The following is a 72089-nucleotide window of genomic DNA, read 5'->3' as shown; positions in this document are numbered from 1 at the left end:
GTCGGACTAAAAATGACGCGACCTTCGCCAACATGTAAATTGGTATGTATCCACATATTTATTTTCATCAATTTGAATTTTTGCTTCAACACATGTTTGAATTTCAAAATTTGCATTTAGGATTTGAATTTTGAGGAAATTCTTTCAAATGAATTTTTCAGAGCAAACAAAAATAAAATTTTCAATGAAAATTTGCTGTGCCACGGCCACACTGACCGTTGGAGTCCAACGGCCAAAAGTGGGGCCAGTTGGGCCCACCAGGGGATCAGCCGAACCCCTGGTTCGACCGAACCGGCCAGGCAATGGCTACCTGCCATTTTTGGCAGAGCAACGACTAGTGGGTCCCACATGTCAATTATGACCGTTGTGGGTACCCTATATAAGCCAGACGGCCAAGAGTGGGAATTCCACCCCATTTCAACTCATTTTCATTCCCTCTCCAAACTTTGCTCTTAAATTCATCCAAGCTTTGATAGTTTCCCTCAAATTCAAACATATGCTGGCCTCTTGAGCGACGCCGGCCTCGACCTTGTCGATGATTGGGTAAGGCAAGCCTACTACATGCTGAGAGACCGGCAGTATGCTCACACATGAGAATACTCTCCGGAGTTGCTGAAAAAGATAGGTATGGATACTGACTTTCGTGCTATTTGGAAAGTTGTTGGTTGGTAGAGATTTGCTGTGGTAGATGAGCCTGGTTCTCGTTTGCTTACGTTGCAATTTCCATGCACTTCAAAAGAAATAGAAGATGGAATTTCCTTTCGCTTTTTCCGTACTTAGTATACACTTTCATGGAAAGGATTAAGTACACTTCTTGGTTTCACGATTCCTGTAAGATCGATCTTCGGAAAGGATTTCCGAGTTCAAGAAAAAAAGGTTTTGGGAAGATATTTCTGGAGCTCCAATTTGCAAGAAACCTAGGACAAATGATATCCATAATCTACACTTAGGCTTATGCACAAATGGATTGCTATTACTTTGCTTCATAGAGGTGATCTTAGTCCTATTAGAGAGGACGAATTAATTATCATTTTTGCCATGGTTAGAAAAATCAAGGTTGCTCCTGTGAAATGTATGATAATGCAATGGTTAGAAAGTATAAGATTTTCTGCTCCTATTGAGTGCACTTCCTTGATTACTCGAATAGCAAAGGGACTAGAGGTCATTAACATTGATCAAATTGCTTATATCTCAGCCGCTCGTCCCTGTATTGATAAGAATTATCTAGTGCAAGGGCATATTCTTAAACATGGAGTAGATGGATCTTTGATATACTTTTTCCTCTGTTGTACAAATGAGATCACGTTGCCTAATGCGGGATATCATTTGTACAACTGTCATGAACTAACCATTCCCCTGCAGACCATAGAAAACATATAGGGAGACACGCAACATGGCAAGTAATGAACAAGAAGGTTCATCATCCTCAATTCCCGTGCAGATGTATGAGGCAGGTTGGGAGCCAACAAGGGATGCAATCAGTCCCCTAAATCAAGTGGTATGCCTCCATCTCCCGGTGAATGGTGCTCGAGTTCCTCTTGTTGGGACTTGGGTGAAATCACTAGGAGAATGGATACCCTTGATTTGCAGACGGGAGAGATCCAACACAACCTTGAGGAACACATAGCACAGACGCAAGAATGGCAGCAGACTGCTGATGCTCATTTCACCAACATCAACAACCTGATGCAGCAACTGCACGATGACCTTCAAGCGTACGTCTTCTTCCAGGGATTCAATCCTTACCAAGGACCCTGAGCGAAAGCCAAGCTTGGGGGGAGACATCTCTCTCCCCGCCGAGGTAACTTGTATCACATTGAATATTTCCCTTTCCAATTGCATGTTTGCTTTCCAATTGCATTATATAAACCAGAAAACAACATAAAAATTTGCAAAATAGAAATACCAAAAAGATAGGTAAGACAATCTAGTTCTCATTGTTGAAATGAATAGTTGCTTTGTTTTATATCTCCCATATATGGGTTCATAAGTAAGTGATCTCTCAAAAAATAGATATGAGTAGCCAACAATTATCTGGGAAACTGAGGTAAATGAGTTGCATTTGCTAATATGAGTCTAAGTTGTTACAAGATATGAGATAGTAAATAAGAGTTGCTACGACCCTATTCTAAGTATGACTTGAATTCCAGAAGTTTTATTTTTCAAAATGATAAATTTGAAAGTTCCTCATTTGATATAAATTTCTACTAGAGCCAAAAATATTCCATCATGATTAAACCATATACATTTTAGTTACTCGTCATTCCATTAAACTTTGTCAAATTCTTGTGACTTGTGTAGATACTTCTCATGCTCTATGATCAAGATCATACACACTCATTTATGCACATGCTAAACTCCTACACTGGGAGCTAGCAATTATCCATTCCATTTCCTCATTACAACCAAAATAAATTCTCCATGCTTTTATGTGCTTTCTTCTCCTAAAAAGAAAATCCTTTCTGAAAAAAGAGAAGGGAGGGAAAGGCATGGTTATGAAAATAAAAGTTATGCTCTCTCAAGCATGAGCACAATATTAAAAAAAAGGAAGAGAAAATAATGTAGCCATGCCCTCTCCTTTTTAATAAAACAAGGATTTTTGGGAGAAGGAAGTAAGTACAAAGGAGAAGCATTTTTTTTATTTTTCTTCACATTTCATTTCCCTATATCACACAGGCACTTTGCATGATCTTGATCTTGAGTATGTTTAGTCATCTATTTTAGTCTGAGTTTTTGACTTAGTAATAAATGTGAACGCAAGTATGCCATGTTTGATCCCTACCGAGCTCCACATATCAAACCTTAGAGTAGGAATCAAAAATGCAAAAGAGGTGAGGAATTCTTATTGATACACTTGGAGAGACTTAGTGAATCATTTGAGGAACTTGGTTTTCTTTTGCAAAATCATTTGAAAACTTCCAGAATAAAAGATGAATAAAGATTAGGTGATTACTGCTCTAATTGTTGTTCTGTCTTTCAACCGCTCAAGACAAGGAGAAGCAGTGTCTTGTGGGAATTAGGGGTAAGGGTAAGCCACCGTACCAAAGATTATTTAATTTGAATGAGAGTACATATACCTTGCACCTGTACATTTAAGATATACAGCATAGTAGCAACTCCTGATTAACAACCAAGTCTTTGTTTCCTTTCGTCCTTTACTCGGGATGAGCAAAGGTTCAAGCTTGGGGGGTTTTGTTGACGGTCGTTAGCGATCAGTTTCGACCATCAATACTACCAAAATAGAGGAGAACTAGTTATGCTTGCAATGCATATTTATGTTAGAACAATAATATACCACTAGTATTAGGAGTACTAACCTTTCATAGAGAATAACTATAAAGTAGAGGAGAATCGACATCAAATCAGACGATCAATCAATTGGACGATGCCGAGAATCAGACTTATCAATGAATTGGCCAAGAATGCAAAAATGACACGATCAATTGGACCAAAATTCACAAGTCTGCGTATGGGAGCAATAGATGAGGTCACCTGCCGAAATTGGGCCAGGCCAGCCCAGCCCATGATTCGGCCGAACCATTGGGTTTGGCCGAACCCACCGCAGCTCCGTTCGATGCAGGGTACTGATGGATGGCTGGGATTGATCCCCAATGACAGTTGGAGGGTATTACCGACCTTTCCAACCGTCATAACCGTCATACTCAAGCTATAAAAGGCTCTCACTCCCTCCATTTCTTCACACACTTCAAGCAAGAGCTCTCTCATATTCTCTCAAGTTTAGTTTAGTATTCTTAAGCTAGTGGAGTAGGAATAGAATAGAAATCAGAGTCAGGAAGCCTTCGGAAGAGTTTAGGTATGGCTCCAGTAGCTGTCCTCTTCTCTTTTGTAAGCTTTGTACTTTATTTAGAATACTCTTCTTTACACATTTCTGGTATTCAAATACTTTCCGTGTATATGAATTGGTATGGGTATAATGTTTACTATTGCATTTACTCTATGTCATGACGATGATATTAGTGTTTTATCTGGTAGTTTTGGCGTGGTGTCTAGATTATTGGTTATCATTATTTGGGGCTTTATGCTACGGATAAGAGGTGGGCCGCTGATGGTAACAGCTTAGTACTGTATTCCTCCGCGCGTGTATATAGTCCTAAGTTAATTTCTCGGGAAGGGTACTCCTCCGTATTTAGCCCCGGTTGTATGGTCATGACGGGCTGTCGTAAGGAACTCGGTAGTCAGGGGTGGATTCTCGAAATACGAGGAGGGCATCGGATAGAGGGTATTAGCTAGTTAATCATATAACTAGAATGTATGTATACTATGCATAATAGAAGTATAGGAATTGATTCTTTCTATTTTCTTTCCACTTAGGTTAGATAATTTAGTATGAGAATGAGGAGTTCTATGCTTGTTTTTCACTCTACCCTTTGAATTATATTAACCCCTGCTTAGACTGTGGTTATTACAAGTAACATAAAACTCTTAGTACGATTCTCTCTGCTATGATCTTCCCACGGGATTAAATAAATACGATACCCTTCGAATACTCTCATGTGAAATGTTGTAATAGTATATCCGTGCGCTTGCGTTGAACTCTGTAACCATAATATACCAGGAGTATTTCTATGCCATTGCTAAGAATTATATTTCTAGTAATGTCTTTAAGAAATACCAACAGCTAGCGCCCTCCCCTCGACCAGATCCCGCCTCCACGAGCAACGGCGACAACGGTTCAAATGGTAGCTAACATGTACCCCTCCTCCCCTTCCCCATATGCAACAAAAAAAAAAATTCCCCTCTTGGATCTCTCCTACCACCCTAGATCTGACTATGGTCTTCTGGATGTGAGCAATGGTGGTGAGTATCAATGGCGTCCTAGGCTTCCAGTGAGCTGCGGCGGCAGTGGTCTCGGCCTCCGATGGGCGGCGGTGGCCTTGATCAATGATGGGATGAGGTGATGGAGCCATGTATAGATGTGTGATTTGGTTTTGTGATGAATGCTATATGTGTAATTTTCTCAATTGATCTGATTCATTGTCATTAGATTGGTGATGATTTTGTGATTTAGGTTCTGTATGTCATTCTTGGCTTGAAGCATTGGCTCAATTCAAGTGGATGCTTTGAGCTGTTTCTTTATTCTCGTAACCAAATTGTTACTTTTGTTTCTCCTCATTGGTACCACCAATGGGTGCCGGTTGATAATCCAGTATATATATAGGCCACCCATTTAATTAATCTTGTGTTTGCTCGGAATCCCTCCTTTTAACAAGCTTGTTTCCATTTTATACATAACACCAAAAAATTACAGATTTGCTAGAAAACTTTCGCAGGTTTTCTATCCCTAAAACTTTCATATTTGTGACCATCGGATCGTCTCAAGATTTGTGCATAAATAGAAAAAAATTGCTAGAAAGAAATTTTCACATGTGTCATGTGTAAGATCCTAGTGTTATCTAACCAAAGCATTATTGAATGCAAGTTTTAGTAAGTTGTAGTTACAGTGCAGTTACAATGTAATTACACTTTAATTATACTATAGTCACATCTAAAAGTTGTTGACTTGTTGATAAAAAATATTAAGGGAGATCAAACCTGCAGGTATATTTCAAAGACCAACAGCTCGGCTTAACGTAAGTACTAACCAATGAAAGTTAACGGGACGACGCGCCGAAATAGTTCACCGCACTAGAACAGATACCCTCATCTCAATCGGGCGGTAAGCCCCATCTCAATCGGGCATGGCGTCCGTCACAGGCTAGAAGTCACTGATGTGAAGAGCTATCTCAATCGGGCAAATGGCCGTCACGGATGATTCTATATCAATCGGGCCCTAAGTAAAGCCCGTCACCGATAGCTTTGACCCAGACGACCAGTCAAACTATAGCCCGTCACAGATGACCTATCTCAATCGGGCCACAACTAGCGCCCGTCACAGATCACCCTTATCTGTGACGGGCATTAACTATAGCCCGTCACAGATGAGTATAATCGAAAAATAAATAAATTTTATTTTTTGGCAAGCCCTCCCACACGGGAAGTTCAAACTTCCCGATCAGTCACCCATCCCGAAATTACTCCAGACCAAGCACACTTAATGTCAAAGTTCTTTGGAGATTGGCTTCCGGAAAAGTAGTTGTAACAGGTTGGTATGAGTATTCTATTAATCCTATTATGCCCTAGGCCAGGATATCAAATTGGGGTTATTAAATGATTTCAAATGGAAAAGTGACCAAAATCAAAGTTGTAGAACTCATCGAGGTGCAAAATTTTTATTTTGGTCATTTCTCCATATGACTCTATTTAAACAATTTGAAATTTGAAATTCAAAGTTTGAAAAGTTCAAATAGAATTTTAGATCAGTGAACGACTTCAACTGAAAAAGTCATCAACAACAAAGTTGTATAACTCATCAAAATCTATAACTTTTATTTTGGTCATTTTTCTATATAATATTTTTTGAACCGTTTGAATTTGAATTTGAAAATATGATAACTTCAAACAATATTTTCAAATAGTAAATGATATCAACTGAAAAAGTCATCAACAACAAAGTTGAATAACTCATCAAGATCTAAAACTTTTATTTTGGTCATTTCTTCATACGACAAAGTGATAGTAACAATGTTCACAAAATTGACATATCTCTTATCTGGTTTTATAAACTATAACACATATATGTAATATTTGTGAATAATATTACAAAAATTTCGTCGGATGAAGAAATAATAAAAATAAAAGTTTTAGATCTTGATGAGTTATTCAACTTTGTTATTGATGACTTTTTCAATTAAAATCATTTAGTATTTGAAAATGTTGTTTGAAGTTGTCATATTTTTAAATTCAAATTCAAACTGTTCAAAAATATGTTATATTGAAAAATGACCAAACTAAAAGTTGTAAATATTGATAAGTTATACAACTTTGTTGTTGACATTTTTTCCATTTGAAATCATTTACTACCCGTAAAATTTTTTTGGCTCATAAAATGAATTATTATACTTCACTAAATTATTTTGCTATAGTCAACTTACAAATATAAACATTTTATATGAAAAATAGAAAAATAGTCATCGGTGACGGGCTTTAGTTAATGTCCGATAGAGATTAAGTATATAGCTCGTCACTGATGAGTCATCTATGACGGGCCTAGTTGATATCTCAAACAGGCTTCAAGTTGGTGCACGTCACAGATGATGGTTATTTGTGACGGGCCACAACTTGAAGCCCGCTTGGGATATGGAATGTTATCTCAAACGGGTCTAAAGTTGTGGCCCATCACAGATGACCACGGATCCGTGGTCATCTGTGATGGGCCACAACTTTAGGCCCGTTTGAGATATGAAATGTAATCTCAATCAGGCCTAAAGTTGTGGCCCGTCACTGATAGGTGTCATCCGTGACGGGCTTAAGCTTTATACCCATCTAAAATGTCTGTGCGACCATATCTCAATCGGACACTTTTCGGCCTGATTGAGATGACTTTCTTATGACGGTCCGCTATTTCTAAACATATTAGAACCCATCACAGATAGAAGAATCTGTACTAGTGCCGCTCGACAACATCACATCACATCACGGTCATCATAATGCTTGCTCAGGTTTGACACCCGTACGCCTTCGCGCATCCCCGGCCGCTGTACGACTGCCCACGCCCCGAGCACGGCGTCCGGAGGCACGCCGGCCTGTCGCCATCCAGTACCGAGTCCTGGATGCTGGTGGTCGCCAGCACGCGCCGGTGCACCACCACCGCCTCCGCCGCCGCCGTCGCACCGCCGATGCTGGACGTCGCGTTGTCACCGGCGGCGGCGGCGGCGAGCGCGACCACGGCGAGAAGGGCAGCGTGCACACACCGCCTGTCCATACGCGCTCACGTACTATCTCCGTTTTAGCTCCATTTTTTAATAGATGACGCCGTTGTCTTTTTCTCGCCTGTTTGACCATTCGTCTTATTTAAAAATTTTATGTAAATGTATAAGTATAAATCACATTTAAAGTAGTATGAGTAATAAAACAACTCATAATAAAATAAATTATAATTACGTAAATTTTTTGAATAAGACGAATGATCAAACATGTAAAAAAAATCAACAGCGTCATGTATTAAAAAACTGAGCTAATATATACGTAGTGTTCTCGGTGTGTGGGCGAATCGTGGTAATAACCTGAGCTAACGTACGCCAGCTAATTATATAAACTGTACATGTATTGCTTTTCACTTTCGGGTGCTGAATTATTGCAAAGCAAAACAGTCTCACGGATGCAGTATATGGATATATATCTACTAACTAACTGGCACGGCAAATAATGAAGCGCCGATTTTCGGGCGGTGACAGCTGCTTTTCTGGTTGAAAAAAGAGAGCCTATTTTACTGCCTCAATAGTTGTGTGTGTAAAATAAAAAAATATAGTTTAGAGTCTGGTTCTAGGGAGTAAAGTGGATTTATTTTTCTTTTGGATTAGTTTTCTTCAGCAGTTCGTTTTAGTAAGTTCCAAATATTTCGGCTACTCTACCCAAAAAAAGGCTGTTCGTGCCGGTCAGGTACCCGGTATATATAGGTGCCGGATTTCCCAACCGACCACGAGCGCGGCACTAATATGAAAATAAAATAGGTGCCAGTTTAGAACTGGCACCTATAAGGATGAACGAGAAAAAAACAAATGCCGGCTTGGCTTGAATCAAACCGACCTAACCACATCGAGAACATTTTGAACACAGTGAACTAATCAAGCCGACCCGAGCACATCAAAAATTTCAAGAATACATCAAGAACATCATGAACACATTAACATCAAGATTCAAAAGAAGCCTCGCCCTTCGTGCCACCGGCCATCACCTCGCCTTCCGCACCGGCCTTCTCCACCACCGCCACCGTCGCCGGACCGAGAGAAGGAGGAGTGTATCGCAGCGTTATCCACCACCGCTGCCACCGGAAGCCGCCATCGCCTAAGGACTGTCGCGGAAAGCCACCGATGTCGTGGTCGCCCGATGGAGAGGAGGAGGGGCGAGCCTCCCTTCCCACCCGTTGGGGTGGAAGGGAGGGTGCTGCTGCCGTGCCACTGCCTTCCCTCCCACTGGATTTGCAGGAGGGGAGGTTGCCTCCACCTGGGGCCACTGAGAGAGGGAGAGAGTGATGGGGAGAGAGAGAGAGCACGCGCGCTAAGAGGAGATAAGTCCGAAGGAGAGAAAGGGTGCATGGGTGGTGGCCTTATCTTTTCATGGGTTCATGGGTTGTGGTCTTGTGGGTCCTACCAACTATCACACGATCATTCTCTCACTGGTTCGGCTCGAATTCTAGGTGTCGGTTTTTATATTGTATTATATATGTCTTTTTATACGTATATGTTATACGTGCGTCACCGCCTTCTCCACCACCACCACCGCCGCCACAGGAAGCCGCCATCGCCCGAGGAAAACTGTCAAGAATATCGTTTTTAACCAACAGTGATGGCCGGTTATGTGGTAGAGGATATATATCATGGATCTGATTGTGGTTTTGTGCAATACTCAAGGATACTAATAGTTGAGAACATGTCAAAATAAGCTTTCAAATCCAATTGTGCGGGAAACTGTGTTGTGCAAGATTAAAGTTTGATCAACAAACTAAGACTTTAACTCCCGAAATAAAGAATCTGGACCTATTTCGTCAAAGAGATGTAAAACACCGCTACAAATTAATTAATTTCATTTGCCTCGCCGCACCTAGTTGAAAAGATCACGTCCAACCTACAAAAATAAGGCAAAATTTGCTACAAGACATAAAAAAATGTGTAATTAGCACCGTAAGAACACGTATTTGTTGCAAGGCATTGAAAAAACTGGTAATTAGTTGCCAAACACTCGCACCATTATTTTAATATTTTTGAAAGAATAGGATAGAGAAACAACTGTTAAGGACAAGTTTGCCCTTGGCTCAAATGAATCCAACGTGGGCCCCACATGGAAGCCCCTCTCTCTCTCTTTCTTTCCAGATGGGAGGGCGGAGCAGCGAGCCCAGGCACCTTTGGCCGGTGGGAGGTGGGCGATGGTGGTGGCACAAACATCGGTGGTGAGCGCGACGGAGGGCGTGACCGGGATAGTGTGCTTGGTGACAAGCCGGTATGGCGAGACCAGCTATCGTGGTGGCCTCCGCGCTCCTGCTGGTTCTGCTCCTCATCTTCTCCACTGCATGTCCTCGCCACCGTGTTTGTGCCTCATCGATGCCGAATCAAGCAAGGCAAGGAAGAGGGGATCCTTGAATCCAGCTCCCTACCACCACTTGCCGCCCAAGGAAGTGGATCTAGAGACCAGCAAAATGACTAAGAGACGGCGGAGATGAGGGATCTCAATGGTGTTGGCGATGGTGACTACCGCGTGCTCCTCGATGCAGGCGGGGCCAAGCTGTTCGCAGACGGGCACGCACACTACGTGATCCTCTGTGCTGCCATGGGACTGCTCGGTCGGTTGGGCCATGTGGTCCAACGAATAGTGGTGGAGGTTGGACCGGCGGGGTGAGGGCCGGCGCCACCTTGTCTTCCCACCCGCCACCATGGCCGCCGCGTCGTAGTGCTTGTCGCTGCCCCTCTATGCGACCGCGCGCCGTTGGCCCTCCCTGTTGATGCCCTCCCCCCCACGCCGTACTGGCCTCCCAGAGCACACTAGCCATCCTTTTTGTGGTCAACAGGCAGATGAAGGAAGAAAGAAAGAAGGAAGAGGGGAAAGAAAATAGGGCGCCTAAGGGTAGAACCGTACTTATATAGCTGTTTCTCTGTCCAATTCTTCCGGATATAATAAAATATTCCTGCGAGTGTCCAGCAGCTAATTACCAGTTTTTTGCAATGCCTTACAGCAAATACACGTTCCTATGGTGTCCCGCAGCTAATTACATATTTTTTTTAGATATCCTGTAGCAAATTTTACCTAAAAATAACTACATGTTTGTGGTTGTTGCACTAGGAAACCATAGGACAACTATATACTCCCTCCGGCCTGTCCAAATCGATTTTATTGTATTAGGAAGTGCCCTACCTGTTTAAAATCTTTTATATCTTGGGAGGGAGGGAGTATGTCCTCATCAGCTTCATGTGTCACTACTGCTTTCTGCTTACCAACTATGGGTACTACTTTGTGGTTGTGTAGACTAAACTATGTATTAAGGCAAAGAAAATGCTAGTTTTGTGGCATTGTGATAGGACAAAATGAAAACATGGATTTGCCTAGGACACTACAGTTTCTGGTAGTTTAATTTGTTAAATGACATTCCGACAATTATTAAATTGTTTTAATATATGTATCTTCTTTCATTGGGGAGCTAGATAAAATTTTGTAAAAAATAGCTTTGGCCCTTTTCTGAAACTTAGCCTCGGGCGACCTTGCTGGCAGGAACTGATCTCTTCACTTGAAACTTATTCTCGGGCAACTTCAACGGAAGCCGAACTGATCTCTTCACTAATAAAGAAATGCTCCCTCCATCTCTAATATAAGGATTTTGGTGGGACATTCCACAAAAATCCCTTATATTTAGAGACGAAGGGATTATATTTTTTTAAGTTGATAAAAAAGTTATTTAAATTTAGCCAAACATTTTTCAAATGTCAATTTTTTTTTGAAAATTTCTTTTTTTAAACAAAATTTCCATCGTGTCAGTCCCCAAAAGGTATCAATTTTTGCAATTTAAGATGATAATACATGGTACGAGGAGAAAGGGCTAGGAGAGTTTTTTTTTTATGATTTACTTAAATACGTCTGCATGCCCTTTATATTCTCCGACGCAAAGAGCAGTAATGAATGTCTCTACAATTACAAACACTTGAGAGTAAATTTTGGCCAATTCCTATTTATAGGCCTGTGCATAGATGCCGGAAGGAATTAGACTCCACTTGGCTCAGGGGATATAGCTAAGTTGGTAGAGCTCCGCTCTTGCATTTGGGTCGTTGCGATTACGGGTTGGCTATCTAATTGGTCCAGGTGGTAATGGTAGTATCATGTAGCTGAACCGGTGGCTCACTTTTTCTAAGTAATGGGGAAGAGGACTGAAACATGTAAAGTGAAAAATAACCAAGAATTGACGGAAGTGTTAAAAATGGGAATAGGGTGAACTTTAGGTGCTATTAAAGTGAACCGGTATCTTTAGGTGCTATAAAATAAAAAACATGAACTTTTAATGCTATATAACCAATTTTGCCTAATCTTAAAAGTACAATATTTTTCATATAATTGTGTCGAACAAGACCAAAGAAACCTACCAGATGTAGGCGAATGGTAGGGAAAACCAAAAAACCCAAAATCTTTTGCGGAATAAAAGATTTACCTCGGACGGAGTAGATGACGAAATCCTATCGTCGCGGTCACACTGCCAGCCCGCCCGGTTTCCATCGGTCAGACCGCCGTTATCTGACCGATCAGACCATGCGCACACCTGCGGTTAGACCGCCGCACTGCCACTGGTCAGACCGCCTCCTTGCCTGCGGTTAGACCGTCGGGACCTAGAAAACATCGATAGATGACAAAGTCGAAGATGTAGATTGAATCTCGATTTTATTGCATCAACATAGTGTTCACCAAGTGCACCAATAGTGCTCCTCACCAAAATCTCAAACTAAACTTGAAACCCTAAATTTTTCTCAACTCAAGTCTCTTTAAAACCGATACTGGGAGGCCACACCCTCCCTCTCTCTTTATACATGAAGTAGATAGTGCAAAGCCCACAAATCTAACACAACTGTGGACTCCCAACCACGTGGGAAACCCTCTCTTGCAAGTCGACAACTTATCCCTTTCCTTATCTCTATCAATCTTTCCGAATTCGGACTCCCTTCCAAATTCAACTCCTTTTTCCATACGTACACAATCCCTCTTACATACCTTATGGATTTTTCATCACCACGTGCATTGTTCTCTAGCCTTTTAGTATCATGCATGATCTCATGATCCCTAAACGTCTACTTCTCCCAAGTTGACTCCGATCTATCATCGGCAACACTCTCCCAAGGCCTTAAGCAACACCTGCACATGCAACAACCAAGAAACCATATTCTGAGCACAAGTTCATCCCAACTTGACTCACATTAGTATAACAACAATATCTATATGCATAGAAACCATCTTGAGGTCAAATCACCGAAGGAAACATCTAAAACCGACAAGACAACCCAAAACCGACACGAATAGGATCTGCCAGTTAGACCGTCGGGTTTTGCCAGTCTGACCGCCGCAATACCTGTGGTCTGACCGGCGGCACCATGCCAGTCTGACCGCCCGGGGTCAACAGCAACATCACTTCACAAAATCAACCATGTATTGAACTCCGAAATCTCATCACAAGAAACCAATTTTTCACACATGAAATATCACAAACCACCAATGTTTTCATCACACAAAATCTAAATCAACTCCTTGATTTTACACTAAATGTATTTTATGCATTGCCTGCTTTCGCCTTCTGGTTGTTGGCATACTTCATAGCAGCCGGAATATTGCTGTTCACGAGGTATGAGCTCCAGTTAATGCACCTAGTATCAAAATTAAATATGGATACATCATTTTGGTCCACAGCCATAGCCTTCGACAGCTTCCTCAAGTTGGTGTCATCAAAGCTTCATCCAAATGAATATGCAGAGGAAAAATCAGCATTACTATTTATGTAAACCCAAAGAACAGTTATTTTGAGAAGTTGTAATGAATGAATGTATGTTTATGACTTTTACATGTCATTAATTATTTGTTTTGTCTGTGAAAAAAATCATTGGCACTTCTGGAAAATATATCTACGTACCAGAATGAATGGTAGATTAATGATTTTCTTTCTACTTGCTATATGTTCTTTAGTAAAAAAGCACTCTAGAAAAGTATATGTGTGATTTCTTTTAAGTCTAAAAGGGATATTGTCAAGTATACGAGGATTCTTGACTATGTGTTATTTCCTCCTGTACAATATCAGTGGCAAGGTTGTTCAGATTGTAACGAAAATAAATCTTACCAAATTTTGGCAGGATTCCTTATGTATTTAGCAAAGCTTGGCAAAAAAAAAACTAAATGTATGCATATATCTTTGACAACTTTATAAAAAATTGGTATGGTTTCAAATGACATCAATCTGAACCACCCCTAAAAATGCATAAGAAACCAATACACAGTTTCCATCTTTCAGTCTACTCAAGTGCACATCAGAAAGAAGCTCTCACCATCCTTTGAAGAAGACATATGGGGCGTACACCTTTGCCACAGTCATTAAAATGTTGTAGCCTCGGTTAAGCTTTTTGTAGTTCTTGGAGTATATCCCTCCGAACAGAACATTTGCAGCATGCATCATCTGCTTATTATCACAAGATCAATATCCCAAAGTCAGCAAATCATATAAATTTGTACACAAACGTGGGGAAAAAAATGACACAATTAAGTAGATAGATATAGTGCATATTTGAGGAATCAATCACGAAATGTATTGCTTTTTACCTCCAATGGAACCTTATACCGTAGAGTCATGTATGCTTGGAAATATGCGAATCGCTTGAATATTAAAACTCTTTTATTTTTTATGATCTTCCCATCTTTATTTGTACGTGGATTTGTGTGGAAGTATTTGTATATCGATTCTACAATAAGAGACAATGGCAGGGGATTTTGGTGAGCCGAAGTCACATGGTATATCACTTGAGCTCGTTTGTTCCAGTGACTGTTTATGGCTGCCATCATTGCGTTAATCACCATATCTCCTGGTATCTGGTAAATTTATATTTTCTTCATAAATAGCCATATATGGATTTGCTATATTTTCTGGTTAGGCAATACTCACCAGGTCGAATATAACACGACCATTAAATATAAAACATGGAAGGGTTTGGTTATTGTAGGCAACAAAGATGGCATCAACAGTCCTGCAACAAAAGTTTGTAGCATGCAAATATTCCATTAATTGGACAACTAAAACAACTCACTCCGGTGCACATATTGACACTCATGACAATATATGACTGTTTACCAAAAGACAAATAGTTCAGCAAATAAAATGGTAAGAGTGATTTTACGGTCCCTCGAGAGGTACTATTTATTACTTTAAAAAAGTTACCTCCTACTCCCTTCGTCCAAGAAAAAACAAGCCTATTATGGGATGTGACGCATTCTAATACTACGAATCTAGATAATCTTGTGTCTATGTTAGTTAGCAAAAGTCTGTCTAGATTCATAGTATTAGAATGTGTCGTATCTCGTTTAGGCTTGTTTTTTATGGGATTGAGGGAATAGTACCTAAGGCACCCAAAAAATATTAAATTTTAAAAAAATAAGTATCTCTTCAAGGAACTTAAAATATATCAAATAGTAATTAATAGTATTGCTACTTCGTAAGTGCAAGTGTTGGAGCTAATAAATGATACTCCCTCTTTCTCATAATATAAGGCGCGCTCAAAGTTGGTACGGTCTCCAAAACTAATATTTAACTTATAATTTATCATATAATATAAGGTCAGTAGCAACAAAATTATAGCCATATGAAAGTAAATTTAAATCTCAATCTAATGATATAATTTTTAATAAATAAAATTTATTTCATATTATACTAAGTGTTGGTCAAATGTTTTAAAGGTTGAATCTTAAAATGCGTGCGCGCCTTACATTATGGGGTGGAGGTAGTAATTCTTTAGAATAACTACGCGTAGCTACTAAAAGTGATGTATAATCCACTGAAATATATTAACCTAGTTCCTTCTATCCATCCAGGCATTGGATCCTGAAAAGTGCTTGTTATCATGCTTGGTCGGATGATGACAAACGGAAGGTCTCGTCCCAATTGTTGAAGTAACATCTCTCCCATAGCTTTCGTCAGCACATATGTATTTGGCCAACCAAAGTGTATGGCCCTTCAAATAATTCATCATCAGTAGATCATGTTAATAATGTACATGGCATTATTTCATCAAGGTGTACGTCAAGATATAGAAAAAGATTTTTCTTTTCTTTAAAACCTTTTAAGCCCAAGTTTCCTCAAAGTTGTTTTTTCTAACTTGTTATCACTGGAAGATTTTATGTGGAGTTTTGACTTGATCCTGTCTACTAGTTGCAGCTCAGCTTCAATGTCCATGTGGTAACCTTGTCGTAGTGCCTCACCAATCTGGAATGGCTTCTCAAGTAACAGGTCTGCTTTCTCACCAGCTACATATGCTGTTCATAGAAAATGACAAAACCTCTTTCATCAGAGTCATCAGGTTTATGAAATGATTTAGATATAACATATCATCACTCATGTACAGAAATTTCCATTTTATATTAATTGGCTAGTTGGGTCTGGTAGCAAAATCACTACTGTAGGATTTTTTGTTTGCTTATGATAAACTTTGACATTCCAAAAAGGTTTCAAGAGCCTAAATTAAGAGGTTGTATAAGTGGTGGTGCCACAAGAAGGGCGCATATGGAGATAGAGCTGGGTGATCAAATTTTATAGATCACATGGACGATTCAGGCCCTTGGAAGATTAGTTATGGAGCTAGCTGCGGTTCCACAAGTAGTGATAGTTAATACTCCTATATTCATTGGAGTAAGAGAAGAGCATGTGATGGGGATCAACTGATCATTCTTCACACTTCACAGGGCAAAAAAGTTATAGGCGTGACGGAATTTGGATGAAATAATACCGATTCATTCTTGAGTTTTTGCAGTAATGAAATAAGTAGTAATATTGATAAATTGGGAATTGTCTTCAATGATACGAATGTTTGAGTGAATGAGGTGATAGATGACATAAGATTTCTAGAGCATACTAGATTAACGGAGTTTCATGCTGGTAATAGCAAACGAGGAGATTTACATAACAAAGATATAGAGTTGTTGGGTGAGCAAAACATAGATAATCTCGCGTTAGGAGATTTGTGTAGTGGTATTATGTAAGAGATGATGGATGTGGGTGCTAATCATGATGATGGTATAAATGTCACTGCACAATCTAAAAAATCTCTTGTTAAAAAACCGAAGAAGGGTTCAAAGGGGAGTAAGAAAAATAAGAATAATTTATCATGAAAGGCATATTAGTAATGGATTTTAAGACCCAAAGAAACATAAATATATTGTTGGTTTAACAAAAGAGCAACATTTAGAGTTCATTGCTATTTGGGGGACAGTTAGGAGTGAATTTACAACAATTGTCCTTAAAATTCTTTGTGCTGGTAATTTTTTTTTTTTGGCACTGTAAACCTCCTAAGGGTAGATCTTGGGGTATGCAGTTGGGTGTTGATTTACAGTGTGTTGACATTGGCTTATTGATGAAGGTGATTATTATATTTTTCATTTATGTAATAAAAGTGCTAAGTTTAAATGGGTACTAGTTTTTGTTTATGGTTTTGCATAGAATGAGTTTAAGCAGCAGTTCATTGCTGAGCTAGTCCATATGTGTAGTCATGAGAATTTAGCTAATAGGTGGCGATTTTAATATTTTGAGAAGCTCTAGAGAGAATAATAATTCTAATTTTGATGATAGATGGCCATTCCTTTTTAATGCATTAATTGATGGTCTTAGTTTGAGGGAATTGCACATGGCTCACAGGATTTATACTTGGGCAAACAATCTAGATGTTCCTACTTTTGAGAAGCTAAATAGAATACTGGTCTCTACTAAATGGGAGGAAAAATACCCTCTATCTTTATTAGAGATATTTCTGATCATACTTCTTTCTTATTAAATTCTTCCTCGAATTTCAATCCAAATTTGAAATTTTAGCTTGGTAGCTTATTACGAGAGGGGTTTTTTTACATGATTAAGGAGGTATGGTCAAGTGTTCATGTTGGGAATAGTCCAATGGAGAGGTGGCAAGTGAAATTTCATAGGTTAAGACAACGTTTGAGAGGATGGCCAAAAATATTAGTGGATCTTATAAAAGATAGAAAAAAGAGTTGCTAGATAAGTTTGATATCCTGGACAAAAAGGAAGAGGTAACATTATTGTCACAATAGGAATTAGATATAAATCAGTTTATGAATAATAGATTAGCTATACTTTTAGGAGAGGAGGAGGAGGAATTAGATATAAATCAGTTTATGAATAATAGATTAGCTATACTTTTAGGAGAGGAGGAGGTTAAGTTGTACAACGTGCTAAAGTTAAGGACTTGTTGGAAGGTGTTCCAATACGAAATATTTTCAATTGGTTGCTAACAGTAAGCATACAAAACAAGAATTTACTAGTTGCAGGATGGTGATCATATATTAGCGGTGATGCTAATTTTTTTAAAAAAAGCATATTCCAACTTATTATAATGGTCTTTTCGTGAAGAATCACATATCTCTCTTGATGATAATAGAAGGGAGAATGAGGCTTTAATAACACAATTTTCTAACAAAAAAAGTTAGAGAAGCAATTATCCAAACGTAACACAATAAAGCTTTGGGTCCTCATCAATTTCCAGTTGACTTTTATCTAGTTTTTCTTGGATGCTATAAATCTGCATTTTCTATAATTTTTGACGGAATTTCATTATGGTTCATTGCTTTTGTATTCGCTTAACTTTGGTACAATTATTCTATTGCCTCAGACCGAAGATGCTGTAAAAGTACAATAGTATGAGCCAATATGGTTATTAAATGTTAGTTTTAAGATATTTACTAAGGTGGCTACGAATAGAATTATGGGAGTGGCACAAAAAGTCATAAGTCCAACTCAGACGACTTCCATACCTGGTAGGAATATTATAGAAGGGGTTATTATTTTACATGAGACGATCCATGAGTTGCATAAGAGAAAACAAAGTGGGATTACTTTTAAGATTGATTTTGAGAAAGCATATGATAAAGTTAAGAGTAAATTTCATAAAACTACAGGTATTTTACACAATTTATCACAAAACTACAGATTTAAGAGCTTGTTTCACAAAACTACAGATTTAGTGTTTTTGTTTATCATAAAACTACAAGTACTTTGTACAATCTATCACAAAACTACAGATTTAAGAACTTGTTACACAAAAATATAGATTTAATGTATTCGTTTATCACAGTACTACACATTTAGTGTCTTCATTTATCACAAAACTACAGATTTAGTATCTCCATTCTCACAAAACTACAGGTTTTAGCATTGTTAAAATGTGTAGTTTTGTAAGAATGGAGACACTAAATCTGTAGTTTTGTGATAAATGAAGATATTAAACCTGTAGTTTTGTGAAAAATGAAGATATTAAACCTGTAGTTTTGTAAAACAAGTTCTTAAATCTGTAGTTTTGTGATATAGTGTTCAAAGTACCTGTAGTTTTGTGATAAACGAAGACATTAAATCTGTAGTTTTGTGAAACTAGTTCTAAAATCTGTAGTTTTATGATAGATCATGCAAAGTATCTGTAGTTTTGTGAAATTTACTCTAAAGTTAATTGTTCTTTTGTACAATAAACTCTAAGGATGAAAGTCTTTTCTACTAAATGGTGTCAATAGATTTCTTCTTTCATCTAAGGGGACATGTCGGTATAAAAGTTAATGATTAGATAGATCCAAATTTTAAAACATGGAAGGGTTTAAGGCAAGTGGATCTTCTTCCTCCAATCCTGTTGAATATGGTGATTGATATGTTAGCTATACTTATTAAGAGAGACAAGGAAGATGGCTAGAGAGCTGGTTTAGTTCCTCATCTTGTTGATGAATGTTTATCTATTTTGCAATATGCGGATGTCACATTGATTTTTATGGACCATATCCTAAAGAATGCTAAGGACATGAAGTTACTCCTTTTCGTGCTCGAAAAGCTTTTTGGTATTAAAATAAATTTTCACAAGAGTGAACTATTCTTCTTTGGTGAAGCAAAGGAATGCCAAGAACAATATTCTCAAATGTTTGGATGCCAGATTGGGAAAGTTAAATAATCACAATTGGGAAGTGATTGAGGAGATAATTGAAAAGAAGTTGAGTAGCTGGAAAGGAAAACATATGTCGGTCGGAGGTAGATTGGTTTTAGTTGATTCCATTTTGTTCTTTCAGTGTTTATGATGTGTTTTTTTAGATACCGAAAGGGTTTCTTCGAAAGAAATGATTATTATAGATCACCTTTTTTTTCTAGCAAGGAGATAATCATAAAAAGAAATTCAGACTAGTAAGATGGGATATCATTTGTCAACCGAAAGAAAACGGGACTAGGGTTCATAATATAAAGATTCAAAATCAGTGTTTACTAAGCAAATAGTTGTTTAATATGATTAATGAATAAGGAGTTTGGTAAGAACTGTACGTTGAGGAGATATTTGAAAAATCACTCAATTAGTCAAGTTAGGTCGAGACAAGGAGATTCCCCTTTTTGTCAGGTCTTATGAAAGTTAAAGGCAAATTGTTAAATCTTGGATCATGGGTAGTAAATAGTGGTAAACAAGTAAGAGTTTGGGAGGATAGATGGGTTGGAAATTCTTCTTTACAAGGTAAATTCCATTTGTCTATAATTCTGTTTATAGGAGAAATGTCTTAATTGCAACTGTTCCGCTTAATGTTTATTTTAGAATAGTGTTGGTTGGTCATAACTTAGTTGATTGGCATAATTTAGGTACGTCGATTTTGCATACTAATTTCAATGAAAATAATGATTCTTTTAAATGGAATCTTCATCAGACTGGTCATTTTTTTGTTCAATCAATGTATTTATCTTTAGTTAATAATGGACACATATAGAAACTAAAGATGTTAGTTAAGTTTAAGATTTTTTTACGTGGTTTTTGTTTAAATGAATGATTTTAACCGAGGATAATTTAGCAAAAAGGAGTTGGAATGGAAGTAAAAGATCTTGTTTCCATATGAATAATGAAACTATTCAAAATCGTTTCTTTGATTATCACATTGAAGAATTTCTTTGGAGAATAGTTTATAGTTCTGTTGGACTAATACCTTCTAATAGTATTTCTAATGTGGTTGGGAATTGGCTAGGTCATGTTGATTCAAAAACTAAGAAACTCATTTTTGTAGAAGCTCCTGCTTTGTGTTGTGCTTTATGGTTGAGTAGGAATAATGTAGTTTTCGATAAATCTCCAAATAAATCATATATGCAGGTACTTTTCAAGGTAACATACTAGCTTTGGTTTTGGGCACAACTTCAAAAGTGTGAACAGAACAGGGAGATCATACATTCTACATGCCGAAGCTTAAAAGTTATTGTCATGTAGATTTTCGCTAACTTCGGAGGAAAATTTACAAATAGACTTTAATAATTATTTTCTCGTTATGCGTTGGTTTTTATTATTCAGTTTTTATGATGTTCCCTGAATGTTTGCTCTCTTTAAGAGAATATTGTAATAAGTGGTTGCAGCTTCCCTGAAGCAAATGCCGATATTTGTTCCATTATCTAAAAACATCATTTTGCATTAGGGTTTAAACTGAAATTTAAAGGAGCCACTACCACAGACTGCGAAGCTACCATGTGCCTCTCCACATTACCGGGAGTTTTTTTTAGCACCCGGTAAGATTCGAAGTATACCGTGTGTTTCCAAATAAAACTCGGGAACACCTAAAAAATTACCGTGTTCCAAGCCGATACTCTTGGTAACGCTGGGACCCACGGAGGAAAGGCTTCGTAGGTGACGATTTCCGTTAGCACGAAGGAAAGGCAGCATGATTTCCGTTGGCGCGATGGATAGCGCCGCGCGATTCCGTTGGCGTGGAAGTATTGGCGGGGCGCAATTTCCGTTGATGTGTGAGGAACAGTAAATTCTCGAGAGTAATATGATTATTTGCCTTCGGTAACAACTCAGGCCCACCTGTCGGTCAAAAATTTAGTGGCACAAAAAAAAATCTAACGGGCACTTATCCAAACCACTTGCGCGGCTAGGTCACAAAAAAATCCCCAATCCTCGCGTCCACCAGTCATCCCCATCGACGCGCTTCCCCGGTCCCCTCGCTCCACCGCCGCACACCATCGAGGCCCCCGCCGCCGCATCCAGGCCGAGGCTGCCGCACCACGCCCCCATCCAGGCCGAGGCCGGCGCGGGCGCATCCCCATCGAGGGGCCTCCACCTTCGTCCCCACCTGTGACGGCCACCTCCATCCACACGCGTCACCATCTCTGTCGAGCAATGTCGCCATTCTCGCGCGAGCACCACCGCCTCTCCTCGCCGGAGTTGCAACCGTCGGGAGGAATCTCCTTTCCATCGAGTGTTGCAGTGGCTCGTCGTCCCAAGCTGCTTCTCGATCTTCTCCACCGAGCACCGCCGTCGGAAGCATGTCTTATCCGCCTAGCGTCGCCATCAAGTGCAATCCGTCCTCTCCGCCGAGTGTCCGCCGAAGCACGCCAAGCAGACGCCGACTCCACTCCGCGTCTCTGCCGAGCAGCACGCCATCAGCGAGATCTGCAGCCGCTTCTCCTCGCCAAGCTCAATGCAGCATAGCACAATCGGTGAGCACATAACATTGTAGGTCTGTCCATTTCTGGATGAAATTTGCTTCACTTTTGCTGCATTGATGGTGTTTGTGGTATTGCCTAAGCAAGTCAATAGGGCTATGTGATTGTCTGCTTGATGCTTAGATTTTACAAAGTTAAAATATATGCTACAGAAATCTATGATTGAATATATCACTTCTTAATTGTATAGTTATCGTGTAATCATGAACTTTTGATATTTTCTATAATCTTCATGCTAAAGAGATTGCTTATTTTAAAATAATGACATGCTATTTACTAGTTTCTTCCTTTTATTATTGCCCTCTTTAGTTGCTATTGACTTTGTGCAATGACCTATGAATAGATGTTAATATCTTCACTGGAGTCGTGGAGATATCCTAGTTGATTTTCATTGGATAGTATTTTTGTTAGCATTACGACTTGAGAAATAAATTGCTTATAGCATTTCTGTTGGAATTATGAAAAAACAAGAAATGAAATGATGAGACAGCATCAGTTTGATTTTGTACCATTGTGACTTTGTTCAGTCTGTTTTTGACGAAACATAGTTGCTAACTGCATTATGTTTGATTTAAATTATGCTTGTGGCTAATGTCTTTGAACTTTAGATATATGATGTGCAAAACTGTACGTGTACTGTGGAACTTAGAACCATTAGATACCATCACGAGGGTTGATTTTGTAGGTCTGAAGATTTTTATATCAAGTAAGATACAAGTTGGAATTATAACAGCCTGAATCTGAAATGTAAATATGAAAGGATTATTGATTGTTATTTGTTATTTTGCAGGAGGTTGAATGCATGCCTGGAGAAATTACAACAGCATATGTTGCCATTTCCAGATTTGACCTGTGTCTCTGAAATTAATATATAGGATATGCTAGAGGTAAGGGAGCAGAATGGAGGGTGGAGCAGCTAAATTCTTTCCATCCTGGTTAGAAATACTTTGTATCTTGCATTAAATTATATTCTTCTTGATGAATTGAAATTAAGTTACTTTGTTTCACTGAACATTTATGCAAACATTTATACTTGGTTAATTATCGGTGCTATTTGACTAGGCCGTTGTGATAGAAACCAGTACTTGCTGTGGCTTGAAATCATCTTGTACCGGAGTGGCGCATGCAGATGGTGCAGCATGCAGGATCTTTGGATTTTTATTTTTTTCCCTTCAGTTCTTGTTTTTCTGCTCCTGCTTCTATTTGTACTGTCAAATTGTTTTCTAAAGAATACATTTCAGCACTAAGATTTGCAAGCAGTTGGTTCCAGTATCCTAACACGTCCTATTCTTGTGTATCTGTTTTTGATAACCAATCTTGCCTCTTCTAAACTGTAATGAGGGGTAGACCATAAATTAAAGATCGAGTTAATACTGAAGATTGCTAACACCCTAATCAAAATGGAGATGTTCTGTTAATTGCTGCTTTGCATCTTCTTCTGTCGGTCGTGTTTTGCACAGATTGTGTGAATTTGAAACTCTAATTCAGTTTTGCTAGAGTGAATAAGATTTCAGATTTTCCTTACAGTAGAGAATAAGATTCAGTTTTTTCCCAAAATATATTAATCTCCTAGCAATGCAACACAAAATGACAATCATTTCTTCAAGTGCATAATATTTTGATGTTCTTTTTGCATAACATCATTGTTTTAAACTATTTGTGATATCATGCATGAACTCCAGTAGACGGCCACCTTAATTTTTTCATCCTATGCAATTGTCACCAGCCGCGTATTGAAGAGGCTGCAGAGCATCATGGAAGCAATACATGGAGCTGATTGCACCAAGCACTCCGCCATGGTCAGGATCTAGGTGAGATGTAGGGCTGGCGACAAAGCATGGATGCAAATGATTGCTCTATCCCAACAATTGGTTGGATCTCCCTCTTGATTGAAGGTAATTTTCTGCCATGGCTATTTTTATATCAATGTGTTGTAAGTTTGTTTGGTACAAAAGAAAAACAAAATGATGATTAAGAGATCCATTATAGTGTTGACTTCAATAAGAATCACAAAGTGTTGAACTATGTATAACATACTAGGAGTCTATATTTCTCTATGTTGCTGCCAGACCTTCAGAAGAAGCAGTAGTAGAGATGTTTCCCTTCATTCTTTTATTTGTGCAGTAGTGTACACACACACATGAAGAGATGCTCTCACAAGTTGTTTCATGCTACCTCTTTGTCATATGGAATTTTATACTTGTCTCACATTATTTTCATTGTCTTGTTGCTTCATAATGTGGTACCGGAAACAAAATGTAATATTATTTGGCACTAAGATATTTTTTTAATATAATTTCAGGCATATAATGATCATGGCAAAGGACTAGGATTGATTTGTGTTGTCAATGAACACATTTGGTTAGTCAGCCATGTGTAGCTAGCTAGTTTGTAGATCCATTCATGTTGTGTTCTTGTCTCATGATGTTCTTATGTTCACATGACATTATTCTATGATTCTAATATATTTATGTGATGCTTGCCTATATTCTGCCAGTTATGTTTGCGTAAATCTGCCTGACTATTGCTTGTCTCATATGCGTGCTGTACTATCATGAATATAAGAAATCTGTAAAACCAGATGTATAATGTTGCCCACTGTTCATTTTCGGTATGATACTGTGGACTACACAAACACACGGTAACAATTTCAACATTCCCATGTCTCCGGTACTATAATCCTCTTGGTATACTGTCTCATGTTACCGTGTTTTGTGTATTGCACACGGTAACGTTTGTTTTTTCCACTTTTTGTAACTCTCGGTAAGACTCCATTTCCACTTTTTGTAACTCTCGGTAAGACTCCATTCTGTTACTTCCGTCCCGTCTTGTGCACAGCTTGTGCCGTTAAACAGATTGTTACCAAGTGTCTATGTTCACTCGGTAATTTCCTGCATCATCCCGACTGTACAAGCACTGTCTCACGGGAAGAACCTGATGGTAAAGGTGTGAGGCCACCGAGAGCGCATTCCTGGGAGTCTGCTCTCAGCAACTTGTGTTTTCGAGGTGATGCCGAGTGTTTTTGGCACACGGTAGCTTCGCAGTCTCTAGTAGTGAGCTGATATATATGCATCAGTAAGTGGTGGGCCACTACTAGCTAGGAAGAGCTGAGCTAGCTAATTTGGAATTTGAAAAATAAGGTGAAATGGTTGTATGGTGGTGGGACGAGGGTTTTACATTATGGAAAGTAGAAAAAACTGGGGCAGCCAGTCAAATCGAAATTGATTAAAATTTTAGGCAGAAACAAATTGAATTTGAATAATTTTGCTGAACTAAGAATGATTAGCCAAAAGAGTACCTATGGAGGGAACTGAAGTTTTGAAAATTTTGTGCGTACTATGGGATTTTGGTGTAATGTATGGGCAAACGGGTGGGGAGTGAAGGGTTTATCATGTGGAAAGGGCGGTTTCTAGAACTTTATGCTTATGATATGCTTCACCTGATTCGAAGAATGAACCAAAAAGGTGGAAATTAGCTTACTTTACCGGATTATTTGATGCACTCCCATTTACAAGACTAGGTTTTACATATACTTTTGTAGTACTCAATTTTGTATATGTAGTTTACCAGTGGAAACATGAAGGAGCATCTTGAGGTTATCGCACTGCTTTGCAAACTGACATAAATGGATGACTGCTGCTGTGTTTGTTGCCAAAGCAACGTCATACCTGCACATGTACAGTGACCCAGTGAGAATGACATAGCCTTCCTCTATTCCACACCTAATTATGTACTAGGACTACTTCATTTTCCATGTGCACGTTTTCAAACCGTTAAACGATTTGTCTTTTTAAAAAGTTTCTATTGAAAAGTTGTTGTAAGAAAACTATATTAATCCAGTTTTTATAATTAATACTTAATTAATCATGAGCTCGTGAGCTACCTCGTTTCTCGTGTGAGAGGAAAAGGTTCCAACTCAATCAAACAAACACCCTTAATATGGCCCATAGTGTTGTTGTTTCCACCCTCCTAATAGTTGAATGCGAAATTGCTTCACCAGTGGGAGATAATTAGTAAGGATCTCGACAGTTGGTTGTTTCATTAGACACATACAATGATTTATACGGATGGTCTTTTACATGTAAACGAGGAAATACACGGGCACCTTATTTAATACTCCATATATCCCAATTTTAAAGTTTTTATAAATGTTTATCTATGATGATTTTTTCTCTCAATATTCTTTTTTTTCTTAATATTCTTCGACTCTAAATATTCTAACTTTCATTATAAACACGTTTTTGTTCGTAATTTATTTGCGATAACTTTGAATATTGGTAATGATTTCCTTCTAATTAGCCGTGTAACATATAAATTCTAAACTGGAGATTATGCAGTATTGAATTTACTAGAAAATAATCTCACAAAATGGAATTAGTTCCAATGAAACTATCATTTTTACTATGTTTGCTTCTTTTATAGAATATTTAGCATATATAAATTTTGGAGTTTCTAAAGTTTAATTAACATTTTTTCCTGTATGTTATAGATATCTTTATGGACTTTAAAATATATTAATTGAAGATATTTTCTACTAAAAAATACAGGTAATAGACAGTTTCATCTACTAAAAGACTGACTTCTATTTACGTCAACTCTCTTTTTTCTCATACACTATATTATTTTCTTTGAAAATGAATTTAATTTGGTATAAGAGCACAATTATATAAATATAATTAGTATGTGTAGAGTGCTTATGAATGTGTGCAAGAACCATAGACTAAAGTACAATTTGTTAACTCAATTCTTATTATATAATATATTTTTGTTCCATATTTGCATGAATTCTCGTATGTATAAGTTCCGTTTGATCTTTATTTCCTAATTAATTAAACTTGTATGAAATACCCACGTACTGTGCGTACCTATTTAATATAATTCAAAGAGGGAAAAAATGACGTGCATTCCATCTATTCTTGTACATATTATTTGGGGCAGTAATATAGTCCTCAAAATATAGAACTTATACATGGTGGTAAATAAGACTACATTAGGTTATCCCCGTATGTACCGAATAGACTGTAACCTACATTTTAAGCATATAAAAGCATATTTGTAAGATGATATAGTCCATATCAATAATTTCTTTTAAGGATTTGTCATAATTTGAATACAATGGAAAGCCCAAAACATGACCTGTTTTTTCGAAAGGATGACAGATATGTAGTGATACACTCTATATTTTCATCCTTCTTATAATTTGCATGTACTTTCGAATTACATTCTAAAAAAAAAATATAACCTAAAATATATTTTTCTTTTACAAGATAAAATTGTCTGTACAGATCATAAAATTTTAATTTAATGTTAAATATTATAACAGTCTAAACTTTGTTATTGAACATTGTAGAACTAATTTAAAGGAAAATAATCTGACAGTGTAGAACTAATTTAGTTATACATATTTGTATATATGATATTAAAATCTAAGTTGTCCTTTTTTTCCCCTGTTAGAGATGATGCAAAAGGTCAAGACATGACCTATAATAAAATTATTTAAGTTAATAATTTGACCCAATGATTTTTAATTGTGATGGATAAATTTAAAATTTATATGATAAATAGTAATTAAAAAGAGGACTAAAAGAGAGGGAAGAGGTGAGGGGGAGGGCCAACGATCTTCACAGCCTGGTTTGTTTGTTTTAAATCCATTTAATCCAATGGTTTAAATATCGATGGCATGATGTTTTGTTCTTTCGCATAATTGTTAGAATTTCTCTAATTTACTGGACTGCGACATAGTTTGTAGCAGCGTTACACGTCGGCTTAGAAATGTTTTGGATGCTTATTGACTTTTACTATATAATAATATAATAATGGATAGATAAATAAATTTGTCGGTGCCTTCAATAGTTTTCTTCCATGGAACGAAACTTTATCAGTAGGCTTCAGTTTAAGGTTTTTTTAATTTATTACGGATTAATTTTTTAAATTAAATCTGCTGATGCCTTCAAGAGCAGTAATATATTCTCTTCAATGTTCTCATCTTATGCCAAGCGAAACGTATCATAATATACGTATTTTTGAGATTTTATCATCAGATACATAAGAGTTTTCTAAAACTAAAATTTAATACCCTCTTGATACATTTCAGGTAATGGTAAGGCTCCTCTGGAATGAATCCTTAAAAAAACATTGGAATAGGAAAAATATATGATTTTGATAGTAATACAAGCGCAAGATATAAGATTACAAAATATTAGAAAATAAAAGAGTGACTGTTTGAATAAACCGCAGGATCGATACAAGAATCGAATAAGAGAAATAGTTCTAAAGAAAATTTTCCAAGAGGTTTAAGGTCTCATTAACTTTCCTACAAAATTATACATACATTGAGGCATTCATTGGAAATTTTAGGATTTGAAAATATCCAATCACTTGTTTCAAATGACCGATTAGAAAAAAAAATCATATAGGAGTTAAGTCATACAAAATACCTCCATAAATAAATCTTAAAGGGTTGGAAAAAAAAACCCTGATGGCCAACACACACTTTATGTACCTCTCCATAAAGTTGGTCGTTGCAGCACCATTAACGATGATGTCGACATCCTGGGATAACTGTAGGACCTCAGAGTTACCAAGCCCAAAGTTTTGATGCGTGATGTCTCCAGGTAAAGGACATACTTTTTTCTTGATGAAAGAGTGGAAAGATGCACCGTGTTGTTCTCGCAGAACATCAAATAGTCCTTTTCCTACAACCTATAGCAAAAATTAAAACCGTTTGATTAATTCCTCTGAATTATTTCACTGAAGTTAAAATCACCTGATACACATAATTCTTGAACCGTTTCAAACTGATTTAGGTTTGAAATACAAAGCAAACAGACAGTCATAGAGTATCACTATTAATTAGTTCAAAATAGACCCACAGTGATACTTTTCTCTGGTAGAAAGGCAATATTATTCTTAAGATTCGTAAGATTTTCCATATAAAGAGGATTCATCATTAATCAAAAAAGCAACCTGCTTGATGCACTAAAAATTATGGTTAGTAAGCTAAATATTGCTCTCCCCGCGTTACACATTATACATAATTTTAGTTTGTCATAATTCAAATTACTTCAAATTTCAAATTGACTAAGTATCAACAGTAGAATTTTTTTTCGGGCATCATTTTTGTAGGCGTCCTAAAAGAAACGTCCCAGTGAAAATGGTTGACACCGCCTCTGCAGGTCATAGTCCATCTCCAGAAAACAATTTTTGTGGGTGGGTCCCTAAGAAGTCAACCTGTAAAAAATCTATTTTCATGGTGGTTTGCTTCAGAAAAGCCAAACTTAAAATTAAAAGACCACTAAAGAATGAAAAATGGTAACCCTATATAAGAAAATTATAGCCCTCGGTGAGGTATACAACTTTGTAGGGGTTCAAGTATGCAGTTCTTGCTCTCTGATTTTGTTTCTTTTAGTTTTCTGACCGTCATCGCTCTATTTTATACTAAAATACTAAAATTATAGAGCTCAATGAGATCATTTAGGTTCCTGTTTGTTCGTTAGAAGCTTTGCTATATATTTTTACAAGGGGTGGGTTCTATATAAAGTCCAAACTTTCAAAAGTTCTTGAAAATTCATATTAAGCCTGATTGAGATAAACCAAAGTTATATGATATTCTTATAGTATATCCCGTAATATGACTCAAAGTGAATTTTCTCTAAATTTGTATAGTTGAGTCATTTTGACAAAATAAGGGGATTTTTTTTTCAGGCGATTTATTGAATAAACCACCCTTAACATAATTTTCACAGGCGGACTTGCGTGATAAAACCACCCTTGAAAACGCAAATCCCGTAAAAATCAATTTCGCATGCAGTTTTCTTTAAGAAAACTAGGGTTAAAACTGGGTGCACCACTCAAATATGAAAAGAAAAGCATAACCCTCTCATGTGAGGTCAGATCATGATAAGCTCTAAACGAGAATTGTAGCCCTCGATATGATGTGATATAGAAACTTTGTAGTTGAACGTTGTTTCAATTTAGATTGTTTCATGGGTGACTTTTTTTTACCTTTGTAAATTGTCGATTTTTCATAGGCCGTTTGCTATAAACGGGTCGATAAAACACCACGGTAAATCAATTATGGGATGGGTGGACAAATGTTACATGTAATATATAGTATATATAGAAAAATATAGCATTATTTACGACAAGAAATCAGTTTCATTAAACTCGTCATTGAATATATTTTTAATAGTGTATAAGTTTTATGTTAGAATTTGTTACTACATTTTTCCTAAAAACTTAGCACACCAAAAATAAATTATAATATAAAATGCCGGGACTAGAATAGTAATCCATGCATATTCTGCATGAAAAACCAGTTCAAAAATATAATATAGCATGAACTGTGCGTGTGTTTATACTTCAGTGAGAAGACGCTCCTTGGCGGCTGCGGCGTCCGGAGCACGCACCAGCAGGTAAAGCTTCCTCACGTCCGGCTGAATTCGAAGTATCTTCTCCACCAGCACTGCATTGTCGACAATGGCAATATAAATATAAATATAAATATAAATATAAAAAATAATATGTATATATATATATATGGTAAATGCAATTTCTTATGAAAATAGTAAGAAAAAACCACGTCAAAAAACATCAATCGAGATCAAAGCATGTACCGACGGATGTCAGACTTGTTCCTACTAGTCATATAGGTGTCCGGTTACAGTACCGTTGTTCATCATTCATCAAGTATATATTTTTAACTATTATCCACCTATAATATAAAAACATGTTTACAGGTACTAATAGTATCTTTGGACGACGACCCTTCAAAAATACTGCATTTTCAGATACAATTTCTTAATTAGTACAATCGTGTATTCGTGTATAAAAGTTAATTTTTAGAGCTAATTGCTTAGAGACTTATGGACGTCCGTTGGTCCGTGCAGTAAAAAGAAGGGCATCTTCAAAAATAGCCTTTTATGGTTATCTATTACTAAGTTTTACCAATATTTATGCTCATTAACGTACAGTCTACTTTTTCAAGAATGAAAAAGTCCCAATTACCAACTGATCTCTAGGACAGTCCAAAAAAAACCCCATAGACCTACAGAACCAAACATTAATTTTCAACCCGGACAAATTATCCTTTCCCCTAATTCAATCTAGAGCAGTTTTTTTCCCCTATGTATGTGTGGATATAATTTAGCTAATGTGGTAGTCCATTCACCAACTAGACAAAAAAAATATAAAAAAAATTCTGGCGGTCCACATGTTTGTCACGGTCAATTTCTTTCTGTGGGACCTGCCATATTTTTTAGAATTTTATTTTCTTAATGTGATGACTGGATTGCCACATGGCCAAACCACTACAGGTTACGATCAATACAGCTTACAGCCTTGAAATTTGTTTTTACGGTAATCATCTGGTTTAAATAGTTTGAGGTGTAAGATATACCATATTATAGATGAGACGATAATTTTAACAGTTGCAACAGTTTATGGGATGATATGGACTTTTTCCCCTTCCTAAAAGCTTGTGGAAAGTTTGTAATTTGTAATTTATCGAACATTTCGAAAACATGAATAAAAACACGCCAAGTATTTACGTTAAATAATTGCAAAGCAAAACAAAGCGCTGCAGCATTCATTGTAGTCTAAAAAAAATAAAAGAAGAGGTGTGTAGCAAGTTGTACACTAAAGGCCTCATTTTATTTAATTAGACTTACTAGGTGGATTATTGTTGTGAATTATCTACTCAATTAATTTAATTAGACTTTTATAATGATAACTTAAATATATTTTAAGAACATTTAAAAAATAGTTAAAAATAAGTTGTCAGATCGTTATTTTAAGAAAACAAATGTTTAAAAATGAAGAGCAAATAATCCGTTTCGATACCAGCAGATAAGCTAAAAAGAGAAGGGCCCAAAATTGCTTCTATTTGTAATTATGTTTGAACTCATGAGTTTCATTTATTTCAATTCATGAAAGACATGCGTACACACATTAAACACCCACACACACAAACCGAATTTTAATGTACTCTCTTAACATGCTCAAAGAGAAAAAAAAATCAATAAATCAAAACCAAATCAAAACTAAGGATGAAGTTAAAATAAATAATATTCTTTCATGCGCTCAAACTAATTAAGTGATGTACTTTTTGCCAGAAAGCCAGTAGAGCCGGTGATGAGTATGCTCCTATCTCTGAAACGCTCGGCTATGCTTCCCGTCTCCATGGCGCCACCGCGCAGTGGTTATTTGTATACAGTACAGTGGAGTCGACCAAGCGTGCAGTACGCATATTTATAGGCACCATTGCTCACTCTGCTCACACACACATAACCAAGCAAAGATGTGTGCTACTTGATATTAACAATCATTCTAGCATTTTTCACATTCATATTGATGCTAGATCCATTAGCATCAATATTCTAGATCCATTAGCATCAATATAAATATAGAAAATGCTAGAATGACTTACATTGTGAGACGGAGGAATAGAAAACAATTTATAGGTTGAACATGTTCTTAACTGTTCAAAAGTAAATATTATAATATAAACCAAGATAGAAAAGGATAAAATCAGCTTTAAAATTAAAATTTTAACTTGTAACTTATAAGTATGTGGATAAGTGAAACAATAAGTTCACAGTTATCACTCGAACACCAGTATTGTCCGGACGCTGCCTACCAATCGCCTGTTTTTCTCGATTTTGATGTTTTGGGTTTCTTTTGACTAAACAATGTTTTGGATTGTTTTGGTGTATTTTCCAAAATACATATTCCAATACTAGTTGTCGTCCTATCGTTTGAATTTGATGTTCAAATAGTTTCTTACTTAAGAGAACTTTTCAGAGATTTATTTTTCTTCTTGCCCTTCAGCAATGCAGCCATACATTAATACAACCATAATTCACATTGGCTCAACCCGCATGATCAGCTAGCACTTAAACTATTGTCTGAAACCTTTGGTTTATTTGACGTGTGTATTTAGCAAAATTCTACAAAATTCAGGAGATCAATAGCCTTGGTGGTCGATCTCCTGTGTACAGGTAGCAAAATTTGGAAAAGGATGTTTCACAGTAACAGCCGATACAATATGAAATCCGATTGCGTGTGTGCAGTACTAGCTTTGATCGAACAAATCCGATTGCTTTTCTTGCTCTGGACGTAACGCAGCAAGACAGGAGAAGAGGAAAGCGTGTGCTGCCTGTCTTTCTAAAATTAATCAAAACGATCGGCGCCTAAACACAGATAATGGCGGCGGCGACTGTGGTGTAGACGAAAATAGAAGTAGACGGCGTAATAAATTAATTTCCTGATCTCCGAATAACGTCGCCGCCAACCTGATTGATTTAGGGAGAAAGTATACCCAGCACCGGCGGTTTCATGAATAGATTGATTTTAGCCAGAGTAGCCAAAATTTTGATCACTGCTAAAAAAAATCCTCATAGGGACCGGCCTTATTGGTATGGGTTCATTTAAAACCGACACGTATGAACCTTTTGTCACATCTACACGATGAAAAATAAAGAACTGGCACATTTAAGTTACTATAGTTACCAGTTTTTTGAAGAACCAGCCTCCTCAGCCTTATGATCTCCTCCTCACGCCTCCTTGGCCTTATCCATCCCTCGCATATGAGGCCGCCCCTCGCATAATTTGATAATTGATCTGGCATCAGCGAGAAGTACGGGATCGGCCACTGCCGTGTGCATGAGGTACCACGCGCGCTGCCGCTGCATCTCCTGGAGCTGTGCCTTGTAGTATGAGACCCTGAACATCACGACCTCCGGCGAGGGGTTTGAGGCTAGGGAGGCCAGATCTGTCGAGGGAGACGCTTCAGGATGGTCCTCTCCTGCACCAGCGCGGCGGGCGCGGTCCCCGCTGCCGCAGCCGTAGCCACCGCCTTCTTCTCGCGGCGGGAGTGGTGGACAATGGCGAGGACCTAGCAGCCGGGAGCCCTCGCGTACGACGGCAGCAGCGAGGTCGGGTCCCTCCTCGAGGGGGGAGTGGCGCGCTCGGCGGGTGCGCGCGAGCGAGGACAAGATCTGTTGCAGCACGAGGCCCACCTAGTCGGTGACGACGGCCTGCAGCTTGCAGACTCCAAGGGAGGGCTGGACGGTGATAGTGCCGAGGTCGATGGTCTGGTTGCCGTCGACGAAGACAATGGGTAGCACGGCCACCGGCGGCGAGGAAGCTGGCTCCCCCATGGCTCCCCTGCCAACAACAAGCAATCAAATTCCAGCGAGTTGGTTGGGGCGTCCTCTAGTGTGGCGAGCAGCCTCCCATGGCGGGGTGGACACCATCGTGGTGGTGCAGCAGCAGCAAGCGGGCGGCGGGTGGCCTCCCCACTGCAGGGCGCGGTGGACGGCAGATGGCGATACGTCTCCTCTCCCCCTTCTCCTTCTCCTCCTCTACCTCTTCACCCCTTTTTTGGTTTGATTTGGATTTTGTTTTCTCAGATTCTGGTGATTGGTGGGGTGACAGAAGGTGAGGTGGCAGCCAGCAAGGTGGCGCCCGGCGAGGTGGCGGCCAGTGGGGTGGTAGAATGCGAGGCGGCAGCCGATGACCTATGAGACCTTTGGAACCGGCACCAATGAGTATTTGTGTAGTAGTTGACGATCCGTAATGGAGATGTCCATAATCGTGTCGAGAATTCTTTTGGTAAGAAGACAATCACGATCAGAAATTTACGGTGAAATGGAGTCGCCAACCACTCTGATATAGCCAAAGCTAAATTAAGATGAGTTTTGTAAAAAAAAAAAAAGCTAAACAGGCTGCGGAGCTGATTTAAAGATCAAAATCAGCATCTAGGGCATTTTAGGTCGATATAAGGATAACTACCCGTCTCGTGGACAAACCTACAAAGGGATATCGCATGGTGTAGCGATGGTGGATGATATATGGCGCAACTCGACTAAGATGGACTAAACTAAGTAAAAGAAAACATGCTGAAAAGTAAAGATAGAAGAGCGATTCGATAAATTATAGGGACTGTGGTCTTTTTTAGAATCGAACTGGCTTTGGCCCTTATAAAGGGGTTGGTCTTGCCTTCAACAAGTCCTCCATGTCCAACTCGGGGTAGAAACCAATTGGAAACTCGAAAAATACCTTCCCAACCAAGGAAACCTGATAGAAATCAGCTTGGATTCGGACTCTGCTAGTGTACCCGGCTACATGCCACCAGTCAGACCGGCCCTTCGGTATGACCGGCCCATAGGTGGCGGTCAGACTGGACCCGTGAAGAAAATCCTGCGCCTTCCAAATTTTGGCAATATTTATCTATTTTAACTCTTGGTGTCAAATTTGAGTGTAAATAGTAGACAAGGACAAGGTGTAGCATAAATGTTTCCAATGTGATTACACTATTGTAAAAACCCCCTTGAACTATGAAAGAAGGGGTCATGCCACTTAGTAAAGGATTTGGACTTTGCGATCCTGGGAACAACCAAAGAACTCTAACCGGCATTATAAACCTCTTGTATCCAGATAGTCAAAATCACATCCGAGCGGCTTGAACCTGTATACGTTCTTGTGTTTCTTTTTATTTGTATTTTCACACAATAGGAACTTGATCTCTACTCACCCCCAGCGAATCTTCTGAGGGGAGGTTCTCTCTTTCCCATTGGAGGAGAGTGATCTCCAACACCTAGTACAAAGTAATCAGATATCATCTAGTACTATGCGAATAGAGTGGATCAACAACATTTATTTGTCTTACAATTATTAAATCATGGAAATTCTATGATTCAAAATCCAAAATAATTATAAATTACATAAATGTTAAGTCAGACGTTTTGAATTGAGAGTCAAACTTTTAAAATGGTATGAATTATTTCTACCGATGGTGTGGAAACTTCCTACATGAGATTTCACATTAATCAGAAATATTTGACAGTTGATCAGAAGAAGATAATTATTTTCAAGGAAGTTTGATAATCTAATATCTATGTTTCATGTCGTGGGCCTATTTGAAAGTGCATTCAATCCTTTTTCACCTATCCTACGTATGTCAAAGAAAGTTTATAATAGAAGAGCTCCTCACCTATATATTGATGTGTCCATTTTGTGGTATGAAATAGCCAATATGTTTTTCCCTTCCACTACAAGAGAATCAATTTTGCTGAACAAGAACCCCGCATGCGAAAATCGTTTCCCCGAGGACAGTTCAAGAACTGCATACGAAAATGAATTTTCATAGGCCGGTGTGTTAACAGGTCCACATGCGATATGTGAAAATCCATTTTTTCATCCGGACATTTTCTTCTCCACCACCGCTTTCCCTTCCTCCTCATTCATCCACTTCCTAGTGGAGATGGCAGCATTGGGCGCCGGCACGCAGAGATGGCAGCACCAACGCGTAGTCGATCCTTGCTTGTCATGGTTGATAAAGAATTTAGTTGATTAATTTCGGCCATATAGCTCATAGCCGTAATTTTGGTTTATTTGATGTGTGTATTTAGCAAAATTCTTCCAAATTCAAGAGATCAGTAGCCTTGGTGCCGATCTCCTGTGTACAGGTAGCAAAATTTGGAGAATTGATGTTTCACAGTAACAGCCGACACAGTATGAAATCCGATTGCGTGTGTGCAGTACTAGGTTTGATCGATCAAATCCGATTGCGTTTCTTGCTCTGGCCGTACGCAGGAAGACAGGAGAAGAGGAAAGCGTGTGCTGCCTGTCCTTCTAAAATTAATCAAGGGCTGGTTTAGTTACCAACTTTTTTTTCAAACTTCTAATTTTTCCATCACATCAAAATTTTCCTACACACATAAACTTCCAACTTTTCCATCACATCGTTCCAATTTCAACTAAACTTCCAATTTTTGCGTGAACTAAACACACCCTAAACCGCTCGGCCTCAACACTGATAATGGCGTGCGCCGACTGTGGTGTAGACAAAAATCGAACAACAATAGTGGCCGGCGTAATAACTTAATTTCCTGATGTCTTAGTAACGCCACCGACAAACCGATTGATTTAGGGTGAAAGTATACCCGGTACCGGCGGTTTGATGATCATAGATCGATTTCGGCCGGAGTAGCCGAAATTTTGACATTCCCTAGTGGAGTCGTCAAAAATCGTGATGGCAACTCTTTTGACTTTTCAAATGATATGTAATCGCCAACCACCCAGATCTTGCAAAAGCTTAATCAAGATGAATTTTGTAGAAAAAAGCTAAACCAGCTATGGAGCCAAATTATAGATCAAAATCAACATCTAGACCGATCTAGGTAGATACGAGGATAACTACCCGTATCGTGGGCAAATGGAAGGTTTACTAGATAAACCTACAAATAGATATCACATTCTCGTAGCGATGGTGGACTATTTACGATGCCAATTGATAAAGATGGACTAAATTAGGGTAAAGTAGAAAACATGGCTTAGAAGTAGAGATAAAAGAACGATTCAATAAATTATAGGGACCGGTTAATTTTAGAATCAAACCGGCCTTGGCCTTATAATGGGCTTGGTCTTGCCTTCTACATATTCTCCTCTACGTTTTACTTGGGGTATAAACAATGGAAACTCGAAAAATACCATCTCAAGCAAGGAAAAGTGATACCCGATGAAAATCGTCTCGGATTCGGACTCTACCAGTCTCATTGGCCACATGCCACTGGTCAGACCAGCCCTACACGTCGGTAAGACCGGCCAATAAGCGGCAATTAAATGGCCCGTTCTCTATTTTGACTCTACAAGGGAGACAATGCCAAGACATAGTATAGATGTTTTAGGTGTGATTATGTTATTGTAAAAGCCCCCTTAGACTATGAAAGGAGGGGTCATGCCACTTAGTAAAGGATTTGTACTTTGGGAACCTGGGAACAACCAAAGAACTCTAACCAGCATTGTAAACCTCTTGCATCCAGATAGTCGAAATCACATCCAAACGTGCGACCTGAACCTGTAAACGTTCTTGTGTTTCTCTTTATTTGTATTTTCACACAACAGGAACTTGAACTCTACTCACCCCCTAGCCGAATCTTCCAAGGGGAGGTTCGAATTCTTTCTTCCCCGTTGTAGGAGAGTGATCTCCGACACATATTACAATGTAATCAGAGATCATCTGCTAGGCAAATAGAGTGGATCAACAATATTTATTTGTATTAGAATTATTAAATCATGGAAATTCTATGATTCAAAATCCAAAATAATTACAAGTTACTTAAATGTTAAGTCGGACATTTTGAATTAAGTTAAAAGAAATACTAAATTGAGACTCGAAGGTGTCTACAAAATGGTACGAATTATTTCTACATATACTGTGGAAACTTCATATACGAGATTTCACATTAATCAGAAATATTTGACTGTTGATAAGAAGAAGATAATTATTTTCAAGGTAGATTGTATAATCTAATCTATGTTTCATGTTGTTGGCCTATTTGAAAGTGCATTCAATCCTTTTTCACCTATCCTACGTATGTTAAAAAAAGTTTAATAGAAGAGCCAACTCCTACCTATAATCTTTGTTATTTTTTTCCTCATATCTTTTCCCTCACCTATATATTTATAACATGCCTATTTTGTAGTACGATAACAGCCAATACCTTTTTTTCCTTTCCACTATGACATAATCTATTTTTCGGTAAAAAGAAACCCTTTAGATTGCAGAAGGACACTACTAATCGTTTCCCCGAGAACGGTTCAAGAACCGTATGCGAAAATGAATTTTTGCTCATGAGCCTATTAACAGGTCCGCATGCGACAAGCGAAAATCAATTTTTCCATGTAGACATTTTCTTCACCACATCCCCTTTCCCTTCCTCCTCATTCCTCCACTCCCAGTGGAGATGGCAGCCTTGGGCACTGGTGCACGGAGATGGTGGCTCAGCAGCGGGCGGCCCCGGCACGTGTCCTTCACTAACCCCTCCTCCTCCTTCCTCTACTACACAGCAGATCCAACAGCCCCACCGTCAAGAGCGATGCCGACGTGCGGATCTGGCATCCCCACCCTCAGGAGGATCACCGGTGTCCCCACCCTCTTTGGGAATGACACCGGCGAGCAGATCCGGCAGGCTCGGGGTGGATCAACTACCCTCCCCCCCCCAAGCGCCACCCCCCAGCATTGGGAATTGCGGCAGTGGGAGCGAGCGGCCATGGCCGTTGGGTCAGCCGACGGGTGCGAGTGGCCATGGTGGTGGCGGCGGCTACTACAATGACGATGATGAGCTAGGGTTTTGGGAGAATCAGGTTTCGGCGAAACATGTTGTTTGTATTTTTATTTTCTTTTGCCAAATTTTTTTCGCGTGCAGTTAGCTTAGGTGAGTGCATGTAAAAATCCTTTCTTCACATGCTGTTGTGCTGCTCGCATGAAAAAATGTTGATTTTTGCGGAGGATGCATGCGGGCCGCCAAGCCACATGCGAAATCCATTATTATTGAGGTGAAATTTCATTGTTACACACGAATGCCTGATTGATTTTCTTAGCTGTAGTACATATCATGATATTTTGGGTGTGACAGTTAGTTTGATCCTGCAATTAACAAGATAAATAAATTGATGATCAAGGAGACAATCGCCCAAGAAGCCGATGTATACTATATATCCGATATAGATGCTGACACTTAGATAAAGACAATGGAAGAATTTGAAAAAACAATCCAATCAGCTGATGACAATATGCTGAATTAGAAGTCCAATGAACCAATTAGCCAATGTTGATACATAATATATTAATATTAAATATACATTGATGGTTAAAGCATACATCGGCTAGAAGTCCGATGTAAAGATAACTTATTGACTAGCATTATGATAAAATGCTGCACAAATCTGTAAAGTTTGCAATACTTATATTATTAGCAGTAATATTAAAGATCGGACCTAACCGAGACAGTTCTAGATTACATCTGATCAAATAGGCTAGATAAGCCGATAGATCTATACTAATGTGATGGATATAAAAATATATTTAAAACAACACTATAATTGTAAAGATATATCGACTAAGACAAAAGGTCGGACCTAACCGAGACAATCCCAACTGAACTGATGCATCTCTAAAAATAATGCAATTAACGATAGAATTGAAATATCAGGTAGGAAAATGTACCAACCAAAACAAAGCAATCCAAGTGATCAAAACGATGCAGCCTTGAACAACACTAATATAGCCGATACAATTAACAGGACCAGCGAAACTATGGACTTACACCTTCACCGGAGATCAAAGCGAGGCAGCCCCATGTCAGGTGGCAAGTTCCGCCAGTGTTAAAACCTCGGAAAAGAGAGTAGCGATGTACCGATAGATGTATTAATCGAGAGATAGCATACAACGATCTTGGGAGTATATATTTATACCGTTGGATAGATACTAGTCCTAATTAGACACAACACATACTTTTCTAAAGGATACAAGTCCTGATCAGACTCAACCAAATTTTGGTTGCATATATGAGTCTTGTCTGTGCTTTCAGTTTTTTATTTCCTACTCGTCCATGTATTTCCTATCTTTGGACTTAGTACGTAATTCCTGGGCCATATATGTTATTCTTTATGTTTGCATCCTACTTTACTTATTTTTTGGGCTTGATTCACTTGATGGCATTATGTATTCCTGGAGCATCTAATTCGGACTGTAATTCCTGGGGCATCTAATTCCTGATGTTTGACCAGGCTTGATTGATGTGATGGTGCGCAATCTTTGCACTATATGTAATTTCTGAGGCATGTAATTGTATCTGACTCTGTTTGCACTTGAAACCTTCCGCATGTGAAAAAAAGGTCCCTTCTGGGTGCGAGAAAAACGCGTAAAAGAAAACCAGCACGCAAAAGAAAAAACGGAACTAACAAAAAAAGGGGAAAATAAAAAAAACGACCGGAAACCTTATGTGTTTGGACTGTTTTATAATATCCATTATATTATCATACGATTAAAATTTAATAATTTCTATATCAATTGCAATAGCTCATACAACGTACAGGTTGACTATGGTGGCTAGTAAACAGTAATCACGTCAGGCTGACACATGAAACTGTAGTATGACAGGAAGCCAGGAACCGCGCGAGATAAGAAAATTCGGTCGATTGGTTATGGCCGCTCTGGCCGCAAGGCTATCTTTGTAGTGTTGACCTTTAAAGCCATTCTTGTTGCGGCCTAAGTACGGCAACGCTATCGTTATATTAACATTGCTAGATTTACTTTGCTTAAAATTTTATTTTGTTATATTAGCATGGTTAGATTTACTGTACTTTGAAAAATTTGGATTGGACCATCTTTATTTTAAATCCAAGATCCGTTACTGGCTCCCTATGAAGGATTACACCGGTACAAAACAGACTCTCTGTAGGTTCATGACTGGCCATCCTTCTGCGGAACGATCAGACACCTTGTGGACATTCCGGGAGCACACGACATTCTGCACTTTGTGACGAACCGGAGGGTCCTTATACGGCCCACTGACTGGACGATCTCTTCTGCCCAAACGGCTACAGTTCCGAAGCGGTAACTGCATGCTCTGTTCTTTTCCCTTTACATATTCATTTCAATGAAGCTTTGATGACACCAACTTGAGGAAGCTGTGGAAGGCAACGGCTATGGACCAAAATGATGCATCCAAATTTAATTTTGATCCTAACTGCATCAACTTCAGCTCATACCTGGTGAAAACACATATTCCGGCTGCTATAATGTACGCCAACAACAGCTAGATGAAAACAGGACATGCATAATATGGATATAGATAATCGTGTGAAAGTTGTTATTTTGCATGTTGAATAAAATGCCATGAATATGAAAATAATGTAATGCTAAGATTGTGCTATATAGGGCATGTTCACTTTCATGCATTTTCAACCATACCATTTTTTTTAGCAAAGTTACCAAAAAAATATCTATATTTAGTTTGTTGCTTAATTTTGGTCAATACATACAAATCCCGCCAAAATTTTGGCGGCAAGGTTTTTTTTTTTCTACAATCTGAACATGCCGATAGTATCACAATTCTATTCCAATCGAGGACTTTAATTTACAATAAATAAATATATTGGTGCTACTCTGTCATTGAGACAATTCCAGAGCATATACATATATACAGCTTTGCATTTATAAATTTATATAGATATTAGTGCTCCATAACTTTTCCATTGCTATTCCTTCAGCAATGATATAATGCTACTATGCAGGAGATAGTGTACATAATTAATGGTACAGTTATTTGTGGTTCATGCGCAGTAGATGTACTATGCAATTATTGTTTATTGTGTAGCATATAGCAAATTGAACATGTCTATTAATTTTGAATCCACGAGACCACGAGGCCAGGGTTGTTAATTTTCGGTAGTGTACATGTATAGGATTGGTAGCATCACGCCCACAGTAGTGGTGTTCGCATGCTAGCTAGAAATTCTATACGTACTGCAAGTCTTTGTTTGGCTACGCGCGTACGTGTGTGAGCGGAATTAGCCAGGGGAGGCCACCGCTATCAAATGAATTTTATTATAAAGAGAACGTTACAAAACCAAATACAATAAAAGAATTCAATCTTTAACTACATCCGACCACTCTCATTTGATCTACACTAATATAAAAAGATATTATATCCACATAATAAAACGTATAAAACGTACACGGAATACCCTAGTCGTTTTTCTGCCATCTTACCATCAAATCCAACGGCTCCCAAGGTAACTCATCCGCTCTCACATCAAGTAGATCAGCCAAGTCTCCCCCAATCACGTCGCAATCTTCGCCCAGACTACCCCAATCCGTCGAAATTCCCTGAAATCACACCCTGCTGCAGGGCTGCGGCTGCGGCTGCGTGCTGTGAACTCCAAGGCCATCATCCCTGCCCCAATGTACCACTCACTCTTCCCAGCCACTGCCGTTGATTCTTGCATTGCTACCTTTGGCGCCCCAACGCTGAATCCAATCCACCACATCTATGCTCGCCCTTCCGCCACCACCTACCGAAGGTGAGGTCGCAAGTGTCCTACCACGTTTAAAGTGAGCGAGAAGGGTTGTCCACTCCGTTTGGAGAGATATACTGAGAGTAGGCTGGTGTTGGGATGCTACAGTTGCATCGGTGCTAGGACAGAACCTAAGTTTCACGGCCTTTGTGGATGCTATGATGGACGGGGGCATTCATTGTTTGGTGTGTATCATTACGTCTCCCCCTCACCCCTCTCCGTTTTATCATATCTTAAACCGAGTATGCATTCGTGGATAATTCCACAATGCTGAGACCCGTTGAATATGTGATCCCCGTTGGTGTCAAATATGTTATTCGAATTTTGGGCCCACAAGATATTCGGATTAGTTTTCTGATAGTTTTCCTATTAGGTGTGTCTTCCTATTATCTCTTATATATACTGTTGTAAACCGTACGTGAAGAGTTGGCGTTCCTATTGTTATTTTCCTATGTTTGTAATCAACTCCTCTATAGTGAGCATTGCCGGTCGACGCCCGTGGTTTTATCCCGCAAGAGTTTTTCACGTAAAATTTATGTCTCCGTTATACATCTATTTTTTAACTAGTGGTATCAGAGTCCTGGAGATCCGATCTATTATTACCACGCTGCTGTCGTCGCGGGTTTCCTGTTCATCGTCGTCATCGATCTGTTCGGCACAGTATCGGCGTCCTCCCTGCCGCCCGCGCGGGCAGCAGCAAGCCATCACAAGCGCACGCCCCGGCAGGAAAAGCAAGCAGTAGTGCCGCGCGGCGCAGCAGCACAGAAGCCGCGCGGGAGAAGGAAAAAGCAGAGGCAAATCATCTAATCGCGCACAGTTCCCGAGGTGGAAAAGAAATCAACCGTGCTTGCCTTGGCTGATTTTTTTTTCCGGAAGAAATTGCAAAAGGTAGCCCAAGATTGTGTACCAGGAAGATTACAGATCTACGCTAAGTGCACATGAGAAGTGTACCGGGTTTCACATTTTTGCTAGATGTACCCTAATTTCTTACTAGCAAATTCAAGATTAATTCCCATGGCGAGTTTGAAATATGATCTACCGTTTCTAGACCGAGACACGAAGATTCCCACTTTCGCAAGTGATGATGCGAGCCGTTCTTACACAGCAAGACCTTGATGATACGCTATGTGGATTTGATAAGAGGACACAGGATTAGTCCGACGACAAGAAGAAAAGGGATCGTAAGGCTATGTCATATATTATCTTTATCTATCTAACAATATTTTGCAGGAGGTGCTTAAGAAGAAGACAACCGCTAGGTTGTGCTTGAAGCTGGAACAGATATGCATGACCAGTAAGATGCACCTAAAGTAAAAGTTATTTTTGCACAAGTTGCAAGATGATGAATCTGTGAAGGACCATCTCTCCACTTTCAAAAAAATTGTTGCTGACCTTGAACCTACAGAGGTAAAGTATGATGAAGAGGATTTAGGCCTTATTCTATTGTGTTCGTTGCCTAGCTCATGTACAAATTTCAGAGATACTATTCTTTATAGTCGTGATAACCTAACTTTGAAAGAAGTTTATGATGCTTTGCATGCCAAAGAATAGAGGAAGAAGATGGTACCTTCTGAAGGTTCAAATTCACAAGCAGAAGGCTTGAATGTTCGGGGCAGGCAACAGGAGAACACAAACAACAAATCAAGAGACAAAAAGTTCAAGTAGCTACTATGGGAGATCAAAGTACAGAGACAGGTATAACTCATGCAAATAATGCAAGAGAGATGGACATGTATCTCTGAGTGTTTGAAGCTACAGAACAAAGACAAGAGAACCGGAAAGTATATACCAAAAGGTAATATAGAAAAGGAAGGTAAAGCCGCAGTTGTAATGTTATGTCCACAAAATAAAAAGTACACATGACACTCTAGTTGTTTTTCTGCCGTCCGACCATCAAATCCAATGGCTCCCGATGGAACTACAGTGTTCTGTCCTATAATATTAATGTGAAATAATGCACGATCCATCCGCTCTCACATCACGTAGGTCAGCCAAGTCTCCACCAATCACATCGCAATCGTCGCCCAGACTGCCTCAATCCGTCGAAATTCCCCAAAATCACACATTGTTGCAGGCTGCGGCCGCGTCCTGTGAATTCCCAAGCCAACATCCTTGCCCCACTGTACCACTCGCTCTTCCCAGCCACCACCGCTGGTTCTTGCATTGCTGCCTTTGGCACCTCCTCCGCGCCCCAACACTGAATCCAATCCACCATATCCATGCTCGCCCTTCTGCCGCCACCTACCGAATTAGGCTTGGTCGCAAGTGTCCTCCCACATTTAAAGCGAACGAGAGGGGTCATCCACTCCGTTTAGAGAGATATATATACTGAGAGTGGGCTAGCGTTGGGATGGTGGAGTTGCATCGGAGGTGGGACAGAACCTAAGTTTCATGGCCTTTGTGGATGCTAGGATGAGGGGATATTCACTCTCTAGTGTGTATCCTTACGTCTCCCTCTCACACCTCTCCGTTCGACCATATCCAAAACCCAGTATGCATTCGTGGATGATTCCACAATGATGAGACCCGTTGAATCCTCTGAGCCTCAGAGCTGCTCCCCATTAGCGAGCTGGAGGAGGTTTCATCCGCCGAGGAGGGTGCTTGCCCCGACAAGATGCCCTTGGTTCAATACTACCTCCTCCCCATTTCTTCTCCACACGTGCTTATGGCACTCTCAATCCCTACTAGTAGAGAAATCATCTTTAATACCGATTGAAAATCCACATTAATCCTGGTTATAGCAACCGTGATCAGCAAATCGAGAATAAAGATCTCGATTTTTAGTACCGATTGAAAGAATTAAAGATGCATATCAAGTAAAAAAAATATGTAGAACTCAAAATCTCCCGCCTTGTATGACTGGCAAGAAGTTGAATCTGCTTCTCCCGAAGTAACAGATCAAAAATCTTATAAGCCTTGGTAATGTCAAAGTCATACCTCTCTTCTTTTCCAGAATTCTTTACCCACAGGCATGGTATAACCTTCTTGCTTCTGACCCACTCGGCTGCTGCCACTTTAGAATCATCATCATCATCATCATCGGATCCATATATGTAAGGATAGACATGATTGATCTTCTTGAAGTTCTTCTTGCCTTTTGCAAACCTTTGTTCATGTAGGGTTACCTTCTGTGCAAGATGTGATAGACTATCAAACTCCTGGGATGAGAATTTCTCTTTGATTGGGGCTATCAGACCCTGGAAAGCCAAATCGGCTAACTGGGCATCAGTCAAACTCAAACTGTAGCACCTATTCCTCATCTCTCTGAATCTCTGAATATAATCTTGCATAGGTTCATCATGCCTCTATCTAATTGCTGTTAAATCAGACAATTTCATCTCATGAACCCCACTATAGAAGTAACTATGAAATTGTTTTTCCAAATCGGCCCAACTGTTGATTGAATTATATGGCAAATAAGAAAACCAAGTAAAAGCCCATCCGGATAAGGACAAAGGAAACAACCTGACCCTCAAGGCGTCAACAGCCGATGCCTCACCACATTGAGCTAAGGCGGGAGATTTTGAGTTCTACTCTACACATCTATCTTGAATAGAGATGTTTTTTTTAACTAACCATGAATGCATCTTTAGTACCGTTTGGTAAAACCAACCAATCCTAAAAATATCTTTAGTATGGATTTGTTCGTCATCGTGATTTGCCATTTGTTCGTGCAAAGAAAAAAATGTAAGCAAAGGATACCACGAAACAAATATACACAAAGGAATTAAATAATGTAAAATCTTGCCTCTTCTTTTGCGTGGAGGTCTTGGAACAACTTATGTTTTAGCGAAGGTGGCGGACAGCAGATGGAACAAGTAATTCTAAGAATGACAAAAAAAGACAACCAAGTCATGTACATAGAAAGTCTAATACAATTGTAATAATGGTGCTATGTCTAAATTCGACAAATATAGATATATGTACTAAGTGGATCAACCCGTTAAGACCTGAAACTCGCTAAGTCGCTAAGTCGTTCGTTCGGGAAAGTTGCTAAGTCGCTAAGTTCGTTCGAGAAAGTCGCTAAGTCATTAAACTCGAGAAAGTCACTAAGTCATTAAACTAGTGAAACTCGCTAACTCGCTAAGTCGTTCATTCAGGAAAGTCGCGAAGTCGCTAAGTTCGTTCGGGAAAGTCGCTAAGTTATTAAACTCGTGAAAGTCGCTAAGTCATTAAACTAGTGAAACTCGCTAAGTCACTAAGTCATGAAACTCGCTAAGTCGCTAAGTCGTTCATTCGTTCGTTCGGGAAACTCGCTAAGTCGTCGTTCGTTCGGTCGTCAAAGTCGCTAAGTCGTTCGTTAGTTCAGGAAAGTCGCTAAGTCGTCCGTTCGTTGTTCGTTCGGGAAAGTCGCTAAATCGTTCGTTCGTTCGTTCGGGAAACTCGCTAAGTCGCCGTTCGTTCGGTCGTGAAAGTCGCTAACTATGGGGACGTTCGTTCGTTCGTGCAAGTCGCCGCTAAGTCGTTAAAATGTTCGTTCATTCGTCCGACCATTTAGGGTTTAGTCCGCTAAGTCGTTCCCGAGTGCTCGTGGCGGCGACAGTGCACACAGCGGAGGCGGCAGAGACAGCTGCGGTGGCGGTAGTGGCGCCGGCGTGTGTGGGCAGTGTCGGCGGCGGTGCCTATGGCTCAGGCGCGCGGAGTCAAGGCGGCGTCGGCGGCTGCGATGTCGGCCCGGTGGTGGCGATGGTGGAGCGGCGGTGGCGGCGGCTGTAGTGGTGGCCTGTCTTGGTGGCGGCGATGGCGATGGGGGCGATATGGTGGTGGCGGCGGCGGCCATGTGACACGCGCGCAACGGCGGCGTCAGTGGCGGCGACGATGCATGGGGGCGATGGTGGAGCGGCGGCGCCGGTGCCGGAGTCGGACAAGAAAGAGATCGTGAGAAAGAGAGAGATATAGAGAGAGAGAGAGAGAGATCAGAGGCGCAAGATTTGTGCCCCCTCGCCTTGAGGGAGGCGACGATGGCGGAGGCGTCAGCATGATGGCTGAGCGCGGCGAGCACGACGACGAGGACGGTGGTGGTGGCGGCAGCGTCCCGGGCGAGATGGCACGCGCAAGAAGAAGGAGATCGATCTCGCTAAGTGTGGTTCGGGGAAGCCGATGCACTAGGTATTTATTGTAGTGTATCTTTAGTTTCGGTACGTGGCTCCAACCGGGAGTAAAGATATCTCTAGGATGTATGTATAATATGTATACTAGAGTATAGGAAAAGATTATTTTCTATTTTCTTTCCAGTTAGCTGAGATATTTTAATATGAGAATAAGTAGTCTTATGCTTATGTCTCATTCTACCCTATGAGTTACATTAACCCCTGCTTAGACTATGATTATTACAAATAATATATAAATTATTAGTACGGTTCTCTCTACTATAATCTTCCCACGTGATTAAACAAATATGATACACTTGGAATACTCTCGGGTGAAATGCTACAATGGTATATACGTGCACTTGCAGAAATATACCATAAATATACCATGATTATTTCTACGCCATTGCTGGGAATGAATATTTCTAGTAATATTGTTAAGAAATACCAACAATCATTTTAAATAGCCGCACGCGAAAATGAGGATGATTTTTGCAGACGCAACCACTCACAATCTGTCTGCAATTTAAAGTGGGACTTGTATAGAAAAATTATTTCTGTACCAGTGAAATGGTCATATTTTCGAACGGAGCAAGTAATCTTTGTTGATGCTTGATGCACTATTGTGTTGCCTGGTGCATGCCTCTCAACAACTTCCTTTGGAACGCAGAAATTGAGAAAAACAAGAATAGAGAGAATAGAGAAAACATAGGAATCGCAGGTCATGACATATACTGTAACGACCCGCCTCTCCCAGAGGGCCCTCATAGACCAACACAAATCTTTTCTGCACACTTTGTCCTCACTCGTGCACAGCCGGGAAGAATTTCCCAGTCGGTCACCCATCCAAAATTAAAATTGCTCCAGGCCAAGCACGCTTAACCCTAGAGTTTTTTGGAGATCGCCTTCCGGAAAAGAAGTTGTAACTTGTTGATATGAGTATTCTATTAATCCTATTAAGCCCTTGGCCGGGATGTCACATATACAATTCACATGAACTAAGAACACACAAATTTGTTGTTTGGATACTTCATTGGAAATTCATTGAAATTTAGAGGGAAAATATCATTATGATAGAGTTAAGAGGAAATATGAAGAAACATGGAGCATTGGACTTATCGAAGGACATATGTCGAAACAATATTTCAGCAATATAAAGGGGGTAGCGCACGAAACCTAAAAGTGGATGGATGCGGAGACAAAGGATTTAGACAGGTTTAGGCCCTCTCAATGAGAGGTAATACCCTACTCCTGTTTGGGGATTTAAATCCGCCGGGTGTGTATTGATCTGACGATCTGGTTGTGAATATCATGTCCCCTAGAGGGCCTCCTGCCCGGGGGCAGCTAATGGGCAGGTGATCGCACCCCCCATCCCCCTTATACACTATTCTTCCTTCCTCCTCCCCTTCTTCTCTTCCTACTACACCATAAATTTTTAAAAAATAAAGAACACAAGGTTGAAAAAAATTATGTATAGAAATACTATATATAAAAAATTTGAATTCAAATTCAAATTTAAAACGGGTATGTAAACTTTTGACTTATAAACTTTGGGTCTATAAACTAATATTTGAATTCAAATTCAAATTTGAATCGAGTATGTAAACTTTTGACTTATAAACTTTAGGTCTATAAACTTTGGGTCTAGAAACTTTAGATATATAGAAATACTATATATAAAAATATTTGAATTCAAATTCAAATTTGAATCAGATATAATTCAAATTCAAATTTGAACCGGGTATGTAAACTTTTGACTTTTAAACTTTGGGTCTATAAACTTTAGGTGTATAAACTTTAGATGTATAGAAATACTATATATAAAAAATATTTGAATTCAAATTCAAATTTGAATCGGATATATAAACTTTTGATTTATAAACTTTAGATCTCTAAACTTTAGATGTGTAAGATTAAGATGTACAAACTTTAGGTGTATAAATTTAAAATAGTAAAGTAATGCGGTGCAAAAAAGGAAATCAGGTGGAGGAGAGGAGGGCGCCCAGGGGCGATCGTTAGGGACGATCGATCGACCCTTAGCATTTCCGCTCCTACCCATCTTATATAGGATGGGGGGCAGGATTACAAGATAGAAACCTTAACTAATACGGTATCTATTTCCTAAATCTATTTTACAATATTATTAAACCAGGACTTTGCCGTTCCATAATATACAAGGAAACGTAATAACCAAGTCATGATCCATTACATACTTCATAGATATAAGTTATCTCCTATAACCAGTCGGATAACCATGTCGTGCGGGTATGGGGTACCCATAATCTCCACAACATCAAAACAATGAGAGCTCCTGTTTGAAATCCTAAGGAAAGTAATGGATTCCTGTGAAAATTTTCTAGCAAAATCCTTCGAACCAAAGGCTCCATAGAAAAGATCTGTATTGGATTTAAATTTTACAAATTTTCTACGAAAGTACTTTGTTCCCAAGCAGACCTCACAATATGTCGCCTATCACCATAACGCATCACACGCGAGTGCTGCCAGTGTCCCAGCTACTTGTGTCCGAGCTGCCTGTGTCCCAGCTACTTGTGTCCTACTTACCCAGTACCCACCCTGCCAGCCACCACATGAGTCCTTTAGCATTGACTCTAATGCTTTTCCCTGCATTAACATGGCCTTAATTTGCTTCAATTCGAAAGTAGTTATAAAGAACCAACTGCATATGGAATGCATGATTCCAGTTTGTGTTTAATTAGGCCCTGTTTAGGTGGTGTTTGGATCAAGGGACTTAACTTTAGTCCCCGTCTTTAGACAATAATTTAGAGTAATAAATATAGACTACTTACAAAACTAATTACATAAATAAAAGCTAATTCGCGAGACAAATTTTTTAAGCCTAATTAATACATAATTAGAGAATGTTTATTGTAGCATCACATAGGCTAATCATGGATTAATTAGACTCAATAGATTCATCTCACGTATTAGTCCAAGATTATGGATGGGTTTTATTAATAGTCTACGTTTAATATTTATAATTAGTATCCAAACATCCGATGTGATAGGGACTTAAAAGTTTTAATCCCATCTAAACAGGGTCTTAGTTTCCACGCAAAAACTTTTCACCCTGTTACATCGAATGTTTGAACATATGCATGGAGTATTAAATATAGAAAAAAAACTAATTACACATATTGCGTGTAAATTACGAGACGAATCTTTGAAGTCTAATTGTGCCATTATTTAACAATGTGGTGCTACAGTAAATATTTGCTAATGACGGATTAATTAGGTTTAGTAAATTAGTATCGCAGTTTACAGGCGGAATCTGTAATTTATTTTGTTATTAGACTACGTTTAATACCTTAAATCTGTGTCCGTATATCCGATATGACACGTCAAAACTTTTCACCCCTGGAGTCAAAACTTTTCACCCCTGGAATTAAACAGGCCTTAGCTATATTCCATAGAATGGCAGGGGGAATTATTTTTAGTCACTCCAGTGATCAAAATATAAATTTTAAATTCCTTAGATTCTGTTGCCAAAGTATATCTTTAAAACGGAGAGAGTAAGATTTACTGACGCTTGATGATGCATACTGTTTGTGTTGCATGGTGTGCAAGCCTGCCAAGTGCCAAACTTCCAACTTGCGGTGGGTGCCAAGCGTCCCGCGCGAGTGCTGCCTACCCTCGCCAAAACCTGCGTCTTCACTTCAACACTGGTGTATTGAAGCAAATTCGCTACTCCATTCATTTCATATTATAAGAAACCATACCTCTTTTCCTAATCAACCTTTTTTTTACTATTTTTGGTTTAAGTAAGTTTATAGGAAAAATAAGAAACATCTATCCCCAGGGACGTGCCTACGTTATACTACCCGGTGTCATAGGACACCGGGTAGATTATTCAAATCCTATATAAATTACACTATATTAGTTAATATATTAGTCAATAATTAGATAATTAGTATGTATTGGACCTCCGGTAATTTTTGTTCTTGGTTCGCCACTGTCTATCCTACAAAATTAGTTTCATTAAACATATATAGCATTCAATATTTTTTATATGTATGTTCCACGTTGAAAAAGTTATTATATTTTTCTATAAACGATTAGAAGAAAAGTTAGAATAACTTATAATATGAATCGGAGGGAGTTGTTCTCGATTTTTCTTAGCAATTTATCTGGGCAAGTTTTCCTAATCTGTAATTTGCTTTTCTTAGACATGTGTGTTGGTGCAAACTGCCATTCTGCGGTAAAAAATGTTACTGCACTTCCCTGACAAAAATATCAAATTTTTAGTACTTGTTTTTTTTTTGACCGCTGGAGTGGAGCAAATGTAAATCACTCCTACAAATAATCTGAACTGAGATAAAGCTTTTATTTTTAACTCGCGGTAATTAACTTTTCTACTCTAAAATTCTGAATGAGATGTGGAGAACGGGAAGGGAGAGTAGTTTTTTTTTTTTTTACTCGTGCACAGGAACGGGAAGGGAAACCGCAGATTAACTTTATCTTTCTTTTTTGAGAAGAACGGCAGTACGGTACGAAAAGGCATAATAATTTTTTGGCGGGTTGTCTAGTTTTCAAAATTAGGTAAATCTTACAAATCTAGATAAGATTTGCCCACTACTACTAAACTGACATTTACTCGACTAGCAAAAAAATCAAGCTTGTCCCGGTTAAATAGGATCGTAGAGTACTGAAGAATATCTTTAGCCCCAATAAAAAGCCTAACGACACTCATTTTTAGCCATGGTTAGCTGTTAGGCGTATCAGACTTCTAATGATATTTAGTCTCGGTTGATGTTATGAACCTGGACTAAAGATGGACCATGCATCTTTAGTCCGGATTGATAACACTAACCAGGACTAAATATATTTTTAGTCCCAGTTAGTGTTGCCAATCCGGACTAAAGATGCCTCTAGGGTTTAAAAAGAAAACATCTCTATCCAAGTCAAATGTTTGTATGGGAGGTAATGCGCATAAGGACTGAGATGAGAGATCAAATTCGAATCGCACAACCCACACATTTTTTTTACTTGGTATGCATATCTTTAGTTCTGTTCTGGTTATTTTAATCGGGACTAAAGATGAATATCATTAATAGTCTTAAATTGAACATTCCTGTTACATAACTGAATCACTGTACAAATGTTACCGACCGGGAATAATGATCCCTTCCCCACCAGTGGCCGTTGAGTTCGTGATCTCACCTGATGGCGTCCCACAACATCGCTTCGACTACAAGCAACCAGCTATGTAGAGAATTAATATCAAACTGCAGTAATGCACGTACGTACATGCATTAAACGCTGCATTCTCGTGATTTAATATGTGAAAGCGATATTAAAAGGATGATGATGAAATATGTGTTTTCGTGTAGTTATATTTAACGTCATTCGAATTCATAAACGTATTAGTACATATAAATGCTAGTAATAACGGAATACTATACGTCAATAATACAACACGTCAAAAGCAGAAATGAATGGAGTGATCGAGTAGCATATGCATGGTTGGCCGCGCGTCACCCCCCGTGCAACTTTGAGTGCGTTGGCCGTTCAGATCCATTTATGTCTGTGTATGTTTTGTACTGTACGTTAATTGCCAACTTGTGCTCTCTCATTTTTTTTTCAGATGTTTCGAATTATTAATCGCTATATTTTCTTTTCAAAAACTAATACTCCCTCCGTTCTATAATGTAGGGCAATACCAAAAAGACTTAACTGATTTTCTCGAGTGACGCATGCACTGCTTTGCTTCTCCCGTGTGCATCGGTCTTTGCATGCATGCATGCAGCTCTTCGCATTCTTCCCGCAAACAACCCGTTATTTGGCGTGTGAAAGGATAAGCAACGCAAGAAACGAAGAAGCATTGAAAGCCTTTGCATGCATATGCGCGGCAGTCTACCAGATTTCATACTTTTATTTTAATGCTATTTGCTTGCATGTGCATGGGCGGCGCCCTATATATTTTGGTACACTTCAAAAAAACCAGTTGCGTTCTATATTAAGGAACGGAGGGAGTACAATAGGAAAGTTACTTTAAAAAATATATTAGTTTATTTTCTAAATTTTTAAAGTAATACTTGATTACTCATGCGTTAATAAGTCGCTGCATTTTGTATGCGTGGGAGTTCCTGAGACCTTCCTGTCGAACCCATCCTAAGGTTTTATCTAGTTACACGTTAAAATTTGAAGTTTGAAGAAATTAAAATGATGCGATGGAAAAGTTGAAAAGTTGTGCATGTAGGGAAGTTCGATGTGACGGAAAAGTTAGAAGTTTGAAAGAAAACGTTGGAATCTAAACAGGGCCTAAAATAGTTTGCTTTTGGCCACCCTAAAATGAGTATAGTCGACTAGATGTGTGTGTGAGCAGAGTTAGTTAGCGGCCTATAAATATGGACGCTACTACATCGCCTGTACAGTAGACAAACAACCTGACGACACAGAGAGGTTGCGAGCTCTAGGAAGATCGATACGCCATGGAGACAGTAAGCATAGCGGAGCGTTTCAGAGACAAGACTATACTCATCACCGGCGCTACTGGCTTCCTGGGAAAATGTACTCTCTCTAGCTAAATTATTTATGTACTATATATAATTACCTTAACAGCATGCATGAAACTGTATGTGTATGTTCATCTCTAGTTTTGGTGATTTCATTTTCATTTCGCATATATAATGTCATGGCTAATTCATTGATTAGTATTTATACGTTATCACACCGTGGGATAACGTGTTGACTGCAGGCAGCTAATACTAGCCACTTGGTCGCACGTTGTGCAACTTTAGATACCTGTTTATAGCCGTATATAATATTTACTAAAATTTAATTATCTTTTTTATAAAAATAATAGGACTCGATAAACAGTTAGTTAGAACCATATATCCAAACGGTCGTATGTTTCTAACTAAAGGTTCAAATAATCTTATAACCTCTAGCAGCACTAAGCCATGCATTTGCATGAACATGAGTGTCTATGGTCCACCGATAAGCATCTTACTTGTGTGTAACGTGTGTGGAGAGAATAATTTGGATTATAAAGGCACTGAAATAACAACAATATTTATTCAATGGAGCGGAAAAGGAGTTAACAAAGGAAACTAAGTGAAATATGCTCTCTCCCTTTGAGTATTGATCCATGATAATACCAAATATAAAGAAAAATTTGATGACCTTCTCAGCTCCATTTCTAGTTCAGTTACTGAAAGGTGGCCTAAAGAAGCTACAACCTGCATTACTTCTCAGTTCTTGTTCAATTCAATTCATCACAACGACTGAGGGAGAAAACGTTTACTGCAGAGCAAAACATGGATGGAATTTTAGGGGAATGAGCAGAGTAGGGCTGGACAATATGGCTAAATTTGATATAGCATCCAAAGCTATATGAAATTTCCTCATAAAAATAATGGTGCAGAGAGCATACTCCCTCCATACTCATAAAAGAAGTCGTTTAAGACAATGTTTCAGTCAAACCTTGGAAATATAAATCATAAATAACTCTCAAATTGTTGAGTTTGAAAATGTAAAAATTATATGTATAGATTTGTCTTGAAAAATACTTTCATAAAAGTATACATGTATCACTTTTTAATAAATATTTTTATATAAACAAGGAGTCAAAGTTGTGTTTTGGTGGATAGTGAATAAATATGTACATTGAAACCAATACATTCTGATTTGAACTGGTCAAGTATAAGTTGTTTTAATGACATATCAGATTCTAAGAATTTCTATTTTTTTTACTTTGCTAGCAATAGCCAGCCATGATCAGAACTCTGAAGAGAATTATAGAAATATGTGAGCAGGCGAGCAGCAGTTCCTGCTAGAATATATACGGGCTAAGAATTTCAATGCGATTTAGCCAAGAGCGCACAAAATCTGTTGGCCGGAAATTAGGTCTATATCAAAAGTTTATGAGTTGACGTATTTTTTTTAGGAAAGCGTTTGCCAGATTGCTGAAGTTAATATTAGCATCTCTAGCTACAGAAAATTCTCTTACTTCTCTGAGTCCATCTTTTGACGGGATGACCAAAGAAAGGTCTCATCCAATGGTATTATAGGAGACTCTGAGTCCTTCTGGTTTCATAATATCTTTCTTTAAGCCCCATATGCATAGTTCACCTGTTATATAATCATCGAAAATAAATTGCTCACATAGAAAAATGTAAAAAAATTGAGGAACTAACATTTGTGCTAATTGAACGGTAAGTTATGAAACGGTAATTCTTTCCTACTATTGAAGGAAACATTATCACCAGAGCTTTCAGGAATGAAAATGGTGTGCAGAAAAATTAACTCAATAGCATTAGCAGCTATGCCAGACGACATAGCGTCAGATTGGCTAAGAAACACCCTCTCTTCTGGCTAATGGAAACTTATTTTAACCAGCAGATAAAATTCAAAGATGGGCATACTATCATAAACTTTAAGTAAATTGTCCACTAATCCTGGATTTTTCATTACTTAAATTTGGTCGAAAGCAACTGATAGTAGTAAAATACAACACTACAGCAGCATTTGGTCATCTTTCAGTACTATGCTATTTGTTGTAGCAGAGCAATACTTTTGCCAAACCACTGAATCCTTCACTTCAAACTCCATTTTGTTCAATATCTTCATCATCCTATTATAAGAAGCAGTAAACCCTGTGATATACTATAGCTAGTGAGAACATGTAGAAGCAATTAACATGCCACAACTTGAATTCAGCATGATTAATTATTTCTTAATAGAATCTAGATCACATTATGAACTACACCTTTCTATGTTCAGAAGAATCCTATCTAAAGATATGACTACTACTTATTAACAGAATTCAGAGGAAGAAATTTCTATATAATGCAACTGGCTCTACACATTCAGTATATCTGTATAACATCAATTACTATGGTACTACGTACAACAAACTAGCAAATGTTGGATGAAAAAATATAAGTTCGATCTATTGAAACTGCTATTAACAATCCTTTTTTTTTGTTAATACTGATGTATAACATTCTCATTTTTATTGCTTAAGAGTAAAATTAGGTACTTCTGGAATGTTCTAAACCGGTTGGAAATCATAGTAGCCTGGATAAAATGGACACGATTATGCAGTCTGAAAGTTTGTACCAATCTATCATTCTAGATAATTAGAGGAAGAGTAAAACTAAGTTGCTTAATCAAGAGAGCAGTAGCAGGGGATGGTGATAAGTGCCTACTATGTAGATTAGAGATGATGAGACGATTGAAGCAGTTCCTCTATTGGCCAGTGAAATCCCAGATTTAAGACTGGAAATCACAAAAAGATTCTATATCAAACTCCCGTCAGAGATCCATGCATAATTTTTACTTCCAGCATTCCAAGGGTCAGGACTAAAACTTAAAATGATATACTCCGTATGAGATTAAGGGCAAGTTTTATAGTAGAGGTGATATCACATCCAATTTCATGCATAACATACGTAATTAAATTAAGAGGTGATATATATAATAGGTCACCTCTACCACACAATCCCCAATATCTCTAACACTCTCACATGTTTATTGAAGTTTGTGTAGGGGCTGCCCCTTGCATGAGAGGTGACTATTTCTCTCTCATCATTCTTCTCTCCTCCACCTCACTATTTAGTTCTATGTGACATCTTGGGGTTTGTGTTTAGATGTCCATAGTACTTGTCCTAAGGCTGTGATCGGGAACCCTCACTCCTCGGCACGCAAAACGAAACAACGTTTAGCGCGTGATTAATTAAGTTTTAGCTAATTTTTTTTTCAAAAATATATTAATATTATTTTTAAGCAACTTTTGTATAGAAACTTTTTTAAAAAAAGCACCGTTTAGTACTTTGAAAAGCGTGCGCACGAAAAACGAGCAGGGGGAGTTGGGAACGGCTGGGAATGAAAGCAGCCTAAAAGGTCACCAAACATCATTTGTCAAGGAGTTGATCAACACAGCTATAATTATTCTCACACCCTGTCTAATTATTGGATTAATCATCCCACGTCCGTAACTCATGGGGTATTCCGCCTGCAAGATCCCAACTCACGGGGCCTTCCACTCCTTCATCTGCCACATCGATGCCCCACTTCTTACCTCTCCTCAGCCACCACGACTAATGCGGTGGATATTGAAAGGAGATGCGGCGGCTTTGGAGATGGGGACGAGGGGAGATGCTCGACTGCAGCGGGAGGGGAGGGGAGGAAGCGGTGGTGGGATTGGGAGGTGGAGACGAGAGGCAGTGGACGGAGAAGGAGGAGGCGTCTTGACCTCTCAGGAGTGGCGGCGGTGCAGCGACAGGTGAGAAGGAAGCGTCATCGTGGATTCGCTGGTAGGGGTGAAAATGGAAAATAGTAACAGTAGGGACGTGGAAGGGTCTGCTTGTGAAAGAACTTTTACGAAGGATCTAGGAGATGTTTTGCCAATCAAGGAATCCAATGTTTATATACTCCCTAGGTTTCTAAATATTTGACGCCGTTGACTTTTTTTAAATATATTTGATCGTTCGTCTTATTCAAAAAATTTAAGTAATTATTAATTCTTTTTCTATCATTTGAATTCATTGTTAAGTATACTTATATGTATACATGTAGTTTTACATATTTCACAAGAGTTTTTGAATAAGACGAACGGTCATAATGTACTAAAAAGTCAACGGTGTCAAATATTTAGAAACGGAGGGAGTATATAATTACCTTAACCGCAATAGTGTAAATGAAATGTTATTGGGCCTTAGTGTAAAAAAAATGATGTAGCTAATCCGCTTTTGCTGTTATTGGATAAGGAAGAAACATACACTGGACCCCCTATTAATCGGTACTGATTGGAAACCCACCATAGATGTTGGTTATCCCCTATTAATTGGTATCATAGGTGTCGATTTTTCAGTTGGTACTAGTGTAAAGGTGTGCGGTGACCAAACTATAGGTGCCAATTTTAGGTTAACAACCGACACCTATACCATATATGTACCGGTTTCTTTTTACTAATCGGTACCTATACTATACATTAACTGGTTTCGGTTGAACTAGCACCAATGGACTGTACCCTACGAGAGACTCTGCAGTAGTGCTAAACATGTTTTTAAAATGTTTTTAAAGTGTTTTACATTACAAATTAGCTAGAAACATTCTGCTTTGAGGAAAAAGTAAAGACGAGCTACCTTGATGTTAATATGTATAGTGAGAAAAAAATGACTTGTAGACAACTATAAAAAAAATGTTTTTGAAGATGCCCTCCTTTTTACTGCATAGACGGTTTTTTAGGCCGCAATTCTACAGGCGGATGTGTTAGGCAATCTGATTTTTAAAGATAGTTGTCTTAACATATCATCTCTAAAAGTAGAATATTTTTATGGACGGCCGATCAAAGATTGTTGATCTAAAAGCACATATGCAAATTCCATTTTACAACTATAAAAAATCTTTTATTGGTAGAAAATAATTAATGATGTGGGTTTTTCTTATTTTCCAAAGAACTTGTATTTACTGTTTGTACATATGTGAATGCTACACAAGCTTATTACTGTCTACGACGTATGCAGTGCTGGTGGAGAAGATACTACGAGTTCAGCCGGAGGTGAGGAAGCTATACCTGCTAGTTCGTGCTCCGGACGCCATAGCCGCCGAGGAGCGTGTTCTCACTGAGGTACAAGTACAAACGAACGCACAGATTTTGCTACGTTTTTGAACTAGTTCTGCACGCTGAAATGCACTACTATTCTAACATACATATAGCTTGGCTAATCTTAATTACAGAGGACGGATGCTTACGGCCCCACCGTTTGACTTATTCAGGATGCAATGTTTGGCTCATTCAGGAAATAAGCCAAACAGCATATTAGTAAATGAAAAATAATTTGTGAATAAAACTTTACATGCGCTTTTTCTTTGCGATCTAAAAGTAAAGACTGAAAAATAAACTTAGATGAAAAGAATTCTTAAAATCAACTCCAAATTTATGGTTGAAAACTTAAATTTTGGCTAGTAAGCATAAACAGATGCAAAAAAAAAATAAGGCTATTAATTTCATTTCCTTTATGAAATCTCTATTATTAGCTACCAGCAAAAGGCATCCATTATAGTATTGCAAGAATAATTATGTATTAACTATATATTACAATATTTGAAAACTGAATTTGAGAAACTTTCATATAGAATGTTTTCCAGAAGTGGCACCTTTTATTGGTTGAAAAGCATGCCCACGATAATACAATAGGCAATAGCTAAAAAGAAGTACACCTTATGTATAAGGAAAAAGTACGAATTACCCCCTCCCGAACTATTGCGGTTGTCCGAATTACCCACCTGAACCAGAAAACCGGATATTGTTCACCCCAACTATGCAAAACGGATAAATTACACCCTCGATCCAATCCGCGGTGGTTTTGTCTAACGTGGCGCACATCTGGCAGTCCAGTTAGCATTTTTTAATAAAAAATTGTGGGACCTGCATGTCATACTCTTCTTCCTCTCTCTATTATCTCTCTCTCTCGCTCTTTTCTCTCTCGCGCAGCTCGCACGGCGAGGACGGGCGGTGGGTGTGGGCGGTCGGTGAGAACGGCGCGGGGATGGGCGGTCGACGAGGACGGCGCAAACGGCGGCGCGGACGTCGGCACGGAGGCGGAGGAGCGTGGCGACGGAGGTAGCTGGGTGGGGACGGCGAGGTAAGGTGAGGATGGCGGCGCGCAAGGGGCGGAACCAGTTGTGGGTGGTAGAGGGGGCCCGAGGATGACGGCGACGGAGGCAGAGGCCGACCGGGCGCGCGGGGATACGCGATGGGCGGCGGGCTCCTCCTCGGCGGTGGCGTGCGGGGACGCGCGGTGGGACACCACCGCCACCGCGGGCTCCTACTCCTTGTCATGGGCGCATGGTGGCCGGCGGTCGGCGGCGCGCGGGGACTGCGGTGGGCCGCGGGCTCCTCCTCCTCGTCGTGGGCGCGTGGGGACGCACGGTGGGCGGCAGGCTCCTCCTCGGCAGTGGCGCGCGGTGGGACACTGCCGCCACCGCGGCTCCTCCTCTGAGCTGTCGCGTCGCGCCCCGTCCCACCTCCCCATCCGTCGCACGCTCTCGTCGTCCGTCGGTGATGTGCCGCCACCAGTACAGTGAACCGGCCCTATGGGCGGGAGGAAGAGCGCGTTGCCGCCGCGCTCGCCTCACCTCGCTGCCGCAGCCTCGCTTCACATCACCTCGCTGCGCTGCCACGCTCCTCCCCCGCTGCCGCAGCTTCGTGTCTCTCGTCCTCGCCGACCGCCCGTCCCCGCGCCGTTCTCGCCGACCGCCCACGATGAGGAGGCCGCTGCCCGCCGCACATCCCCGCGCACCCGGTCGGCCTCCGCCTCCGTTGCCGGCTGCCGTCGTCCTTAGGGCCCCTCCGCCGCCCGTGCACTGCCGTCCTCACCTTACCTCGCCGTCCCCACCTAGCTAGCTCCGCCGCCACGCTCCTCCGCCGCCTCCGCCTCTGTGCCGACGTCCGCGCCGCCGTCTGCACCGTCCTCGTTGACCGCCCACGCCGACCGCCCATCCCCGCGCCATTCTCGCCGACCGCCCACATCCACCGCCCGTCCTGGCCGTGCACGCTGCGCGAGAGAGAAAAGTGAGAATAGAGAGAGGAAGAAGAGTATGACATGCAGGTCCCACAATTTTTTATTAAAAAAACACTGACTGGACTGTCACATATGCGCCACGTTGGACAAAACCACCGCGAATTGGATCAAGGGGGGTAATTCGTCCAGTTTGCATAGTTGGGGGTGAAGAATGTCCGGTTTTATGGTTAGGGGGGTAATTCAGATGACCGCGATAGTTCGGGGGTAATTCGTACTTTTTCCTATGTATAATATTGCTAGAGCTTCGGTGAAATAAATAAGAGGATTAATCAACCTGGTTTACTTGTTGCTGTATAGGTTGTTGGAAAAGGTCTATTTGATGTTCTGCGAGAACAATACGGTGCTGAGTTCCACTCCTTCATCAAGGAAAAGATATACGCTCTACCTGGAGATGTGATGAATGAAAACTTTGGGCTTGAGAGTTATGAGATCCTGCAGTTATCTCAAAAGGTAGATATCATCGTCAATGGAGCTGCAACGACAAACTTTATGGAGAGGTATATATATACATATATCTTGAAGATTGATATATAACGTCATTCTCGGGGGATTTCAATTTGTTATTTCCAAGAGTGCCTAATAATTTAAAGATGTTTGGGTTGCTGAATGAAACAACTGTCTCCAATGCGCATAATTTCATTTCATGATTTCATATGCAATTCATAGCATTTAATTATTGAATGATGTTATGAAACTACTTCCTCCGTCCTAAAAGGAAGCCATTTTTGAGGTTGGCACGGGTATTAAGAAAATAGGTAAAAATCATTGGAGGAAGTGTGTGATTGGTTGAAAAGAGAAAGTAGGTGAAGAAGAATGGTTGTGATTGGTTGAGAGGAGGAGGTAGGTGAAGAAATAGCTTCATTTTGGGACAAGACACTGTGCTAGAAATAGCTACATTTTGGGACGGAGTGAGTATTTAATTACAACGAGGTTTAATTTATTTCCCTTTCCAATGCATAGGCTGAAATTATTCAGTCCCAATGAAGTTCCATTAATTATGTTTATAAGCAGGGGCGGAACCACGCCTGGGGCAACTTGGGCTCGAGCCCCAGGCGTGGGAAAAAAATTTAACGGTCTTATACCTGAAAATTCAACAGATATTTTGATCCTTCCATGTCTCAGCCCTACGCGTATACTCCAGCCTGGGACTTAGATCGATTCTATCCCTCACTACCATTACTTGGAGGCCTATTTTAATTGCCGAACTCTCTAGTCCATACTACTACTATACTTCTTTGGACCGGCAAAGGAGGCATGTATCCCAACAATTCTACAAACAAAACCTCATTCTATGATAGCATTAGGTGATACATTTGCTAAATATGCCTATCTGTAGGAACACCTCGTGCTCTATCCTACGAGGTCGAGAATATATAATAGCGCACCTAACGTACTCCCTCTATTTTATAATATAACAAATTTTTAGTTACGAATCTGGACAAGTGTTGAATCCAGACAATTCTATGTTAGATTCATAACTAAAAATTGCTATATTTTGAAAACAGAGATATTATATAGGAATTTTGGGTAGCTTTAGGCTGAGTTCTTAAGTGAGTTTGGGCTGAAAAAATGTCTTATTTATCATGTGCATGTTTTTTGAATTACTAAATAGTGTGTCTCATACAAAAGTTTTCAATATAGAAGTTTCTCTAAATATATAAATAAATATATATTTTAAGTTTATAATAGTCGATACTTAATCAATCATACACTAATAAGCTTTCTTGTTTCTCGTACCGCTAAAAATATCATTCTAACATCGGAAATGACCATAGCTTAGTCTTTAGTTTTGAGCCCTAGGCTTCAAGAAATCCTGGCTCCGCCACTGTTTATAAGGCATAGTTAAATGTGTAAACCAAGTTTCATCGAGATGAAACTCACTTCTTCTCTCTCTTAATAAATTTTATGACATGCCATAAGTTTGCCCTGTATGACGTTTCATTTAGTGAGAATGAAATCCTTACGAAACTTGCACTGGGAATGGCATAGGAACCAAGTTTTACTTTGGATTTTAGAGAAATCGTATAAGGACCGTATGTCTCACTTTGTAGAAGATGAGATCTCAAGAAAAATAATTAATTGTACCCTTGAAGGCGGGGTGCCAGAAAATTTATATATAAAAAATTAATCTGTAAAAATCTTTATACTGAAGAATGCTGATAATATTTCACTTGATAGAAGAAAACTATGTATATACTATATATATTGATGGCATCAACATATTTATATGTGAAAATTCATCCTAATACATCATTAAACTCAAAGCCGCCGCCATTATGCATGTCTAATGAAACACATAAATAACATGGAATACCTAGACACACTCACCCTAAAAAGAATGACACACAATTGTGAGCAAGCTTCAGTTTCAACTATTCGCTTTCAACCACCAACGACATGCATGGCATTAAGAATATACTCCCTCTGTAATTTTTATTTTAATGTATGACGCCATTGACTTTTTTATCAATGTTTGACCATTCGTCTTATTCAAAAAATTATGTAATTATCATCTATTTTATTGTCACTTGATTTATCATCAAATATTCTTTAAGTATGGCATGAATATTTTTATATTTGCATAAAAATTTTAAATAAGACGAATGGTCAAATATTGTTCGAAAAGTCAACGGTGTCATACATTAAAATATAAATACGGAGGGAGTATATAATCTCATTGGGTCGCTGTGTGCAGGTATGACGTAGCTTTGGCAACAAACGCTGCAGGAGTCATGCATTTATGTCAGTTTGCAAAGAAGTGTGATAATCTCAAGATGGTGCTTCACGTTTCCACTGGTAAGCTTATATGAATACTTCATCTATCCCAAAATAATTCAAATAATAGCATATCACCTAATAGCACCACAGATCAGAATAGGACCTATCTCATCGTATCCTAGGATTTATTTTTTTGCCATGCGACATTTATTCTAATTTCAATTTTACCGCCCAAAATTTTAAGTAACTTTCTAAATTTTGATTCTATCGGTCAGCATAATGTTTTATTTCCTCAATATAAAACCCTCATCCTTCCCCCTTGCCTCTGTAAGACCTTATTTTTCAAAATCCACAATAGCATAGCTCAGCTCTTCATTTTAGTGGCCAGCTGATGCACAGTATCACATTTAAATTTATGGCTCACTTCATACAAAATGTGCTGACTTCACCTATCCATGCATGCGTACGACTCCAGCCAATCTCACAGTACGACCCATCTCCTCCATACAACCACAACTCACTTCCTCGCCACCGAAAGTACACACCTCTGATTGACCCACCATGTGATCCCTCAAATCTAATTGACCCACTTATGTTTTAATATGCCCCCACTTATACAGCTTCTTTGGCTTTTCCAACATTTTGAGTATTACAGTTTATCCTAAGCAAACTCAAAATCCTAATATTAGTGATTTGCTTGCAAATCCACCACTGCACCACAAATTAGTCAACGCAGAACGAAGGTTTCTATGTGCAACACTTTTATAGTAAATTGTATCGTAAACATATATATTGTCAAAGAGGTGATGTCCTAAATTTGCTACGAACAGCTTATGTAGCTGGTGAGCAAGCAGGCCAGTTACTCGAGAAACCATTCCAGATCGGTAGAGCACTACGACTGGATTACCAATTGGACATTGAAGCTGAGCTGCAATTAGTGGACAGTATCAAGTCAGAACTCAGAATAAAATGTTCCAGTGATGACAAGTTAGAGAAAACAACCATGAGGAAACTTGGGCTTAAAAGGTTTTAAAGAAAGAATCTTTTTTATATCTTGTAGCTTTGCAATAATTCCATGGGTATGAATAATATGATATAATGATGATTTTTTATGAAGGGCCACGCACTTTGGTTGGCCAAATACATATGTGCTGACAAAAGCTATGGGGGAGATGTTACTTCAACAATTGGGACAAGACCTTCCGGTTGTCATCATCCGGCCAAGCATGATAACAAGCACTTTTCAAGAACCAATGCCTGGATGGATAGAAGAAACTAGGTGGATATATTCTAGTGTATTATACATCGTTGTTAGTTGCTACACTTGGTTATAAAAAATAATTGTCTAATTTATTAACTCCAACCCTTTGACTTTACTTGTCTGCAGTATAATTAGATGCTATTTGAGAAATAATTACCATTTGAGAAATTTAGAGTCCTTGAGGAGGTACTTTGTGGTACAATATTTTCTATTTTTAAATGTAATATTTTTTGGTGCCCTAGGTACTAGGAGATATTTTTTAAAATCACTTTTGCAATTTTTTTGCTGAATTATTTGTATTTTGTAAAAGAAAACATATATGTGCTGAGTGCCAATTATTTGTCTTTAATTCGTCTTACTAGTCCAATTAGTGGAATATTTAGATGCTACAAACTTTTATTGCAGGACAATTGATGTCATATTTGTTGCCTACAATGAGCAAACCCTTCCATGTTTTATATTTGATGGTAGCGTTATATTTGACTTGGTGAGTATTTCCCAACCAATATCTATACATACATACATACATACATACATACATACATACATACATACATATATATATATATATACATATACATATATAATTCATATCTGGTTAGTTATGGAAGTTTGTAAATTACACAGATACCTGCGGATATGGTGATCAACGCAATGATGGCTGCCATAAACAGTCAATGGAATAAACGAGCTCAAGTGATATACCATGTGACTTCGGCTCACCAAAATCCCCTACCATTATCTCTTATTGAAGAATCAATGTTCAGATACTTTGACATAAATCCACGTACAAGTAAAGATGGGAAGACAATAAAAAATAAAAGACCAATAGCATTCAAGAGATTAGCATACTTCCAGGCATACATGATTCTACGGTACAAGCTGCCATTGGAGGTATAGACAATACTCCCTCCGTTTCACAATGTAACTCATTTTAGCATTTCTCACATTTATATTGATGTTAATGAATCTAGACATATATATATGTACGTAGATTCATTAACATAAATATGACTGTGGGAAATGTTAGAATGACTTACATTGTGAAACGGAGGAAGCACCTTTCTTGATTAGTTCTATAAATCCCCCACCTCCCCCCCCCCCCCCCTCCCCTCCCGGCCCAGTTTAGGTACAAATTGATTTGATTTGCTGACTTTGGCATGTTGATCTTCTGATGATAACCAGATGATGCGTGCAGCAAATGTACTGTTGGGAGGGATATACACCAAGAACTACTATGAGTTTAACCGAGACTACAACATTTTAATGACTGTGGCAAAGCTGTTTGCCCCATATGTCTTCTTCAAAGGATGGTGAGCTTACTTCTGATGTCCCTTTAGTAGACTGAAAAATGGAAACTGTGTATTAATTTCTGGTACGTTTTAATTTGAGCTTCCCCTGCCACTCTCATTGTTCAGAAGAAAATAGCACATTCTTCTTACCAAGAAAATTTTCTTATACTTTTCTAGAACTAATTGTCTTCCTATAATTGACAATTTCCCTTTCTGAATTAAAATAAAGTACACATATGCTTTCTAAGATTTTTTTTACTAAACTACATACTGTAAATAGAAAAAAAATCTATCATTCATTGAAGTAGGTAATAAAACTATAACTGCATTCTTTCTTGATTTACCTACACGCTGATTTTCCTTCTGCATATACATTTTGATGAAGGTTTGATGACACCAACCTGAGGAAACTGTGGAAGGCGACGGCTATGGACCAAAATGATGATGCATCCATATTTAATTTTGATCCTAAGTGCATTAACTGGAGCTCATACCTCGTGAACACCCACATTCCAGCTGCTATAAAGTATGCCAATGACCAGAAGGCGAAAGCACGCAGTGCATAAAAATATATTTAGATGATGGTGTACATGCAAGGTGTTAGTTTGCATGCTGAATATATTGCTATTATTATATGAAAAATATTATAATGCTAAGATTGTGATAGCTCAATTAGCGGAATAAGTCATCTGTATCGTAGTTGTGTGGAGTGGTGTGTGTTGTAGGGCTCTAGCCCCTTTTCTCTCTTCTTAATATAATGAGGCGCAGTTATCCTGCGTTTTTTGAGAAAATAAAAGTCATCTGTGTCGGGCAGGAACCCTCGTCAATGGCAGTGAGACCGTTTACTATGCACTGTTGCCATTGCTATTATTTAATATTCATATTATAAATATTGTTGCTCCACTAGAGTTGCCATTTGTATTCATCCTAGAATGTATTGCACAGTTGCCAACATTTACTCTAAATTAAGCACTGTTTTATGCGCTACAGTGTTCTTCGTACAGTCATTCATAACAGTTGGTGAATAGAAAGTGCACATGTATTTAAGAGAAAAAAAAACTGTTGATGCTAAAAACACACACTGACCTAGGAGATCTGCTTAGCTCCAGTGCAGGTCCAAAGAGTTGCTTTCGAGTTCTGAGCGTGCCAGTTGGTTTGATCCTGCAACCAACAAGAAACCAAGAAAAGAAGCAAAGTTAAATCCATAAACGACACCTGATCGGCTAGATTGCTGTGGGGACACCCGATAAAGTCATGGTGCCCCACGAATACGTAATTGCTCAGGATGTTCAGTTACGCATAAAATGATATAAAAACATAAACTTCAATTATACATTACTTAAGTCACTTAGTTCACAACACAACATAAATACAAACCATTACATATATGGCCTATAAAGCCTTATTTCTACAAACAGATAAACTGCTAGACTTCACCACAGGAACTACCTGAGCGTAGGATGACCTAGAAACCATAATCGTCCCACTCTAACGGCTCAACAGGATCTCCACAAGCTTCTTCCTCCTCATGATCTGAACCCATTTATGAGTACAAATGGTACTCTGCAAGACATGCTTATGATAGCAAAACACAATAATTGCAGTATAAAACATGCAGTATTAAGAACTGGAAGGTTTAAACCCTAACCTTAACAGTTATTTCATAGAGCCTATCTTAATAAACATTTGATATAAACAACACTATTGAACATTTAATTTAAATAACATTAATGAGCAATAAAAATATAAATGTTACTTATAAATAACTTGAATAGAACATCAAGTAATAAATAAGTTAACCATATTAATTAATAGCCATTTAGTTTAACTTGTGCCCATAATCTGGAATCACCCATAGACACATCTCCATTAACCGGGAGCACGGAGTATTCGAATACTCTACGACTCTGCAGCTTCTACCCAGCTTTACCCACACGATACCCATAGCTGGCTGGGCTGAAAAGTAATAAGGTGTAATATTGCTCCATATATCTCTCCCTTCTGGCTAGTAAGTTAAAGGATGCTCGGGTCGTTACTCAGAGTGATCCGGTCCGAGGTGTGTACCAACCTACCTCCGCATCCACTTACCATTGTTCGTTACTTGATGGGCAGCCCAGAACTTCATGGGACCATAGGGCAGTTCTGAACTCTTAGGCCCATCGAGCCCACATATATAAATCATACAAACATGAACCATGTCACTTTGCTTCACACACTTGAAAGCTAATGGCCAGTACAGCGAAAGGCCTGCAAAAGTTTAATCAATTGGAGCAATATACGGCCAGGTTCGACAAATCGATTGTGTAGATGGGCAAAACTATGTCATTCTTATTGACACAGGGGGTTGATTATTATATCAATTTAAAATAAGAAATAACCATAAATATATCCATCACGACCATAAACAAGTCCATAAAACCAAACACATGAACTCTATCATGTGTACCACCCGCTCACATGTGGTGTCAACAATTCTCAGCATATAGCCATAAATAGTTCCTTAAGCATGTTTTCATATGCAATGATAATAACCATATTAAACCGATAGCATGCTAAATAATTAACAGTTTGTTTAAGTATCTCTCAAATTTTATCATAAGCTTGTTAGACTCTAAGGCTCTTTAAGGTATTTATAACAACAACAGAAAATATAATGCAATAATAGCAATATAATTAATTTAAAAGAATTCATGCAGTCTATCGTACTCCAAAGGACAAGTACGCTACTAAAATAACTCTATCTACTGGGATTAAATTGTTCAAGGGAGGGTGCATGTCTTGCAAACTTCGGGCTTGATGTAGTCGTACAAACCATCTCCTCCTGGCGCGGAGATTTCACTCGCTCCGACTACCGGACCAAGGTTGGTGTTTTCTATTTACGCAACAATCATCACCACAATAAATAATAGAAAAACAAAGATAAACAAAACAAATGGTATCACAAAGTGCAACAATGGGTGGAAAGGATTTTAAAGAATTAATTTTAGGATTTTTGGAATTAAGTGAACGACGAACCCTAGGGCTAAAATTAGGGTTGCGTCAACGGGTGCTCGGATTGCAACAAATTTGACACGGATGGATTCGGAATAATTTTAGGAGTTTGGAATAGGTCTCGGACTTCGATTTTGTGGTCAAACGGATGGTCAACCTGATAGAATGAGAAAAATGATTTTTCTGATTTATCTATCAATAGGAAAATCGGATTTCCTGTTCTTCTCGTTTTGTGCACATGAACTGACCGGAATCCCACGACGCCGGTGGCAGAGGAGGCCGGTTTTGGGTGGGGAGACGCCGGTTTTGCGATCTAGGGGTCGAGGCAATTCCGTTTTTGTGGTCGGCAGCGAGAGAAGCGCTGGTGGCGAGGCTGGCGGCGGTGGGCAGAAACGCGAGGCGGAGGCGGCCATGGCGGCGGCGTCTCCGGCGAACTCTGGGAAGGGGCGGCGGCCTGGTGAGGTTCACTGAACCGAGAGGACTCCAACGGTGGCGACAGCCGAAACTAGGGCGGCCTGGAGTGGCTGCGCACCGTGCAGCCGGCGGCGGGACACGGCGCCGGCAATGGATTGGATGGGGTAAGAGAGGGGAAAGGGAGTAATCGGCATGGAGAATCCGTTTATACCTTCAATTTCAGAGGATTTGCGATGTATGCGACGAATTTTGGAGCTTAATTAATGGCACCGGTATTAGGGTTTCGGGGATTTATCCTCCGGTGACGACGATTGAGTCAGCGGGAGTTGGGGCGGATTCGAGGAGGTGAAGAGGTCGAAATTGCGATTCTTTTGCCTCCGGTCTTGAGCCTTCTAGTTGAGGGACAAAGGAATTATGGAGGCGGGAAGCTGGAGGTGGGTCGTCCGAGCATTCGCCCGTCGATCGGCCTCGTGCGTGCGTGTGTGGCCGTGTGGCGTGCGCGGGCTGGCACGGCCTGGCTTGGCCTGGCCGAGTAGAGAAGAAGAAAGAAAAGAAAAACAGAGAAAGGGAAGGAGAGAGAGAAAACAGAGAAAGCAAAATATGGGGAAGATTAAAATAGATAGAATTTCAATTGATGTGGAATTTAGACTGTCTGACATACTGGATAGAATTAAATCGGATCAAAGGAATTATTTGAGGGATGATATGCACTTTGCGACAAAATTAAATGAAAAAAGGAACATCGAAAACAGACATGGAAAATAATATTTTAAATAAATGTCTAACTCGACGGTTATATTTTTAGAGAATCAAAGCAAACTAAATCGATTTTAAAAAGTTGTCAAATTTTAGGGCTGTTACAATTGCCAATGACATATCGTTCGATATTGAGCCCATGTAACATACGTCACATCAGCAATATGAGACAAACTATAAAAACAGTTAGACCTACTTGATCGGCTGCAGGTATGAATGGTATACATTCTATTCTTCAAGGTACGTTTACAACCAAGTGATTGGGATAGATCGGGTAGCGTGCCGAGACAGTATGAACCACTTATGTTTAAAAGTACTTCGAAGCATAGATTATATATATTCACGACATAGCCGATAAAGTAAATCTAACATGTATCAGCTACTACTCCAATACTACTTTATACTGAGATATCGATATAGATGAAATATACTGGAAAGAACCAATCTAACAGCTTGTCCAATCTAACAGGATAAACTATCAGACCGACAACAAGCTTAATATATTTCAAACAGTCGAGAACTTAATATAAAGGGCAGATTTAGCGTATCAAGTAAAAACAAGGGTGACAAGATAACTAAACCAGGTAAGATTGGCTGAAACTCCGATGCTATCTCTACTAGCAACTATAAAACAGGCTAGATATTGTAGTTCAAGGCATTACTTAACAGATCGAATCTAACCGATGCAGCATTAAGCATGAAGAGAAACACAAGATCTAAACAAGCCGACGATAGCCTTTTCGAGATGGTAGATATGCTGTGCAGTTTGATTCGGTCGCCAATGGTTAACCTTAGTTGTTTTCGATGACAGAGGCTAGCCGATAAGGTTAAACAATGGGACCGATCTAGATTATACAGCATATATGA

At 39.1% G+C, this 72089-nt stretch overlaps 2 protein-coding genes and 1 pseudogene across 2 annotated transcripts; 1 reads left to right on the top strand and 2 right to left on the bottom strand.

The window, feature by feature from the left end:
• Positions 1-13354: 13354 nt before the first annotated feature.
• On the bottom strand, positions 13355-32466 carry LOC127772134 (alcohol-forming fatty acyl-CoA reductase-like). Its single transcript, XM_052298124.1, has 10 exons — positions 32388-32466; positions 30646-30749; positions 28788-28987; positions 25853-25953; positions 15900-16095; positions 15633-15794; positions 14732-14813; positions 14392-14658; positions 14121-14248; positions 13355-13532 (listed from the first exon to the last, which is right to left on the bottom strand). Exons 1-10 carry the CDS (start codon positions 32464-32466, stop codon positions 13355-13357), a joined length of 1497 nt encoding a protein of 498 aa, XP_052154084.1.
• Positions 32467-33837: 1371 nt separating this feature from the next.
• LOC127770787 (uncharacterized) lies at positions 33838-34443 on the bottom strand (annotated as a pseudogene).
• A 20211-nt stretch (positions 34444-54654) lies between these two features.
• On the top strand, positions 54655-67875 carry LOC127771384 (fatty acyl-CoA reductase 1-like). Its single transcript, XM_052297287.1, has 10 exons — positions 54655-54768; positions 59730-59833; positions 62088-62287; positions 64486-64586; positions 65339-65534; positions 65626-65787; positions 66175-66256; positions 66397-66663; positions 66955-67082; positions 67447-67875. The coding sequence occupies exons 1-10, from the start codon at positions 54690-54692 to the stop codon at positions 67625-67627; spliced, it is 1500 nt and encodes a 499-aa protein (XP_052153247.1). The 5' UTR covers positions 54655-54689; the 3' UTR covers positions 67628-67875.
• Positions 67876-72089: the final 4214 nt, after the last annotated feature.

The sequence above is a fragment of the Oryza glaberrima genome, chromosome 4 (assembly GCF_000147395.1).
Source record: "Oryza glaberrima chromosome 4, OglaRS2, whole genome shotgun sequence".
In the NCBI taxonomy this organism is placed as follows: Eukaryota; Viridiplantae; Streptophyta; class Magnoliopsida; order Poales; family Poaceae; genus Oryza; species Oryza glaberrima.
The sequence above is the reverse complement of the archived record's forward strand: the minus strand, read 5'-3'. Positions and strand labels throughout refer to the sequence as shown.

Excerpts from the sequence above, each read along its gene's own strand:
- LOC127772134 (XM_052298124.1), bottom strand. The coding sequence starts at position 32,466 with ATGGAGACGGGAAGCATAGCCGAGCGTTTCAGAGATAGGAGCATACTC. Across the intron at positions 30,750-32,387 it reads TACTGGCTTTCTGGCAAAAA|TGCTGGTGGAGAAGATACTT; the intron begins GTACATCACTTA and ends TCGACAATGCAG. Across the intron at positions 16,096-25,852 it reads GCTCCTTCATGTTTCCACTG|CATATGTAGCTGGTGAGAAA; the intron begins GTAAACTACATA and ends TTCTATGAACAG.
- LOC127771384 (XM_052297287.1), top strand. The coding sequence starts at position 54,690 with ATGGAGACAGTAAGCATAGCGGAGCGTTTCAGAGACAAGACTATACTC. Across the intron at positions 62,288-64,485 it reads ACGACAAACTTTATGGAGAG|GTATGACGTAGCTTTGGCAA; the intron begins GTATATATATAC and ends CGCTGTGTGCAG. Across the intron at positions 64,587-65,338 it reads GGTGCTTCACGTTTCCACTG|CTTATGTAGCTGGTGAGCAA; the intron begins GTAAGCTTATAT and ends TGCTACGAACAG.